Source organism: Chiloscyllium plagiosum, unplaced genomic scaffold, assembly GCF_037043375.1.
Source record: "Chiloscyllium plagiosum isolate Xiang-an unplaced genomic scaffold, Cpla_swu_hap1 HiC_scaffold_166, whole genome shotgun sequence".
Classification (NCBI taxonomy): Eukaryota; Metazoa; Chordata; class Chondrichthyes; order Orectolobiformes; family Hemiscylliidae; genus Chiloscyllium; species Chiloscyllium plagiosum.
In genome coordinates, this window is record NW_028270305.1 from 14,159 (window position 1) to 86,247 (window position 72,089).

The window sequence follows — 72,089 nt, forward strand, 5'->3', positions numbered from 1 at the left end:
AAAAGAGCGGTGCTAACTTGGAAGTTTGGAGTAGGATAAAGTGGGATTAGAGGAAACGGAGAAATCCACTATGAGCCCTTGTGTTTGGATGGTCCCAAGACAGAAGATGAGGCTTTCTTCCTCCAGGCTTCTGGTGGCTTGGGTTTGGCGATAGAGCCGGCCCAGTGCCCTTATGTCCTTGGCAGAGTGGGAAGGGGATTTAAAGTGCTCAGCCAAAAGGCGATGGAGCTGTTCAGTCTGGCTGTCCCAGAGATGTTCGCTGAAATGATCCACAAGTTGATCTCCTGCGTCGCCAATGTAGAGAAGACCACATTGAGTTTAATGGTTGCAGCAGATGAGGCGTTCTGTCTCCCTTAATCACCTATCACTTTCAACCTGACCTTCATCTACCTATCGTAATCCCAGCTACCTCCCCCGTCGCACCCCCTTTGGACAATGATCTTCCAACAATGCTCTGTATTCCCCCAGAGAGCTGAGACATCTCTGAGCTGGGTGGGAACCTTAAAGCAGGCTGGTAAAGTATTGCTGCTGCTGTACAAGTTCTTAGTGAGATCACATCTGGAGTGGTGTGTACAGATTTAATCTCTTCAATGAAGAAAGGTTGTTTTAAATTGGACGCAGCTCAGAGATGGTTCCCTCAACTGATTCCTGCAATGAAGGTGCTAGCTTTTAATGAAAGGATGATCAGGTTGACCCAGTAGCCATTGGAGTTAACAAAAAATGAAGATGATCTTATTTGAACATAGATGATAGAAGGATTCAACATGTGAAGTGAATTACACAGATAGTGGAGTAATCCATTCCGTTCTCCAGCCTGTTACACAAGAACAACAGAAGGATATTCAGGCCTTCAAACCTGTTACACCAAAACAGGACGAGGCTATTCAGCTCCTGGAGCCTGATATACACTTACCGAAGGAGGCCAATCAGCCACTCGAGCCTATGCTGCACCAGTATCCTGTTAAACAGCAACAGGATCAGTCCATTCAGCCTCCTCATGTCTGTAACATAGGAACTGGAAGAGGTCACACATGGACTGGAGATTGTTACACTGGGATAACAGGAGGCCATTCAGACCCACCGAGCCTATTGCAAGGGAATTGGATAAGGATAAAAACTATCTGAGACTTCTTTCATGAGAAAGGAAGCGGTAATTTAGACACGTGATTGTTGTATGGGAAGAAGAGAAGACCAATCAATCCCTCGGTCCCATCTTCAGGATACATGAGGAGACCGTTCAGTATATCCACCTGTGATGGCGAAATATGAGAAGACCCATCAGCCCTTTAAAATGTTACACAGCAACAGGAAGATTCCATAATCTCCCAATCCTCTAAAGCATCAATAGGAGGAGGTATTATGGCCTTGGGGATGGCAACATGGGAACACCAGAAAGACGTCAGCCCATCGATATTGTACACCAGTAGGATGATGACGCCATTCAGTCACACATGTATCTTACACAGCAATTGGGGCAGATCTCTTAAAGCCTTGTGCACATTAAACAGGAATTCAAAGAAAATGTAAAGGTTTTCGAAAGGGAAGAACTTGTAATAATGGCATACATTAGGGACTAAAGAGTAACAATTAACTGTTGCAATTTAAGGCAAATTATTGGAATCCATTGTTCAAAACATTTGCAAACTTAAACCACAATCCATCAGAGTCAACATGGTTTTATGAAGGCTAAATCGTGTTTCGATTATTTGGTTGAGTTATTTGAAGATGTCACAAACATCTCCAGGATTGTGTGAATCCTGGAGATGGAACATATCTCGGCTTGCTGAAGGCATCGGATATGTTGCTTCTCCAAAGAGTAAGTGGTAAGATGAGACAACATGGGTTTAGGAGTAATGTATTAGCTTGGATGGAGGATTGGTTATCCAACAAAATGGAGTCAGATGGGAATAAATGTGTCATATTCTTTTGCCAAATGCAATTTGTGGGGTGCCATTGATTTCAGTTCTCATGCCTCAACCATTTGCGATTGATGTTATTACTGTAGTCGGTTGATGGGATAGAAGATACAATGCCACATTTTCAGATGACACTAACATGGGAAATTACTTCAGAATGATGATGCAAGAGATTTTAAAACTATATGGATAGGTTGGGTGAACGGGCCAACATTTGGCAAGGAAAATTAAAGTGAATAAATATGGCGCTATTCAAGTTGGCCAGTATAATAGAAAGACAAATTATTATCTAAATGGAGAGAAAGGATACAGTAGAAAGGTAGGGAGTGTTGGTGTAGCTACGCAAGGCATTAGTGAGGCTGCAACGGAGTACAGTTTGGGTGTCCTGCAGAATGAGCTATTTCCATTGGAGGCAATTCGGAGGAGCTTCATTAGATTGATTCCATATTTGAAGTGTTTGTCTTATGAAGAGAAATTGAACAGAGATACAGGTGCTGAGTTTGGTGATGTCGCTGTGGTAAGCAAGAGATGAAATTACCAAGAGAGGGTGGAAAGTCTGCAAGTAGATTCAGAGGGGTAAAGATAATAGATAATAGTGTGGCAGGTGGAATTTAACATGATATAACCTGTCATTTCATTTACAGGAATAATGGAAAGCAATATGTTACTAAAATGGAGAGAGATTACAGGACTTAATGATACTGCGTCCTGGGGGGTCCACTCAGATCCGTTCAGACAAGGGAGGTTTTGCTCCATCCGTAATCGTCAGCTCCCAGACACTCCAAGTGACACCATTGCTCTCCGAACACATGGAATACTTTGATGTGGTTGATTGATGGTGGTGATGGTGTTTTGAAACGTGCATCAAGGGGACGGCCTTTATCCAAGATATATTCATTTCTTTCTACGTGAAGACCCAATGGCGATGGGAATGGCTGACTGCTTCTGAATGAAGAGGCCATGACTGCTGCCACGACAGTGGGTATTCACCAATATAATGCACTGTGATGGGCACACTGTAACATTAATAGAAAGAGAACTCCTTCAGTTCCTCTACCTCTCCCCATTGACATGGATACCCTGCAGATGCAATTTACTCCATCGGCAAACCCAATATACTGAATACACTTGGCAGCTCCCTGCTGAGGGAGAAACATTCTATATACCTCATCCACCATATATATGCTCCTTCACCGAATGGTGACATTGATGTTGAGATACTGGGAGATGATGGATATGCCACCTCGTCCTGCCTGGAAAGTTCTGGATTATAGAAGCTGAATGAAACAATGACCCTAATAGCCACTGGCAGCAACAGCCTCCCCCTGGTGTGAAGCTGCAGGTCGTGTTGAAGGAGGGGACACCATTCTGTGACCAGCTCCTTGTTCAGTCAGTGTTCCCTCACACTCTGCTCCTGAGTCAAGTGCAGTTTGGGAAGCTGTTCCTGGAAAACCCGGGGTGAATATAGCAGATCGCTTTCCCCGCACATACACTGACGCCGTGGTTTCAGAGCTTCCCCTCTCTGCAGCCTCTGCTCCATTTGTTGTTCATGTTGCAGACCCAGATGCTGTAACTACAGTCCCCATGCTCCATCCAGAGTTGGGTCGCCAAATCCTCAGGTCTCCCTGAATGTCAGAAACAGCTCACAGCACAACCTCCAGCAAACCATCCCCAGCTGCTGGACTAACTTTTCAATTTCAGGAGCTAGTCAGAAACCACTTGGTACAAGTGTTGTGGACCAGTCCATATCCCCGCAAAATATTGAAAGAAGGCCGCTTAGACCCAAACCTTTCTTTATTTTGAATATAGATGTGAAGTGTGCCTTACAGATATGTTGCAACTGGTCAAACCACTCGACATTAAGCAAAATATAATCTATTCAAATGCTTTAGTTAAAATACAATCAAAGAAAAGAAAATTTCTGGATAGCTTACATGTTAGAACACTTGCACAAACAATAGATACCATACCTACTTGGTTTACACCGCTTGGCAAAAAGATATATTCAAATACAGATCCTTACAGCAGTTTTCCAATCCAGGAGGAAACAGCATCAACAGAGATCTCAGAATGAAAAGCAGCGGGGATCACGTATTGAAACTTCCAACCCTTCTAGAATCCCCAACAGCTTCTGAATGCTGCAGCTAAAAACAAAATGAGGAAAGCTGGTCTGGGAGTGCTGGCCACTGCCCTTCCATTGTTACCACCGCTTTAATGAAACCCGAAGGCTTTCTCAGTTATTTGCTTTAACTGTTTTCAGACAGCAGTTCTGCACCTGTGCATTTAAAGCCTCTATTTTAAAAAATCCAAGAGAAAATAACCTTTTTACAGTGATAGTATCCTCACGACACCAACTTTAATAAAATAATCGATCAATATACAAGTATGGATTCATTTTAGACCTGCTAGACTACCTTATATATATATATATATATATATATATAATTGACTCTGACCATATAAATGTCCACAACTAGATTAGATTTCAATCTATTTACTCCTGCAACAGAATGCCTTTGTCTTTCTTCATCCAAGTCTCCACAACATGTCAAAAGTTAGGTTTCCTCGCCCTGTCACCTGTATAATTTCAAATTGAATGGCAGCAATAATAAGCTCAATCGAAACAGACTGGTCTTTCCTTCCCTAAACTTCTCCAAAAATTTAAGGGTTCACGATCAGTTTTAAAGATTTGGCTCATGTATGTTATTCGCAATTTAAATGCTGAAACGTTGTAACGCCAACAAAAAGCTCAAGACCTCCTTCCCCATTGTGGAATAAATCTATTGATGTTTCCAACGGACACTCCAACCACACGTTACATAATGGAGCACTTCTCATCTCTCCAACAGTCCTTCTGAATGACATAGCTCCTCATGTCTCAGCATAAAAGAGTTACATGCTTCTGTACCTCTTAATGCTGTAACCTCTTTCCCTGCTACTTCTGTCGTATGCCAGTAAAGCTAACTTTCACAGGTATATATTTTAAGATGTCGCACATTCTTCCCCATGCCTCACAGAAATCAAACTTTGATTTCTGAACTAAATCATCATCAGCAGCCATTTCAGCTTCTAAACTGCTCTTCCACACGAGTTCTCACGACTGCAGGAAGTGAATTGTTGAACTGCTCCAACATAACAGTGTCATAGCTTTGCTCTGTTTTTAATACCCTTATCCACTATTTAAAATTACTTTGTTTTATTCTTTCAAACTCAATGTGAGTTTAAACAGGGACCGTTTTTTAGGTTCCTGAAACGCTGACTGTCGGCTTCTAGCACAAGCTCATATGCACTTTAGTTGTTTGGATCAACTAAATCCACATTGTCACTGGCCACTGCATTAGTTTAGCCACTTTCTCAAATGAAATTCAAAAGGCTTCCCCATCCTTCTCATCAAATTTAGATAATGCCTGGGTGCATTTAAACAGAACCTCAGTAGGCCATTGGCTACTACAGGGTTGCTCAACCTCACAATCCTCGTCATCCAGCCTACCATCTACCTTGATCTCCACCTTCTTTGTCAACTTTCCTCTCTAATTGCTAACTGTTTAAGTTGAAACTCTGCTTTTCTTCTCTCCCTTTCTCTTTTCCTTCTTCGTTTCCTTTTCTTTTATTTCTACTTTTCATCATAATTCAAACTGGTTCAATTCCTTCTCATGTTCAAAGTGCCTCATTTGAAATTGAATGCTAGCCATTTCGAAAGCGTCTGATGGCGGTTCCGTCCAATGTAATTCCGGAACTATATCTATAATTATCTCTCATTTTCGCACAGACAAAAGCAAACCAAACTCAAGCTTGTCTGTCAATTCCTACAGCTTTGCCTTCATTACCTTTTGTAAAAACACCAAGTTTACTTCTTCCACACCCAGAGAACTCTTAGTGACTGAAAGAATCTTCATACACAAAACACTGTTTAAACCAGCCAAATCCAACATCCGAAACAAAAGACACTAACAACTACCATATGCGAACTTTGAACCGAATAATTTCCCGGTGCATAATCTCCAGTGTCTGCATGAGCTTATTCTGGATTCTCTGGTTTCCTCCCACAGTCCAAAGATGTGCATGTCAGGTGAATTGGCCATGCTAAATTGCCCGTAGTGTTAGGTAAGGGATAAATGTAGGGGTATGGGTTGATTGCGCTTCGGCGGTGCAGTGTGGACTTGTTGCGCCGAAGGGCCTGTTCCCACACTGTAAGTAATCTAATCTAATCTAATCTAATCTAATCTTCATACAATACTCCAGGTATCGCCTCACCATCACTCTGTACAGCTACAAAATATCTTACCTGCTTTTAAATCAAATTCCTTCAGCAATGAAGGACAACATACCATTTGCCTTCCTCAGTACTTGCTGTATCTGCAGACCAAACTTGTGTGTTTCATGAACATGGATTCGCATGTCCCTCTGCAGAGCAGCATACTGCAACGTTTTACCATTCAAGTAATAATCCTTTTTACTGGTACTCCTAACAAATAGATGAAATCACATTTATTTACATTGTATTCCATCTGCCAGACGTTTGCCTACTCACACAAAATATCTGTGTTCCTCTAAAAGGTTTCACAGATCTTTGCACACTTCACTCTGCCACTCATCATCGTGTCATCTGCAAACTTTGACAAACTCTGGAGCTCCCAACACCATATCATCTCTATTAATTGTGAATAATTGCAGCCCCAACATTGATCCCTGAAGCACGCCACTAGTCACTGATTTCCAGATATGAATAGCACTCATTTAGGTCCACCCTTTGCTTCCTGTTAGTCAACCAATCTTCTATCCATACTATTACTTTACTCATAACGCCTTTATCTTATGCAGCAGCCTATTGTGTGGCACCTGTCGAACACCTTTTCGAAATCTAGATGTATCACATCCACTGAAGCCTCACTGTCTACCTTGCTCACAATGTCTTCATAAATTTCCAAAAGACTTGTTAAGCATGACCTGCCCTTCAGGGACTCATGATGTGTCTGCGCAATGGGCCGATTTCTATCAACATGTCTTGCTATTTCTCCCTTGATAAAACACTCAAGCATCTTACCCACTGTACAAATTAAACTAACTGGTCTGTAGTCCCCCATCTTTTATCTACCAGCCTTTTTAAACAGTGGCGTCTCATTTGCTGTTTTCCAATCAGCTGGAACTGCCCCAAAATTCAGCAAATATTTAGAAAATTACCACAATTGAACTTGATATTGCCTCCGCTATCTTTTTAGTACCCTGGAATGCATTTCATCAGGGTTTTGTCTGCCTTTAGATTCATTAGCTTACCCAACATAACTCCACCGTAATAATGATTGTAAACATGTCCTTACCTACCCTCATCTCTTTGTCAATTAATGGCATGTTATTAGTGTCCTCCATTAGGATAATCGATACAAATTACCTGCTCAACGCCTCGGCCATTTCATCCTATTTTATAACTAAATTCTCTATCTCATCCTCCAAAGGACCAACATTTACGTTAGCCACTCATTTTCATTTTATGTATTTAGGGAATCATCTGCTACCTCTTTTCATATTCTGTGCTATTTTTGTCTTGTGTTATATCCTACATTTCTTTACAGCTCTTTTCGTGGCTTTCTGTTGAGTATTAATGATTTTCCAATCTTCTCGGTTCCTGCTTTTCTTGGTCACTTTGCATGCCTTCTCATTAAACGTGGTAGCCTCGCTTATTGCTTAGACACTCGATGCAGATTATCCCTTTTCTTAGAGTCTTTCCTTTCCACTGAATGTACTTTTTCTAAGGACTCTGAAAAATTCCATTGAAATCCTCCACTGCTCGTAAACTCTCACCATAAAGTATTTGTTACTAGTCAACTTTAGCCTAGTCCTTGCTCATTCTGTTGTAGTCTCCCTCGTTTAAGTACAGGACCCTGGTATTGAATTTTATCTTCACACTCTCCATCTGTATTTTAAATTCAACCTGTGATCATTCCTTTCAAGTTGATTTCTAACTATGAGGTCATTAATTATTCCTGTCTCATTACACAGGACCAGATCTAGCGTAGCTTGCTCCTTATTGTACGTGCTTTTATTTTAGAGCAGTCAAACCCAGACATTTCGGATTCACTGCTTTTAGGACACGTTTGAAAAAAAAAACAAGGACAGCATGGCCATGTTGAAGGTGTAACATTTTCACAACATTAGACTTGGGACATCATCAAAAAGTTTCTGACAATCCAAATTCACTGCATCTATTGCTTCGCCATAATTTATTTCCCAATCGATTTCTCAAATATGATTCACATTTAATTATTTGCCATTGCCTTTTTCCATGTCCATTACTTTCAAATTAATTTACTTTTCAAAGTTCCCTGGCAAAGCATTCATTCTAATACACTGTTGTATTGTCCTTATTGCTTCTTTGGTGCTAAGCAGACTGTAAATCCCTGCTTTATCCATGCCTCCTCTCGAAACATTGGGGTTATATTTGCTGCTCTCAAACTTGTCAGATTCATCAGGAATTTGGAAGACAGCACGCTAAATTTCCATTTTTCCCATGGCCACCTCCTTTAGGAATCAGAGATAAAGATTATCAGGCCATGAGGATTTATCAGATTTCAGTCCAAATATTTTCTCCAAAACTGTTTATTTATTGATTTGACTGTATTTCCTGTTTTTTTCTCAGTAGACCAAGAATTGCTTGGAAGATTTTAATTTTTTTCCTTCATGAAGGCCGAACTGAAGTAGTTACTTCATAGTCTGCCATTTTCCTGTTCTCCATTCACTGGATGTGGACTGTAAGGAAGCTACAATTATCTTCTCCAACATTTTATCTTGATATATTGCATTTTGAGAAGCTTTTACATTTCACGCTTGTTTAATGTGCTCTTCCGAAACCTATTACTTCCTGTCTTAAGCTGTTCAACGATTGACCTTCCACAGCCATACAATCACAGAAGCATAGTCTGTGTAGCATCAAAATAACAGCACGATCTATATTATTCCAACTTTACTATATCAGTCCCATAACCATGAATGGTTTGACACTTCAACTGCTCGCCCAGATACTTTTTAATGACTGTGAGATAACCCGTGATAGCTCCCCACACCCCCACCCCCGCAGGAGGTGCAATCCGGACCCCATCATCCTCTGGGTGAAAAACAATCCATGAATCCTCTCTAAACCTCAAATCCTTCCTTTGAAACGTGTGCTCCCCTCTTCTTAGCCCTTTGACTAAAAGGAACAGCTGCTATCTATCCAACCTGTCCATGCCCGTCGTAATCTTTTCCTTCTGAATCACGTCCCTCTCAGCCTTCTCTGATCGAAAATAAACAAATGGAGCTTATGAAACCTCTCCCCATAGCTGATATGCTCCATCCTTGGGGACATCCTGGTGAATCTTTGTACCCCTTCAGAATAATCACATACTTCCTTTAATGTAGCTCCCAGATCCCCCAAACTTTATTCCAACTTGGCCTAACCAAAGTGCTACATAGCTCTTGTAATCTCTGCCTCGATGAGTAATCTCTATGCCGACTGTTTCCAATGATTTCTGACGTAACCTTTTATTCTTCCCTGTTACATTCACGAATGTGTGGAGAAGCACCTCTGAGCTTTCTGGTGTGCTGCCATTCATTGTGTACTCTCCTGTCTGGTTCCTTCCTCCAATGTGCATCACCTCATATTTATCAGGATTATATCCTATCTGCCATTGATCCACCCATCTGATCATTCCATCTGTATCTTCTTGAAACATAAGAACTTCCTCCTCACTGCCAAACACGCAGTCAATATTTGTGTCAAACACAGACTTACTTATCACGCTGCCACTCCCCCTCCACATTCACACCTACATCATTTATAAATACCACAAATAATAAGGGAGACAGTGCTGATCATTGTGGTACATCAGGTGACACGGTTCTCCAGTCACACAAACAGCCTTCTACCACCACCAATGTTTTGCAAAATTTTCTCTAACACTGATCTGAAAAACCCTGGTCTATAGTTCCCTGCTCTTGCTCTACAACCCTTCCTATAAAGGATATTCTCCAGTCTTCCGGCACCTCACCTGTGACCAGATTTTATTTAAACATTATCATCAGCGCCTTTCATCCCTTGACTCCAACAACAGCCTCAGATGCAACTGATCTCGACCTGGGGATTGGTCCCGTTTTATACCAGCCAAAATCATCAATCCCTGCTCACATCTTACATCAATGTGTTCAAGAGCTTCCCAGTCCATCTTCTTGAATTCTTAACCTACCTCATCCTTTTCCCAAGTAAATAGACGTGAAGTTCTCATACAACAATCAATCAGCTTTCTCCAGTTTCAATCACAGATTCCCGCCTTGATCCCAGACCAAGTCTCCTCGGCAGACCATTGTACCATGTGAGAGATTAATCAGGAGAATGCCCATTCATTATATGTGATCATTATATTTTACTTAGATCAAGACATCAAAAATTGTACAGGTACAGTCCAGGTACAGTCTCCCCAACTCTCTGTGTTACTAGTGCAGAATGTCTTTACTTCTAGTAGGAGCAAATCACAGCCGAATCTGAATCAGTACTGAACCCAACACATGCTAGAGATCACAGTTAGTCAGACAGCACCGTAAAGAGAGAGCAACTGACTCTTTGAGTCTAACTGATTCTTCATCGTCTGTATTCGGATTCCCTTTAAAGGAAGGCGTTTAAAAGGACACAGCACTGAAACCTGTGGCACACCAGCGTACACCGGTCTGCAGTCACACAAACAACCTTCTACCACCACCTATGTTCTCCAATAGTTTCTCTAATGCTGACCTTCCCCTGTTTGTATATGTTCCTCCCAATACACTTTGCTTTAATGTTTTCTGATAATTTACTGTGTGCGCTGATAAAACCTCCTCCTGAATACCTGACTGTACCACATTCACTGATTCGCCATTGTTTATATCTACAAGAGATATCTTCAAGAAAAAAATAGTATTTTTTAACTTCCCTTTCATTAATGCAGAAAAACTCTCTTTAAATTTGCTATTACTTACTCAGTGTCCAATAAGATATTCCTTACAATAGGGTACAACAGATTCCCTACTGTGGATAACAACTAACTGGCCTGTAGTCCTCCACTCTCCCACTTCTTCCCTTCGTAAATCATTTTAATGCATTTATAGCTGAAACTTTATTGCTGGAACAGCACAGCAGGTCAGGCAGCATCCAGGGAACAGAAGATTCGACGTTTCGGGCACAGGCCATTCCTGAAGAAGGGCCTGTGCCCGAAACGTCGAATCTCCTGTTCCCTGGATGCTGACTGACCTGCTGTGCTTCTCCAGCAATAAAGTTTCAGCTTTGATCTCCAGCATCTGCAGACCTCACTTTCTTCTCCTTAATGCATTTATAACCTTCCGAAGTGAATACAAAGAAATACAGTGGCCCCTATTGCAATCAACATGTATATTGCTGTTTTCTCTGAAATTTCAGTTTGAATTACATCTGGTCTATCAGACGTATCAATCCTCATCCCAGTTCTGTTTCCAAATACTACCTCGTAACTGTATATGAATGCTTTTAGTCTTTAGTTACAAAGGTCCCGTGGTGACTTGGTATTTCTGGGAGATTTTCTGGATCTTCCTCTTTGAAGACAGATGCAATTTAACTGTTTCGTCTCCTTGTCATTTATTTGTTCTCGACAATAAATTCCCGTATCCACACATTCGCTGTGCCACATTTGATCTTGGGTTTCATTTTCCTTTCAAGTATCAACACACGCTTTTCGCTAGTCGTTACAGATAACAAAGAAAATCACAGCACAGGAACAGGCCCGTCAGACCTCCAAGCCTAGATCCTCTATCTTTACCTGTCGCGTATTGTCTAAGGTTCTGTCTCTCTCTGCTCCCTGCCCATTCACGTATCTATCTGGATACGTATTAAAATACGCTTTCGTCCCCATCTCTACCACCTCCACTGGCAACGCATCCCAGCACCAATAACCCTCTGTGCAAATAACTTTTCGAGCATATCCCCAATAAATTGTTCCCCTTTCATCATGAATTCTTTAGCCCTAGTAACTGACTTTCCCACTCTGGGAATAAGCTTCTTGCTATCCATCCTTTTTTCACCTCTCATGATTTTGTGAACCTCAATCAAGGCCACGCTCAACCTCCGTCTTTCTGATGAAAATAATCCTAATCTATCAAACCTCTCTTTATACATCGTTCCCTCCACGCTAGGCAACCTCCTGGTGAAATACCTCTGCCCTCCTTCCAAAGCATCCAGATCCTTTCAGCAATTGGGCAACCAGAACTGTCCGGAATATTCAGGATGAAGCCGAACCAAAGTCCTGTACAACTGTAATATGGCCTGCCTACTCTTGTACGCAATACATTCCAACAGATTCCCTCCTGTGGTTGACGAATTAACTGGTCTGTGGTTCTCCACTTCTTAAATTGTTGGAATGCAGGAAGGAAAGTATGCTTCATGCCTTCTTGATCATTCTAATACCTGCCACTTTCAGCGTACAATGGACCTGAACACCCAGATCTCTCTGTATATCAATTTTCCCCAGGGCTTTTTCTAGTTACTGTATAATTCCCTCTCGAATTGGATCTTCCAAACTCCATTACCTCACATCTGCTCGTTCTCCACCCAACTCTCCAATCTATCTACATTCAGCTGTGTTCTCTGATAGTCCCCTCAAATTTCTGCTACTCTACCAATCTTAGTGTCATCTGCAAACTTGCTAATCAGACCACCTATACCTTCCTTCAGATCATGTAAGTATATCATAACAAACAGTGGTCCTAGCAAGGATCCCTGTGAAACACCACACAGAACGGTTGTCCATTTTGTGAAACTCCCTTCCATTACTACTCTCTGCCTCCTGTTGCCCAACCAGTTCTCTAATCCATCTAGCTAGTACACCATGGACCCCTGCGACTTCACCTTCTCCATCCGTCTATCTCATCAAACACCTGACTGAAGTCCATGTATATGACATCTACAGACCTTTCTCCACTATCAACTTTGTCATTCACCAAATAATTCTACTATGTTTGCTAAGATGTGACCTTCTCTGCACAAATCATGGAAGGTCTTCTGTGGAGTCCGACTTGTTTTACCCTGGAGTCATACTGTTTTATTTCCAAAGCCATATTTTATAAAATGCCACAATGATTGGCTGCGTACAAATTTAATGTTGTTTTGAACAATATACAATCTATCCACAAACATAAATCTGCAAACGCAAATTATCCCCCCAGATTTATAGGTGTGTCTGAGCAAGAGATGCGGAGTGTGTGTGTGTGTGTGTGTTTGGGGTGGGGGGGGGGGTGGCGTGCGAGTGAGAGAGATAGGATGTATATGTTTGTTTCCATGTGTGTGCGCAAAAGAGGGTGTATGTATGTTTAAGGATGAGAGTGAGAGACTGTGCTCACGTTAATACACAGACAGATTTTGCAGATCCCTTTGCCCACACACACCCAGTCTGTGGTTTCAGAGTTTCCATGCTCTGCACCCTCTGCTCCATTTGTTGTTCATGTTACAGACACTGATGCTGTAACTACAGTCCCCATGCTCCATCCAGAGTTGGGCCACCAATTCCTCTGGACTCCCTGAATGTCTGAGGTTGCTCACGGCACAACCTCCAGCAAACCATCCCCAGCCCCTCCACTAACTTTTCAAAAACAGGAGACAATCAGACTTCCCTCCACTAAAAGTAAGATATCTACTCCATTATAATTATACTTCATAGTCCTCCTCGTGTTTCTGACCACGCGATAAGCTGTGAGGGACAAACACAGGCGTTCAGTGGACAGCCACAGACCAGGTTTTAAAGACAGGTGTCAAAGGTGCTGAAACTCCCTGTCCAACATGGAACATCACTTGGGGCACACCGGGAACTGAACAACAGCCCGAAACACAATCCCCTGTCCATGGAGCACAACATGGGATGCACCAGCAACAGTCCAGCACACACACCGCTGTCCAACATGGAGCACGACGTGGGACACACCGGGAAGTTAACAACTGCCCTGCACACACACACACCTCTTCATGAAGTCCTTCAAGGGACACACCAGGAAGTGAACAACAGCCCGTCACACACCATTACATTATTTTGAACTTGATAATTCCAGTATTCGATACACAACCAAAGCCAAAGGCCAGAGATTGATAGAAATGGACAGAGATATTCACATTAAAGTTGAAACAGACAATTTATACAGAAACAGAGCATGTTGTTGAAATTTGAGATAAAAGAAAACAAGGGAGTGGGTCTATATGGAGCGGTGAGACCTTGACGGTTCAGGTCACAGGAATGAGAACATTGAATAAAGGCATTGCCAGATAAGCTGACCAAATTTGTTCCACTAAATTCTGAATTTGCCTCACAGAACAAACGCAGAAATTATACATTCGGACAAGTAGACAACCCAGCATGGAGAGCAGCGCAGCGCATGCCAGTATTTTGTTCAGTAAACCGGACTATCTGCCCAGCATGGAGAGTTGTGCAGACTATGCCAATGTATTGCTCAGTACACTGGACTATCTGCCCAGCGTGGGGAGCTGTAAAGGGACATTGCAAAGTGATTCTACAACTACATTAAGGTCAAAAGAGTAACTAGAGAGAGATCAGGACCCCTTAGAGATCAGCAAAGTGACCTATGTGTGGAACTACACGAGATCGGTGAGATAATAAATATTTTGCATCAGTATTTACTGTGGAGTAGGCTATGGAAGGTGGAGAACTTGGGGAAATGAATAGTGATATCTTGAAACTTGTCCATATTACAGAAGATGAGGATCTGGATATTTTAAAATACATTAAGATGGATAATCCCCTCTGACCTTTTAAGTGACTCTTGGTTAGGCACATGGATTTTAGTGCAATGAAGGACATGAAGGTTACTCTGACCTTTGAGTAGGATAAACTGCCGGCATAACATCAACAGTTCAATGGCCTGTACGTGCTGCACTGTTCTTTGAATCATGAACTAATCAGATGTACCCAAGTCACAGGTAAGGTTGTGCCATTGTTTAAGAACAGTTGGTAAGGAAAAGCCAGGAAACTAGACAAGAGGAACTGATGTCATAGGTGGGTCAGTAGTTAGAGGGGATTCTGAAGGACAGCATTTACTTTTGTTTAGAAATGCAAATATCGATTAGCGATAGTCAACATGAATCTGTGTGTGGGAAATCGTGTCCCATTAATTTGATTTAGCGTTTTAAAAAAGTGTCGAATGAGATTGACGAAGGCACAGAAATAGACCTGTGGAATAGAATATAGACTTTAGTAAAGCATTCAAACAGGATCCGTATGGTAAACTGGTTAGCATGGTGAGATCACATGGAATACAGGGAGAGTTGGAGGTAATTGGCTCGAAGGAAATAGACGAAGTAAATGTTTGTGAACTGTTATTCTTTTTGGACTGGAGGCCTGTGACCAGCAGTGCACCAAAAGGATCGAAAGGATTTTGACATTTCATATAAATGATTTGGATGTGAATACAATAGAAATGGTTAGTGAGTTCGCAGATAACACCAAAATGTGTGAGGTAGTGGACAGTGAAGATGGTTTACTCAGAGTAAAACGGGACGCTGATCAGATATGCTAAAGGGCCGAGGAGTGGCTGATGGAATTCATCTTAGACAAACGGAAGGTGTAACATTTTGTTGATGCAATTTGTGTTAGCACTTGAAGGTAGGATCCTGGGAAGTGTTCTCAAACACAGGCAGCCACATAGAAATTATTGAAGCCCTGCAGTGTGGAACCAGGCCATTTGGGCAACCGAGTCCACACCGACCCTCCAGATAACATCCCGACCACCAAACTCAAACGTTACCCCTGTAACTCTACATTTCCCATAGACAATCCAATGAACCTGCACATACCTGGATACTGTGGAACAATTTAGCGAGGTCACTGAACCTATCCTGGACATTTTTGGCTGTGAGAGGAAAACCAAACTATCAGAGGAAACTCACGCAAATACAAGGAAAGTGTGCAAACACCGCACAGAATATCACCAAAGGGTGGAATCGAACCCAGGTTATTGGTGCTGTAAGGCAGTATGGCTAGCCACTGTGACACTCAATGAAAAGCTGCGCGAGAAACTGCATCCTCCCACTTTCTCTGGATCTGTCACATCTGTTCAAATGATGCCGAATTCCAATGTGGTGCTTCCAACAAGCCTTTCTTTACCTCCACAGGGCTTTAAGCTGTGAATGACACATTGCCTGCTCTTTTCCCTCACCCCTTTCCCTCTTCCCAGATCAAGTTGTCCATTAATACTGCAGCATGCAAGATAATTGCTGATCTAAAATAAAACAAAGAGCTGCATATACTGAAGATCGAAAACAAAAGCTGTTCTGATGAAGAAATCCCAAATTAAAAATGTTGACCCACTCTCTTCCTACAGAGGATTAGCAAAAAGTGAATTCTGAAGTGAATTCCTGATGAAGGGCTTATGACCGAAACATAGACTTTCCTGCTCCTTGGATGCATCTTAACCTGCTGTGCTATTCGAGGGCCAAACTTTCGACTTTCTTCCTTCAAATGGTACCAGACCCGTCGGGTTTTGCCTGCAAACGTTTGTATATCTAATTTCCTCTTTAGAACGTACACATTTTTCCCTGCAGTATTGACTTCCATACACCTCTCCCACCAGTGTTTGCTTGTACTTCTTGTTTATAACCTCCAGTCAAATTGTTTCTGTGTAATCTGATTGCTAGGATGAGATGGATGGTACATTCAGAGAGATCTTTCCTGAGGCCTTCCTTGTTGTCACAAAACCTCTCTGCACTTTGTTGGAACAATATATGAATTGGAAAGGCAGAGAATGATTTCGGCAAAGTGCAGGGAATTGGGGTTAATGTGGACGGACGGACGCCGTGCATGACTGTAAATGAAAGTGGTTTTGGGTCTAGACAGAGAGGGTGAGATTGAGCAACAATATCATGAAAGGATGTGCTCACAGGTTTCAGAATGCTGAGATATAGACATTTCGATAGCATCAGGCAAAATAAGCCAGTATTACCAGGAATGATGGTGAACAGAATATAGGTGTGAGTTCAGATGATGGAGAGTTGCGGATGAGGATTTGTTCTGCAGCTCTGTAACTGTGAATAGGGTTAGCGGAGTCTTCAACTCATCCGTCTGGTTCTAACAATAATTTATCTTTGAGTGATTTTCATTGAGTGTGACGGGGGATTCTCTGCACGAGGCCGAGCTAGTTTCCTGGTGCTATCATATCGAACTCACCTCATTAACTACCCACACTATCCCATGGTGTTACTCTCATTCAATATTAAACCAATTCTCCCACCCACTTTGGCAGGAGGTACCCACCATCGCCCAGATGCCGCTGGTCATTCCATTATCCATGGCACTGGTGCCATCTTTAGAAGGACAATGGACACTCGATTGAGCTTTCCTCAGTTTGGAGCTGCCATGTACGTTTTACCCAAGGCATAGCAGATAAGGTTCAATCACGTCATGGTTTGTCAACAGGGTCACAGATATCTTGGCGGATGGGTTAATACATCTCTTCCCAGAGTGGGCCACACCACCAGACCCACCGAGCATGATCTGAGCTCACCACCCAGCTCAGTGCAGTATCTGCGATCAGTAGCAATGTCCAGCAATAACATCGATAACATTCCCAACTCTGTGAGGATAAGGGTCATCCTATGTTGTCTGGTCCCTCACACTGAATGTAAGTCTGTTCCAGCATCGAGACCCGAACAAGGCTCATGCTCCACCACTCTCAATCCTGCATGCAGTACCCACCCCTCTCTCTCTCTCTGGGTCTCTTGCCTTTGTAATATCTCCATAAATTGTAGAATGCTCCGGAGAATGTTGATTATGGAATGTTCCAGATAATATTCCAAATAATTCCCAGTTTCAAGAAAATGACAGTGCCCCAGTGTGTAAAACATTAGGTGAAGGAACAGAGCGTTTTTTTTAAAAATCATATGCAATTAAAATCCATAATGAGTCAATTTAGCCCTTCAAATGTGCTGTATTGTTTAATAAGATCGGGGTGATCTGACTCTCTCCTGAGCTTCACGTTGCAGGAACTTTTAACCATTCAGCCCCCAGGTTTCATGTCACAAACCAGACGACACTCACGCACTTTCTACCCTGGGATTCTTCAAGCATTATGTTTAGTAGGCATTTCCATGGGGACCAACCCACCAAAAAATATGTTCCATCAGCTTTTTACTTTCATACAATGGTTAGCATGCTTCACACAGACCAATCAAAAATGTAGTCACATTGTATAGTTATCGACAGCTAATCACAATTAGTAATTCTGCTTATTTCGCTTGGGTCAATTTATTCAACCAAAGATAGCATCCAATCAACTCTCTCGTTATAACCTACAATTTCCAGCCGAGATTTTGTTCTCCTCAGCCATTATCTTGACCATTATCTGAATTGTACCTTTTTTCCTTCTTATCAAAGTTTATATTTTACTTTGACTTTGGCTATTTCTATTTATAGTAGTTACACAGTCTCGCAGTCTGTTGGCTGGATGCCTGGCTTGTGATGCAGAGGAAAGCCAACAGCGCATGTTCAATTCTCCACACAGACAGAGGTTGCCACGAAGGGCACACCCTCTCAACATCGTCCTGTCACCCGTGGTGTGATGACCCTCAATATAAAGCATAATTTGTGGTCTCGCTAATGAGAAAGTGGTCCTTTGGGATTCTATTCTATCCATGTTAATATTTTAATGTTTTCAAAAATATTTTTCCAGAGAAAATCTTTTTAATGCTTCAATGAATCAATAAGTACCCAACTCAAAAAACAATTCAAATTGAACACAATTACACCCATGTGCATGTACATAAATAAACAAGGTAAATCAACAGACCAAAGAAAAATAGAAAAAAATAAAAAACGAATACTAGAACTCAGTGTAACAAAACTTAGCTCTCAAACTTCAAGAGCATTAACTAATACACGTTCATTTGTTCATAATTCTTCCTCTCTGGGCTTTAGATTCATTAGTCAAGTTCGTCATACCTATATAAATGTCCTTTTTAAAGTGGCAGATCATCCTGTACCTTGGTAATTCAAAAAGGGCTGCCATGTCTAATAAAAATCCTCTATTTTATGGTGCAACATACCTTTAAAAAAGTCCAAAGATCTATGCTCCATGACGAGGTTACGAAAAAACCAATAGACCCAGGGGGTTCACAGACACCCAACACAACAGAACTTTTGTTTTTTTTTCTGAACTCAGAGAGAGAGGGTATTGAAGATTTTTTTCCCTATGCACATCTAAGTAAGGTAGACTGGGCAGGCCCAGGAAAAGGGAAACCTGACCCATCTCCAATTCTGTCTACAAGATCCTCTCTCTCCCAGCGAACACACCGCTCCAATAGGGCCTGTGGAAGGTCAACAAGCAATGAGTAAGAGTGTCTATAGTCATTTTGTATTTAAGACATACTCCCACCTTGAATATTGAGAGAGTATCTGGTTTTGATGGACTCTATGGAGAATCTTCAACTTCAGGGCAAGAGTCTTCTTACAGATCGAAATACTTCTTGCTTTTTCACAAATATCCTCCCCTTTGTCTGAAGAGATTTGGATCCCCAAAACTCTTTGCAGACCTCAGAAAGGCATAAAGTCTCGTCTAACGGTCAACTCTGCAACAAATGATAAAGGGTACTGACAAAGAGTGTGTTCTTAGCCATAAGCACACTCTTCTCTGTATCGGATGTGTTCGGGTCTTTTAAAAGCGTGGTTCTTTTCTGAATAACATCTCTGAACTGATAAAAAGAAAACAGAATGATCTATACTCGGTAGTCTATAGTTACGACTTATTTGATCAAAGGACATCCTTGTTTCTCCCTCAGATAAATCATCAAACCAAGATAAACCCACGAGTTGTCCATAGTTTAAATATGAAATCCAGTATTCCCCGACGGAAACATGGTACACCACGTTTTGGGGTAAGAAATGAGGTTTGGCTATGTTGCCCTCGATTGGACACATTGCCCTCCCTACTTTAAAATTATTGATATTTATTGGGAAATGGTAATACTTCGTAACTGTCCTCATTTTGTCTATGAATAGCAGACTAATAAGGGAGCACTTTCCCCGAGAAGATTCAATATCTAACCATATTGACGCCGAGGCCTCACTAACATCGGGTGAAGAAGAGCTTAATTGATAGCTTTTAATATCCAGGACATCTACTCCCCACAAACTGTGGGGTCGTTGTAATTTGGTTAACTTGATAAGGGGGCGCTTATGGTGACAAATCAGAACTACATCATCCATTTAGTCTTCTAAATGTCTGTCTAGGAAACATCAAAGAAAGCATTCACACGGGGTATAGCGAACAAGGGAGGGAATTCATGTTAATAAGAGCTATCTGACCCAGCCAGGATATTGGAAGTGTCTTCCATCTTCGAAGGTCATGTTTAATTTTGTCAAACAAATGGACAAATCCCATGTTAAATATAAGTTCAAAGATAGGATTAATGAATATACATAAATAGTGAACATCCCCATTTCCCCCTGGGACCATTGAAAAGGAAATCAGGATTTTCCCACTGCATCAGGTATTTCCCTGAGTTTGCCCAGAGGCATGGCCTCCGACTTTGTTAAATCAATGGTTCAGTCGGAAAAGGCACCAAACAAACTGATGCATTGCATGAGGTGAGGTACCAAAACTGTGGGATTTAACAAAAAATTAAGACCATCATCTGCAGACAATGTAATCTTACGTGACTTCTATCCCACTTCTGGGGCAGATATTTTGGGGTCCCTGCAGATGGCCTTAGCCAGTGGCTCAATCACCATCGTAAACAACACTGGCGTCAACAACCTTGTCTATTGCCTCTAGAAATATTAATTTTACAGGATCGTACACAGAGGGTCACTTGATGAAAACTTTGCCAATATCAAACCATTCTAACGTATAGAAGAGATACAGCTACTCAACCCAAGCAAATGCTTTCTCTGCATCTAAAGCGATTATTAATACATGTATAATTTGTTGCTGGCACGCTTGGATCATATTGAGTAATCTCCTAACACTGTTTGAATATCTGCAGCCCTTTATAAGCCGGTTTGGTAATATTTGACAATTGAAGGATAAATAGTTTCCATCCTTAATGTAAGGGACTCAGATAGAATTTTGAAATCAACATTTAGAAGTGAGATGGGCCGATAGGAAACCCAATATTTCGGTGTCTTCCTTTTCTTACGATAAGGAGAGATCTGAGCCTCTCTTAAGGACGGTGGGACGCAGTCGTGACTGTGTGAGTGACGAACATAGTAAGCATTGGCTCTAACAACAGGTTTATAAATTCCTCATAAAACTCACGTGAACATCCGTCAGAACAGGGCGCCTTTCCGCCTGGAAGCTGCTTTACACCCTCCAGCACTGACAATGGTGCATTAAAGCAAGACACTTATTTGGGGCTTACCCCTGGAAGGTACAAGTTCTTGAAGAAAGATTCCATCTTAATCCATCGATCCTCATAATGCTCAGTCTGACATAATTCAGAGTAAAATCTCAGAAATGCTGCTTTAATCTTAATGGGATCGCAGGAAAGGGTCCCAGTACCTTCCCTAATTGAGGTATTGGGTTTGGGACTCTTTCTTTCATCGCAAGATAGGTTAACTACTTGCCTGGTTTATCACCATGCTCAAACAGCCTTTGCTTTGCAAAAGTACAAAAGTAAGTTCCTCCTTGGCTGTCTGTGTAAGCATGGAATTCACTGCAGACCGAAGCGTTGTATCCTCTGCAGCCTACCACAGTATGCCCTCTCGGGTGCCTTCAACCATGTCTGGAACAAGAGTTCCTGCTCCAGCTTCTGCCACATCCTAAGGAATTATTCCTTTGGCATAAGCCTCAGCAATTTTCCATAGAATGGATGTGTTACTGGTTGAATCTGAATTAATGGCAAAGAAGATCTGAATTCATTACAGAAATACTCAATGTACTTACTATCCTTAAGAATAAAGGGATTCGCAAGTGTCTCGAATCTGCTATATTGCCCTTAATCTTAACCAGTAAGTGTGCTGCTGCATGGTCAGAATTGGCAATATTCCTAATTGTACAGAAACCACTGAATCGAAGATTGCTGCAAGGGGAGGAAGAGATCAACACTAGTCTTGTATTTCTGCGGGTTAAAGAAGAAAGTAAAATCCCTATTTATGAGGTAGATCTGCCTCCATACATCCACCAGCCCCAGTTCCACACAAAAATTTACGAATTGCTTATATTGGAAAGATGGTGCTGGGAGCCTTTGGGCATTCTGTCCACCGTGGGTGCAAAAGACAATTGAAATCTCCTCCAACAATAAAGTGCTACGAATAAAGATTACTTAATTTGAAAAATGCATCTAAATGGAATTTAAGGCAGTGAGCTGGGGGCAATGTACATTCAAACTACTGCTTTCTTCCCCATATATCTTTAAGAGTTATGATCCTCCCATGGGTGTGTAATACAATCTGCTAATTTAAATGAAAGATTCTTCCTCACCAGTATGGTTTCTCTCCTATTCCTAGTGTAAAAAGACGAGAAATAAACCCGATCAACCCACCTTGCTGTAATGTCAAATGTTCCTTGTCATCAAAGTGCATCTCTACAATACGACAATATCCACCCTCTCCTTTTTCTTAACTGGCGAATGGCTCCCCTTAATGTTCCAGATACACCATTTAAGCACGACATTAGCCATTACACACTGAAACAATATTTGAAATCCAGAGAGGAAGAACTCGAATTATAAATCGCTGAGCACCAATGAAAAAAGAATCATAGAGCTTAAAAAACATACAAACTAAAGCTACTACAACTAACAAGCTCTCGAAACGTTCCAAAAATAACTACATACAAATAAAAAAAGATACAAAGTGCCAATGGCACTCAGGAGGGGCATTCACCCCCGTCGTCTGTCGGCATTTGCACGTCACAAATCTCTATCTTGCCGCATTATCAATACTGCATCTAGGGCAATTAATCACAAACATCGGGATTGAACTGCCCTTCGGTAGGCATTCAGTCATCACGATCACCTTCATAACTCCCTCCAACGTGAGCCGAACCCGAACACAAACTAAGCAAGAGAAAAACGAGTAGTAATACTAATGAAGAAGTTAAAAGTATGTACTCTACCCATCCCCTACTGTAATTTAACACTGCTTAATACCAGAAACGTTCAACAAACTTTCTTTTAAAAAAGAGAAACAAGGTTATCGCTTTCCATTAACGCATCCAGCCTACTTTAAAGTGTCCACAAAGTTTTCGCATCCTCTGGAGAGTCACTGGATCTATTGAAAGATCCACTAGTGCATACGGAGCACCGCTGGTTCATTGAGGAATACTGAATCTCAAGTTCCCTTAATCTTCTCTTGATATCATCAAAAGATTTTCTTTTCTGAATCACTGCCGCTGATAAGACCTGGAAGAACATAATCATGGAACCCTCTTCGGGTCTCTTCCCTGTGTTCTGGAAGCTTCCCTAAGTCTTTGTTTGTCCCTGCAACAATGTAATCGCACAAGGACAGGGTGAGGGCGTTGCTCTGAGCCTGACCTGCGCACCGTAATCCGATGAACTGTCTCACTCTTCACTCTTCAGCTTCAAAGTGAAGGAATATCTGCAGCCAGTTCTCGCAAAACAACTCACTGACTGATCACCTTATGTCCGGTCCAGCAGACCGATGATATGAACATTCTTCATCCTGCCCCTGTTCTCGAGGTCGTCACGTTGTTCAGTTAAGATATGGACCTATTTTTCAAGGGTGAGGATCCGTTACTTACAGGAATCGATCACAGTCTCTGCCCCTGCAGTTTGACTCTCGACCTCATCCGTTCTGTTTCCAAGGCTTTCAAGTTGCTGTTCGTGTTTTTGGAGCACGGCTGAGAGTTGTTCTATCCTCCTGCTGATTTTTTCTTCAATCATGGGTTCAATCATTTCCGTAAGTTGGTGAACTCGGTGCCCAAGGCCTGGTCAGTAACTCGATCCATAGAACGAGCAGAGGGTGTTACAGGTGCAGCCACAGGCATACTGACAGCTTCTGACGGGTGCGCTGCGTGTTGGGACTTACTCGATCCTTTCCCTTGTTTTGTCATTTCCACTTGACAAAATGGCATTATGAAGGATTCTATATCTCTTTTAGTGTTCATTTGTAAGTAAATGACTGTGGTGGGGTCGGATAGAGCATTACTGTGATGCAGAGATCAGCAAAGCTGACCGTTCCGATCGCTGCCATCTTGGTTTCCTTTAAACCTTTATCGATGTTATCATTTCGTTTAATTCCTGGATATTCTGGAGCCGTGTCATTCAGTATCACTGTCTACAGTTTCCCCAACACTGTACATTGCTGGCCACTCCTCGATAATCATTTACTCATCTGTTATTCGTGAACCTTGCCTCAAAAATATTCAATATCTCTGCCTCGAATGGTCTGCATGGAAGTGTTCCAAAGAAAACACCCTGAGAAAACAAAACTAAACAGACTCATCGGTGTGTGAGATTAGTTTTAGTTTTGCATTCTTATCTGAGAAAGGATATAATAACACTGGAAGCAATTCAGAGGTGTTTCATTTAATTTATTCCATGCATGAAGGGTTGATATCATGGGGACTTTAACAGGTTATCCTTTGAGTGAGAGCTGATCGTATTGAAATATACAAAGCCTTGAGGTGAGTGAACCAGATATATACTGAATGGGTGTTTGTAGAGCCCAAACTTAATGCTGTTGTCATTGAACCCCTACAATGTGGAAGCAGGACATTCGACCCATCGAGTCCATACCAACCTACCGAACAGTAGACCTGTCCTGTCCCCCTACCCTATCCATGTAACTCTGCATTTCCACTTAACCTTCACATCCCTGGTCACTCTGGGTAATTTAGCATGGCCAATCAAACAAAGCTGCACATCTTTGAAATGTGGGAGGAAACTGGAGCACTGGGAATAAACTCACACAGACACTTGAAGAATGTTCAAACTCTACATAGAGTGTTGGACGAGGTTGGAATTGAGCTCAGCTCCTTGTTGACATGAGGTTGCAGTGTTAACCAAAAATCTACCATTCTGCTCCGTTAGCCCTATTAGTTACCTGCGGCCGACCAAAGAAATCTGCCTGACTTGTTCCTATCACTGAACCTGAACCCGTCTGAGACTTTTGTCATCGGTCATACCAACAACCCAGTTACAATTAAAATTTGTTGTGAGTAGTGAAGGAGTGGGACTAGAAAAGGAAACAGGGACACCCTCCAACCTCAGTCAGAACCGGAGTGAGGAAAAATTCACAAAGTCGGATTTCACTCAAGTGGGAATTCCCTTCCCCAGAAGTTTGGGATAGAACATAGAACATAGAACAATACAGCACAGAACAGGCCCTTCAACCCACGACGTTGTGCCGAACATTTGTCCTAGCTTAAGCACTCATCCATGAACCTATCCAATTGCCGCTTAAAGGGCACCAAAGATCCTGACTCTACCACTCCCACAGGCAGCGCATTCCATGCCCCCACCACTCTCTGGGTAAAGAACCCACCCCTGAAACCTCCCCTATACCTTCCACCCTTCACCTTAAATTTATGTCCCCTTGTAACACTTTGTTGTACCCGGGGAAGAAGTTTGGCTGAATCTTTTTATTGTATAGAGACTGGCTTTGATTGATTTTCCATAGACAGGTGAATCCGGGATAATGGTGCATGGAGAGAAAAGTGCAGCTGGGACCACAATGAGATGAGCCATGATCTTATTTACTGGTGGGGTAGTGTCAAAGGGCCGTTTAGCCCACTCGTGTCCCTCAGCCCTGTGTTCTCATGTTCTATTCAGCCCTTTGGACCTGCTACAAACAGGCACAACGAAGCCACGGCGATGGTCAGGTGTATTTTTGGAAATGTACTTGGAAATTCCAGGCTCGGTCAGGAAGTGACCCCCAGCCACTATCCCTTTTTCCATGCTTCCCCATTCTCTAACTTCTGCTTCTGGAATTGCTTTGAATGCAGCTCCCATATCCCATCCAGGGTTAACTCAGGCAAATTTTCTCCTCTCCCGAATGCAACATTGTACAACACGACTTCCAGGAAAATAACCAATTACTTTCCAAAAGCAAGACACAAAGAACTACGAAGTAGGAACACGAGACGGCTATTCGGCCCCTCAAGACTGAACTTTTATTCAATAAGAACATGGCTGATCTACTTCCAGGCTCAACTCCACTTTCCTACCCAATTTCCTGCATCTCTCCACAACTCTCTGGGTTAGGGAATTCCAGACATTCACGACCTTCTGAGAGAATGCATCATTTTTCACCTCAGATTGAAATCTATGTTTCTTATTCGGTATCTGCCACCTCGAGTTCGAGACTCAGGGGAAACACCTTCTCAGCATTTACCTTGTCAAACCCCCTCTGTATCTTGTACATTTCAGTAATATCACCCTCATTTATTTCAACCATCATAAATAATCTCCTCACCATTTTAAATGTATTCAGTAATTTTACCCTTCCATCCCAGGAAGCCGCCTCATGAGCCAACCTAGTTACTTGCTGCATCAGCATGCTGACGTTACGCTTCATACTCAGGAACAATCCAATCCCTTTGTACTACTCCTTTTTTGGGAGTCCTCTTCATTAAATAGCAGCCTCCATTTTGGTTCTCAAAGTGATCCACTAACTCCAATGTATATTGTACGCAGCTCCCGCCGTCAGGCTATCAGTATAGATTGTAAATAACTGATGCCATCGCCTGATATTTGTGGTAATCCAGTCGATCTGTCTTTATCATAAAGATCCATTAATCCTGACTCTCCGATTTCTATGTGTTAAGCAACGATTATCCCTTGCAAATATATTATTCGTCATACTACAAGCCTCTGTCTTGTGTCAGAACATTTATTTTGTGATACCTTGTGAAAACTTTCTGGAAAGCCTCATGTTGACCAGTTCCCTTTATCAAATCTGCTTGTCACTTTCTCAGGAATTCCTGATAAACGGCTCCTGCCCGAAACATTGATTTCCCTTCTCCTTGGATGCTGCCTGACATGCTGTGCTTTTCCAGCATGACTCTATTCTTAAAATTCTCAAGGATCTCCAAAAAATAATTTCTATGTTTTTCAGAGCAAAAATATATTCCCCTTCAAAAAACAATGTCAACTCTGCATTAAGCTTTTCTAAGTGCCGTGCAACTCCTTCCTTAATAAGAGGCTCTAGCAGATTCGTCAGCAATAATGGTTAGGCTAAATTGTTCCTGCGTTCTGTCTCATTCCTTTCTTGAAGACAGGCGCCACATTGGAGGTTTTCCAGTTTCACTGGAACACTCCTGTAATTCAGAGCTATGGAATATTTCACACAATGCCCCTAGTCACTCTGTGACCACTTCCTTTAAAATTAACTATAAATTACTGCTGACCTGCCTACACTTATTCTTATCTGTTAGGTAAAAACCTTGTTCCTTTTGTTCGAGACAGTTCAATAACTTCCTTCCTGTTACCACTTTGTTTATACCATTGACATGCTTACACTACTTTCCCCATGAGGAGTAATTTAAAATACTAGTGTAAATTATCTGCCTGTTCCCTGTGGCCAGTTCTCCAGTCACACCCTCCTAATGGCCTCAATGTACTTTCCTCACTTCACTTCTGCCTCAGCTCACACACACATCTTCAAGCTTTTTTTATGTTGAAAGAAAAGCTCATGATGCTTGTTTTTATATTTCTTACCAATTTATTACAACATATCTTTTCGTACATCTTCCTCAATTTCGACATTCATACAGTCATATCGTGCACAAACAGACCCTTTGGTTCAACTTGTCCATGGTGACCAGGTTTTTAAAATTAAACTAATCCTATCTGCTTGCACTTGGCCCATATGCCTCTAAACATTTCCTATTCAAATGTTGGTCCAAATGTCTTTGAAATATTGTAGCTGTACTTGCATCTCCCACTGTTCCTCTGGCAGCTCATTCCATACATACATCACGCTCTTGTGCAAAAAACGTTGCCCCTTCGTCCGTTTCAAGTTTCCCCACTTTCACCTTAAAACTATGCATCTGTGTTTGAAGTCCCCGATCCTGCAGAAAAGACCTTCGCTATTCACTCTATCCATGCCTCCTATGATGTTATAAACTTTTAGAATGCCACCCCTCAACCTCGCACACTCCATCTGATACTAACTTCAAGATCAAACTTTTAACGATAAACACTGCAAATTTGAAAGAATATTAAAAATGACAGGTGTAGAAAACAGCCCAAACTTCATGCTATTAGTTTTGTTCTATGTTACAAAACTAAGGCAGCATGAAACTCTTACTAGTGCCAATAAGAGGTCAAGCATCTGAATTCCATAATGTGAAGGCAGTGATGATGTATACTGTGAAAACGTATAGATCTAGATCGATATAATACCACATTGTCAACATTCTCTCTCCTGTTCTCCCTATGGCCCTGTGTGGTTGTGTCTTCTTTATCTTTTGACTCAGTTAGAGAGAACCCCTTTCCCCCATTCACACCTTAATTTAAACCCATTTTGCATCATCTTCTCGTTCACAAGTGCTAATAGCCCGTTTATCTTTTGCCACACCCTCTTTTCCAAGTCACCCATCCCCAATCTCCGGCAAGGGATTAAAAAGCCCAGTGTCCAACCAGTTTCAGTTCAGAACAAGTCACATTGGACTTGCTACGCTAACTCTGTTTCTCTGTCTCTGCAGATTATGCCAGACCTGCTGAGGCTCTTCAGAAACAAATATGCACAGCACAAATTTTCAATGAAACAAATAACTATGGATACTGGAAATAAATACAAAATAAATACAAAAACTACTGAAGAAACTGCGGGCTTTGTAGAGGGCCATTGGACTCGAAGGATTAACTCTACATTCACTGCAGAAGATGCCGCCAGAACTGCTTTGTTTCTTCAGCAATTTGTGTTTTTGAACAAGTTCCAATGACGTGTTTGAAAGCTGCTCAAACGCGCTGTCCAACACGGAGTGTGGAACTGAAGTGCACACATTCATTGGCTCAGAAACTGCATAAGGTTGGCATCACTTACCTCACAGAGCTCTTAATCATGGTCAGGGAGAAAACCAGAGGGAAACCCATTTAATTCAAACGCAGATAGCACGACGAACAAGGAGAAGATTCAGATTAATATGATAAAGGGTTTGAATAACGTAACAAATTGGAAGCATGACACCAAGGAGAACCCTCAGCAGAATGAGAATATTAAAATGGAAGTATCAAGGCATCAGAAACCAGGTGAGGTCACTGAATACGTGGCTGATCGGTGACTGGGTCTCGATGTGAACTGGGGAGAGTCAGTAGAATTGAATTGCAGATATTGGAGCTCAAACTGGGCTTTCACGTGATGTTGTAGACTACAGCAGCAACAGAAACAGGATTGTATTCAAACATAATCTGTAACATTTTCTCCAGGATATTCCATCAGTCTATCATTACCAACAAGCCGAGTGATGACTCAGTGACGAGAGTGGGTGAACATGCCAAGGTCAGAACCATGTGTACCTAAAGCTGATGACAAACCGTTACAGCTACGGCGCTTGAGTGGTTTCATTCCAAACAGCAGATCTAACATCTGATAGAGAGGACGAAATGATCCAAAGACCAACAGATCAGATCTAAGCGCTGCCGTCCTGCCACATCCAGACATAAATATCGGTGTACTATTAAAAATCTTACTGGAGGAGAGGCCCCCAGAAATATCCCCATCTTAAATAATGGAACAGCCCTGTACATCAGTGTAAAAGACAAGGATGTAGCATCTGTACCATCCTCAGCCAGAGGTGTTGAGTTGATGATCCACCTCATCCTCGTCATGATATCCACAGATTCACAGATGGCAGTGTTCAACCAATTCGCTGCATGTGACATGAAGAAACCGCTGAACACAGTTGTTACGACAAAGACAATGGACCCTGACACCATTCCTGCATTTGGACTGAAGCCTTATGCTGCACAACAAGCTGTGTCCCTGAGGAAGCTGTTTCATTCCAGCTCCAACTCTGACAACTCCCTGGCAATGTGGAAGATTACTCAACTCTGTCCAGTCCCCTAATAGGTGAATAATTACATTCTGCCCATATAACACCCCCTCAGTCCCTTCACGATAATCAAATTGGTGGGAGTTCTTTTTGACAGAGCTGTCAAGCAGACCAGAAATAACCAGCTCAGTGTGGTTTCCGGTCCGTTCCTATGTGGAGATGGCGCTGTTGTGGAAATGTCACTGGATTACTAATCCAGGATAATGCGCTGGCAGCTGTGGAAATTAAAACCAATTAATAAATTATCACGATCTAGAATCTGATGATGGTAACAGTGACCTTGCATCCAATGTTGATTTTAAAATTCAATCTCCTTCCCCAACGTACTTTCAGGAAGTGAATCTCCTGTGCTTTCCTTGTATGGCCTAAAAGTGACTCCAGACACACAGACATGTGATAAACTCTTCAATGGTCCCTGAACTGGCCAAGCAAGACACTCAATTGTATCACATTGCTCCAAGGTCTTCAAGGAAAAAAACAGACAGAATACCCGGCACCAGCCTTAATATCAGAAAAGAGAACGGCAATCACAGTCCTGTTGATCCTGCAGAGACATCCTTCCTAACATCTGACAGCTTGTGACAATATTTGCAGTGCTTTCCCACAGACTGCACAGAAACATCGGGAAAGGAGTAGGCCATTCAACACATTGAGACTTCCCCATTCTAATTCATGGAGAAAATCTCCTCAATGCAGTATTCCCGACACCGTGTTCATATCCATTAATACGTTTAAACATTGTGAAATATAAAATAAGAACTGTTGTAGTCCCTACAGTCCATCAATCTTGCTCCTCGATTCAATATACAGGCAGTTCTCTGATAACGCGTGTTTATTAAACGTGATTTGACTGCAATGCGATTCGTGAATTGCACACCTTTTTTCTATGAAGTGAACTCCCGTTCACTGTGACGCTGAACAACAAAACCCAGCTTCAGGATCCTCTGTCTGCAAAATGCACCCTCTGAGTGTTCAGCTAAAATAGGAATGCAATCCGCTCTGCAAGCATTGAACCTGGACCTGAAATGGGGAATTGTTCTCTCCAATTAGAAGGAACGTTATTTCAAACCGGGGCAGAATCTTCAGGAGAACTGGAATTCCATGTTGGCATCACGTGATTAGTCAGCCCTGCGCGCTTTCTGGTGAAGAGCTTGGTGAAAGGTACAGGGATGTAAACAGTGACTGAATTGTCATTATGAGCACTATTTCATTACAATATATGATTTAAATGTTTAATTAGACTGTGCTAGTGTGTGTTAGACTAACTTTATTTTTTGTTTTTTACTGATATTTTGCGGTTCGCCCATTATCCTCTTTTCCCGATAGAGCACATCATTAATATTGCATGATTTTCTGCAACACAGTGTTGCACAGGAACACAGCTATCACGTTATTGGAGAACATTCAGTAATGATATCTGATCCTCTATCTTTATACCATACCCTGCCTCTCCCTATCCCTTTAGTTTCCAGAAATCCTTACTTACATGCAGTGCCTTGTTTCCACAGCCTGATCTGGGAGAAAATACCCTAGGTTCACCATTCTCTGAGTGCAGACATTTATTCTCATCTCAATGCAGAGTGGCCTGTCTGTACCTAATAATGAGGCCCCTTGTTTTGATGTCCCAGCCAGGGGAATTGTCACCCCTGTTTCCAATCTGTCCTGCCCTAGCAGAGTTTTATATATTTCACTGAGATCTCCACTCATTTTCCTAAAGCCCATGGAATACAGGCACAGCCGCCCCAAACTCTGCTCCCACAACAAGCCTGTCATCCCAGAGATTAGTCTGGTTATCCTTTACTGCTATCCCTCAATGTCAGGTGTCTCCTTTATTAGGTAAGGAGACCAAAACTACACACAATACTGCGCAATATTCGAGATGAGGTCTCACCAAGGCCCTGCTCAGCTGCAGTAAAACACCCTTACTCCTGGATTCAAATCCCCCTGAAATGGAGGTGAATACACGATCTGTCTGCTTTTCTGTTTTCTGCTCCTGCAAAATTGCTTTTAGTGACCGGTGCACAGGGAGATCCAGATCCTTTTCAATGTTACAGCTCCCCACTTGTTGGATCTGTGTACAATGGTCAGCGTCCCAATGCCATTCCCAGTATTGTCTTTTGGTTTCAGATCTCACTGCCCTACACTGACCTCGGAGGGCTGCACAGAAGGAAACAAAAATGCAGCTTAAGTTCATTTATAGATCAACATTTTTCAAAAAATTCCGTTTTCAAATGATAGGCTCCCATTCTGTTTTTCCCATCAAAGGTCAGAACATCACATATCACACACTTCCCCTCCCCATTGCTCTCCATCTGCCATGTATTTTCCCAGACACTCCACTTGTCTCAATCACCTTGGAGCTTTTGATGTCCGGATAACCCACTCACAATCCGATATTGTTCAGTGCCATCAGCAAACTTGGAGATTTTGAATTTGATCCACTCAATCAAATATATGATGTGTATTGGGAATAACTGGGGCCCAAACCCCGATTCTTGCTATATCCTCCAAACCTTCCTTTCAAAAAACATTTTGTTTTATCCCTACTCACTGCTTCCAGCCAGCTCTCCCATTCTAAAACCATATTAGTCCCAGTCCCAGAGGATTTGAATTTGCATAATAGTCTTAGGGCTTTGTCAAAAATCTTTCTGAAAATGCATTCATTTTGCGTAATTGCTTCTCCATAATTATGCTAAACATCACTTTCTCAAATATGATTCCCATTTGATCAATCTCTGTTGAAATTGTCTGTGCCTATTACTTTCAGTTCAAATACTTCCTCTAAAACTGTTTGGTTGATAATTTCATTCTATTCCCTTTTTCTCAACAGACTAATGTTAACTAGTATTGTTGGGAAGTTTTCTTTTTTGTTTTGTTTTCATCTGTGAAGACATGACTAAAGTATTTGCTCTTTTACCCTGTCCTGAATTCTCTGGTATCAGACTGTAAGAAAGCTGCACCTTTTTTTCCCTTAATTTTGCCATTGACATATTTTCAGAAGATATTACAAGTGCAATCTTAAAACCCTTGTTAATATACTATTCCGAAACCTAACAATTCCTATCTTCAGCTACTCAATGATTGACCTTCCACAGCCATACAAACACAGAAATACAGACATTGTCCCATCAACAATACAGCACGGTCTACATTAGTCACGCTTTCCAACACAAGACCCATAGCCGTGAACCTTATGGCATTTCAAGTGCACAGATGTGTATTTTCTAATGGTTTTGAAGTTACCATGACAACTCCTCTTTCTGACCACAACACCCTCTGGGTGAAAAACAAACCTCAATTCCCTCCAAATGTCAAACTCTTCACTTTAAAATGTGTTGCACTGTTCTAAAGGCCCTTTGACTAATAAGACAGCTGTTGTCTATCTACCCTGTCCATGTCCCTCGGAATCCTATCCATCTGAATCACGGCCCCCTCAGCCTTCCCTGCTCCAAACTAAACAACCCGAGCTTATTCAGCCTTTCTCCATAGCTGATATGCTCCATCCCTGGGAACATCCTGGTGAATCTCCTCTGAGCCCCCTTCACTACAATCAGATCTTTCCTGTAATGTGGTTCCCAGAAGTACACACAGTATTCCACCTTGGCAAATCCAAAGTTCCGCATAGCTCTTATAATCTTTGCCTTGATGAATAAAGATTATGTTTACAGTCCCTTATGCTTTCTCAAAATTGTGCATTAACATATTTAGTCACATTCAGGGAAGTGTAGAGAAACACCCTATGAGCTTCCTCGTGTGCTGCCATTCATTGAGTAGTCCCTGTCCAGTTTCTTCATCCAAAGTGTATCACATCATATTTATCAAGGTAACAATACATCTGCCATTGCTCTGCCCATCTGACCATTCCATCCGGTTTATTCAGAGGCACTAACTTCGAAGCGCTGTTTCTTCATTAGGTGGTTGTGCGCGTTGAAAGCTCGTGCCCGAGTCCAACACCAGCACCTCTGAATCACAGCACTGATCCCTGTGATACACCATTGGACATCGGTCTCGAGTCAGAATAACAGCCTTCAACCACTACCCTCTGTCTCCTAATATTAAGTTGATTTGGATGCAACTTGGCAAGTCATTAATGACTCGTACTGTTCCCTTGCTATTCATTTCTGCTTGACACACTTGCAGAATATCTGAAGATTTTCCTTAATCTTACCCTGCCAGCAGGTTTCTATGACCCTGTTTTAGGCAGTTCTCACCGAGTGATGTATTTTCTCAAAATTACGGACTTAATTGGCTAATCCCTTACCTTGCCATGATTTGCCTTGAATTTGGATTGGGCAACCAGGGAAACATCCTGTTAATTTCCATTTGTCATATTTTTTGTAAATTTTGTAAATTTCAGTGTGACCCACCTCTCATTCTTTGAAACTCTAGAGAACCTAGGTGAGGTTCCGCATCAGACAATCTCGCCATCTGTGGGATTATTTTGGAGAACGTCCATTGCACTTTCATTGTGGTCAGTGTATTCTTTCTCAGATTGGGTCACCAACACTGTACACAATGGATGCAGGTTTGCTCGCTGAGGTGGCAGGTTCATTTCCCGACGTTTCCTAACCTTACTAGGTAATATCTTCAGTGGACCTCTGGCGAAGCGATGCTACACATTCCTGCTTTCTTTTTAAGGGTTTCTTTGGGTTGTTGATGTCATTTCCTGTGGCGAAGTCACTTTCTGTTCCTTTTCTCAGGGGGTGGTAGATGGGGTCTAACAACTAATAGCATATCGAGTTAGACATCTGCCACAAATACATGTGAATTCCCTCCATTGATCCTATTAATTTTGAAATATCCAATATCACATGCTGCATAATAGATTCCAACAGTTTCCCTGCAGATGTCAAGTTAATTGGTCGGCAGTTCTTCAAACTATGTCTTCTTCCTTTTATAGATGTTTGGATCCCTTCCATTAATCTATAGTGCTTGGACCACATTTTCTAACTTCCATTGATCCAGAATGGCTTCCGGCCTCTGCAGAATACACAGGAAAATAAAACACTGTCTTCGGCAGTGCAATTAATGCTTCTATTGCTGATTTATGTCTGACATTTTAGTATGAAGTACGTCAGGTTTGTCAGACTTAGCAATGCTCAATCCAGTTACACTTTCAAATATTACCTTGTTACTGATATAAATTGACTTTTTGTCTTCAGTTACACAAGTGCTACATGATCACTTGGTATTACTGGGTGATTTTATGGATCTTCCTTCATGAAGAGAGATGCAACGCAACTGATTATTTTCTTGGCCATTTCCCTGTTCTTCACAATAAAATCACCTCTCCCAATTAGCAATTTCCATATTTGACCTTGTTTTTTTTCTCTGCTTCCTTTGAAATACACAATGTAGATTTATGCAGTGTTTTTGTTCCTGTTTGTTAGCATCTATGTTCTGTTTTTGATTTCCTGATCAGTTTCATGGCCCTTGTTTCTGGATCGCGAATTTCTGAGAATTCTCAGGTTTCCACAATGACTGAAATTCTTCTGAAGCCATTTTCTAGGATTAATACATTTTCGAATTTGTTATGTTAAACACCATTGTGTCACTTTGCTTTTCTTTGGTGTTTGTACCTGAAATAAAAAAAAACTTTGCAATATTTCTATAAATTTCCTGGTCCTGACCAGATATTTTCAGGAGCACTGCAGGAGGACATAGAAGGAATTGCCGCAGCCCGAGCTGATATTTTTGCATCATCGCTGGCTAACGGGCGAAATCACGAAGGTCTGGAGGACAGCGAATGGTGTGTCCCTAATCAAGAAGGGCTACAAAGAAAAACCTGGGAACTATAGCCCAGTAAAAGTAAAATCTGTTGTAGGTAACTTACTTGAACAGATTCTGAGAGATAAGATATATATGCATTTGGAAAGACAGGGTGTGATTAGGAACAAGATTAGAGTGGTGCTAGAAAAGCACAGCAGGTCAAGCAGCATCCGAGGAACAGGAAAATCAACGTTTTGGGAAAAAGCCCATCATCAAACTCAGCACAGCTTTGTGCATGGGAGATCATGGCTCACAAATTTGTTCGAATTCTTTGATTAAGTGACGAGCAATGTTAACGAGGGCAGGATGGTGTATGTAGTCTTTATGGATTCCAGTAAGGCCTTCAATAAGGTTCCATATAGTACTCTGCTCTGGAAGGTTAGATCGCATGAAGTTGAGGAGGAGCTGCCAAATTAAATACAAATTGTCTTGATGGTGGGAAGCAGAGGGTAATAGTGGAAGGATGCTTGTCAGACTGGAGGCCTGTGATTAATGGAAAGCCTCACAGGTTAGTGCTGGGTCCACTACATATTACATATATCTATAATTTAGATGAGAATGAATAAGCATGATTTGTAAGTTTGAAGACAACACTCAAATAGGCAGCATCATGGAGAATGGGGAAGGTTATCAGAAATTTCAGAAAATACAGCAGCACCTTGATCACCTGGAGAGTGGCTGAGAAATGGCAAATGGATTTTAATATAGATCAGTGTAAGTTCTTGCATTTTAGAAAGTCGAGTCAAAGTTGGGTTTTCACGGTCAATGGTTGGGTCCTAAGGAGTGTAGTGGAGCAGAGGGACCTTGGAATTCAGGTGCATGCTTCTCTGACATTTGATTCCGAGGTAAACAGGGCAGTGAAGAAAGCTTTTGGCACACTGGCTTTCATCAGTGTATATCACTGAGTATGTAAATTAGGGAGTTACGTTACAATTATACAGGATGCTGGTGAGGCCATACTGGGAGCGTTATGTTCAGTTGTGTTCATATTGCTATGGGAAGGATGGTATTAAACTGGAAAGAGTGCAGAAGAAATTTACAAGAATGTTGCAAAGGACTCAATGGTCTGAGTTATTGGGAGAGGTTGGACAAGTTAGGACTTTTTACTTTAGATGTATGAGGCTGAGGGGGAATCTGAGAGAAGTGTATAAGATCATGGGAAGGACGGACAAAGTGAATGCACTCAGTTTTTTTTCCAGGTTTAAGTAATCACGGACAAGAGGGCATCAGTTTAAGGTCAGAGGGGAAACAATAAAAGGGATCCTGAGGACCTACTGCTTTTCACACAGGGGGGATACGCATATGGAATGATGTGCCAGCGGAAGAGGTTGAGGCGGGAACATTCGCAACATTTAAAAGGCATTTGTACAAATACATGGACAGGAAAGGATTATAAAGATACAGTGCAATGCCAGGGAAATGGGGTCAGCGTGCATGGACATTTTGGTCGGAATGGACGTGTTTGGGCTGAAAGGCCTGTCTCCGTGTTGTCTGACTCTATGACTCCAACAAACATTGCTTGCCTCCCACTGAATGTTATATTGTACTTTCCCAATTCACTGGAGGGAACTTGACCCTCTAGCCTCCAGGCTACCATGATGTTTAACCAGAACGTTCAAGCATTCTATATTCATGCAGACACCGACACCGTGTAAAGTGCACCGTATTAATGTCTCTATTCCTTAAAAGCTGATTCAGATCAAGGTTATTAATTCTTCCTTCCGATCACACAACACCAAACCCAAAATACATTGCTCTCTAGTTTGCTTCACAACATACTCTTCAACCCACCTCACATACACGTACACAATTTATTTTGCACAGCATAAGCAGATACTTAGTTAATGCAGTTTAGATGCAACTTGAGAACATCCAATAAAACTGCAGTATCCATGATACTTGCATATCTAATTTCCAGAGCATATGATGCTCAGATTTTCTGCAACCGATATATAACACACCAATATTTGCTGCGACTTGCTATTTCTAAGTTCTACATAAACTGATTCTGTAGAATCTGAGGGACAGGTCTGTGTCATTATTAGTGATAGCCATGGACAGGACATTCGGGGAGGCTCACCTCGACGCTGAGATAATCTGAAGATATCTCCATCAATACAGGAAAGGATCAATATCCTCCCCGCTCTGTCAGGATAATGGTCACCGAATTCTCTCTGCTACTTCACCCTCTCTGCATATCTGTTATAGCACCTACCCCCAGAAAATCCTCATGCTCTAACTCCAAATAAGGCTCAGGCACTACCACTCTCACTATTGAATTCAGCAACTTCCTTCCCAGACTTTCTCTGTCACCTACGCAATACGGCCACACACTAATAAACTACATGGATTCAGAATTATCGACTGCCTCATTCTGGATACCTCACAATTCCTCCCAGATCCACCTCCCCCAGCACTAAGAGCAAGGCCATCCACTCCTGCCCTCACTCCTTCCATCTCTTTCTCCTATTCCAAGAGAAAAATCCTGGAATAGGACAGAAATGGCCAAGCCGGGTGGAGGAGTGCCCAATACCCATTCCTTCACCTTCCTCCCTACACCAGCCATGTGGGGAGGAACCTAGTACAAGATGAAGAGGACTGGGAAGCCTCGCGTGAAATTTCTGAAACATCCATGCCCCACTGACCGATTAAGGAGCAGTGCTGAGTGAAAGACAATTCTCACTGTAAACACACTAGCATTTCGAACGACACTCCTTTAACTCCCCACCCCCACCCCCCAAACACAGTTACCTCACTGCACAGAGATGCAGACACAGAATTACACAGAATTATTGGTAACTACCCCAAAATACGAACAAACACAATACATACAAGGAAATAGACATACACACGCAGACATAGAGTCACACACAAATAGACACAAGCATAGATAGAAACACATAGGCTGATACACAGAAAGACAAACGTAGATGCACAAATACACAGATGACAAGCAGATGGACAAACATTCGCACACGTAGACATAGATACAAATTGATAGTTTTTTTTTTGTTTTATAACGGGATCAAGGATTCTTGGGGGAAGGCAGGATAATGAGGTTGAGGAACATATAAGAAATTATTGAATGGCATATCAGACTCGATGGGCCGAATGGCCTCATTCTACTCCTTTTTTCATGTAGTGCTATGCTAACAGGTATTCCCTTCCTGAGACAGCAGCAGAGGCTGAGTTTGTTACATATTCGATTGGAAAGGTTCAGTGGGAATGTTGGACAGGTTCGGAGTCCGGAATGGTTTATGTTTATTCCGAATTATTCGGTCCTTATATCTACAAAGAGGTGGTGATTTGATGTTCAGTTAACAAAGTTTTAAAATAACAGGTGCTACAAAGAAATAAGGACGTACCTTTCACTTTAGTGTTGAACTACCTGTGGTGTCTTCATCCGCAGGGAGCAGTGAAGACTCGTTTATAGAGTCATAGAGATGTACAGCATGGAAACAGACCTTTCAGTCCAACCCGTCCATGCCGACCAGATATCTCAACCCAATCTAGTCCCGCCCGCTGGCCACTAGCCCATATACCTCCAAACCCTTCCAATTCATATACCCATCCCGAATGCCTCTCAAATGTTGCAATTGTACCAGCCTCCACCACTTCGTCTGGCAGCTCATTCCATACAAGTACAACATCTGGGTAAAAAACATTGTCCCTTACATCTCTTTTGTATCTTTGCCCTCTCACCCTAAACCTACACCCTCTAGTTCTGGACCCCCGGCACCAGGGAAATGATTTTGCCTATTTACACTATCCATGCCCCTCATAATTTTGTAAACCTCTATAAGGTCACCCCTCAGCCTCCAATGCTCCAGGTAAAACAGTCCTAGCCTGTTCAGCCTCTCCCTGTTGCTCAAATCCTCTAACCCTGGTAAAATCTTTGTAAATCTATTCTGAACTCGTTCAAGCCTCACAACATCTTTCCGATAGGAGCGAGACCAGAATTGTACGCAATATTCCAACAGTGGCCTAACCAATGTCCTGTACAGCAGCAACATGACCTCCCAACTCCTGTACTCAATACTCTGACCAATAAAAAAAAGCATACCAAACGTCTTCTTCACTATCCTATCTACCAGCGACTCAACTTTCAAAGAGCTGTGAACCTACACTCCAAGGTCTCTTTGTTCAGTTACACTCCCTAGGACCTTGCCATTAAGTGTATAAATCTGCACTTGACTGACCTTTGTTGGACTGGAGAGTCAAGGTTTATTGGGAACAGACAGGAGACGGATGAACAGACACACTTGGATCAGACATGAGCATTCTGAATGGTGCAGCCAAATGACCAACTGTTGCCCCTACCCCGTGTATTGTTTCCTCAATCCACCCTCGAGGCGATTACATGGTAGGGAACCACCCCATTCAATCCGACAGGATCGATACAATGAGACAGGAGGATACCATTCTGTCCCTCTAAGGATTGGCACAGCGATATAGATTGAAGTAATTCAGCTCGTTGAGTATATTACACAGCCCAGTAGCAGGCCATTCAACCCGCCTGAACGGCTACCCAGGAGCAGGGAACATTGACTCACTGTCCAGCAAAGATCAGTCGCTAATAGGAAATCGAGAGTGGAGACAAATGTTTATTTTCAGGCTGCAAAGCTGTAACTGATGAAGTGCCTCAGAGATCACTGTGGGGTCATCAATGATCAACAATTTGTATCCAAGATCTAAAAGAAGGGGAGGGAATTGCTTGGTGCTCAATTAGCGCGCACACCAAGATGGTCATTTAATGTGTCATCAAATGAAGTTGGTGAGTCTGCAATATGATACAAGCAAGGAAGGTTAGTGAGCAAACCTTCAGCAGAAATAACATAAGGTAGGTTGTCTATTTTGGCATGAAGAATAAAACAATGATAAACAATGTAAATGCAGAGAGATTGCAGAACTCTGTGATACAGGCGGTTTCCATGTTCCTGGGACATGAATCATATGAAGTCAGTCTGCAGATGCAGCAAGTGATTTAGAAGGTAAGTGGAATGATGCTGTTTTTGGCAAAAGGTATCAGGTTTAATTGCAGGAATGTTTAACTGCATCTGTACAGGGCATTAATGAGACCACACCTGATGCACTATGTGCAGTTTTGATCCTCGAAATTAAAATGAAAAGATTTTCAAAGAGGTTTCCCTTTACTCATCCCTGGAATTCCGGCCTTTTGTTATAGGGGATTATCAGTTTCGATCTTAGCTGAGAAATAGTATTGAACTATCCATGACTTTCTGAAGAGTCTACCAACTGGATGCAAATTATTTCTTGTCAGGAAGACTAAAGCTAGAGAATAAATTTTAAGAAAAAGATGTATTGATATTAGCACACTTACTATGAAGACACCTACCAATATTTACAACCTACACAGACACATGTAAGCATGTCATCAAATTATAAAGTGGAAACATTTTTTTGGGATTGAAACGAATGCACTTGCGTATAATCTATAATCAGGTTTTCCAGAGAATGTTCCAGAAGAGCACACATGGTCCAGTTTGGTGTTCAGTTGACATTATCGTATGTTTCAACACAGAGAGGGAGGAAAATGTCCGCTGCCTGAGAAGGAGCAGCCTATTGATCTCTCTCTCTTATGTTGTTCCATCGATAGCAAAGTGTGAAACCAGAAAATCCCTGTGTTATCTTTACCACTTGTGTAGGATTTCTGGTGAGAATTCACTGGAATCTCTCCACTGCCTGAAACAAAGGGACTTCAACCAAATTCAACTGTTCCAGAGTGAAATCCCACCACCAGTAGCTTGTGTGAGCAGAATAACTTCAAAGGCAGAATAACGTTTGGGGCACTCTATCATTTTACCATTTGTTATGAGTTCAACTTTCTGTTTCTCACACCTTTCTAGAAAATGGCATACTCCGAGACCTAGATCATTGGTCACATCAAAAACTGGTTGCATTAAAGATTGGTGTAACCAGTGGAGGAGTGGGACTGGAAAAGGACGTAGTAACCTTCCAACATTGGTTGAAACACAAATGAGAAATTTTCAAAGGGCTGTTCAAGAGGAAATTCCCTTTCCCAGAAGGTTGTGGTGCCTGGATGCTTGCATTTATTCAAAATTATATTTGGTGACATTTGACAGACAAGTAAATTTAGGAAAATCGTATACAGACAGAAAAGTGCTGCTGAGACCACAATCACATCACCCATGGAATTTGTGAGTGGTGGAGCGGTGACAAAGTGTCTAATAGCCCACTCCTGCTGCTCAGTCCTATGTCCCCATGTTCTATTCAGCTCCTCACAGCTCCTGATATGAGCAGATGGAGGCCACCTGCTCCAAATACCTGGCCCACTGTAACACAGGATATCATTCAATCCCTCAAGACGGTCACACACGGTTTGGTGTGGGTTGGAAAATGTTATTTGGAAAACCAGGTTGGTTTCGAAATACACATCTGGTCTCTTTACAGAGTGTCTCCTCTCTGCAACTTGTGTTTCATTTGTTGGTCATGTTGGAGACTCAGATTCACTATGAATACAGCCCCCATACCTCACCCTGAGATGACTCATAAAATACTTTATTCTGTGTGACTGCAACATTCAATAACAGAACGTTCAGGAAAATTACAATTATTAACTTTGTAATTACAGAATATGAGAACATAAGAAGCAAGATTAGGTGGTCGGACGATCAACCCATTGTATACCATCATGAATGACCTACTGTTAGGAATAAGTGGTCTTTAATGTCCAATTCATCCCTTTAGCTCTGACAGGCCAAAAATTCATGTGCCACCTCTTTGAATACTTTCAGTGATGTACCTCCCCTCACTATCTAGCCCAGATACTTCCTGGCATTGATTACCCTCTATGAGAGGAAAACACTCCCTACACATACACCATCATCTATTGAAATGAACAAGAGGTGAACACAGTGGCTCAGGAAAGAGTGAATGGCCTTGATAACAAGGTAGCATTTGACTGTGGATGGCATCAGGACCACCTACTTATTTGAGCTTAATGGCAATCAAGTGTACCCACCCCACTGATTGGGGTCTTTTACAGCACAAAGGAATATGTTTGTGGTCGGTTACCGACAATCCTCTCAGTCCTGGGACATCTCTGCAGGAGAACCTCAGGGTAGCTCCCTCAAAACAAACATCTTCAGCTGGTTCATCATTGTCTTTCCTCATCATAGGATCAGAAACGGGGATGGTCACTGAAGATCACGCAATGTTCAGAACAATGTGTCGTACCTCAGCTCCTTGACTAGTCTGTGTCCATGTGCAGTACGTCCTGGGCAGCATTCAGGCTTGTCCTGTTGAAGTGTCGGTAACATTCATGTAACAGCAAGGCCAGACACTCTACATTTCCACAGTTAAATGAAGAGCTCATTCAGCATCTCAGGCACATTTGAAACGGATATGTGGAAGCCATTCAGCCCATCGAAAGTACTGAACAAAGAGAGGAGTAGCCGATTCAATACTCCTGCCTGTTCCACAGGAAGAGAAGGGGTCTGATTATCACATCAAGCTGTTAAACAGAAACAGGCAGGGCCAAGTCAGGCCCATGAGCCTGTTCCATGGGACCTGGGGGTGGCCATTCAGCACGTCGAGACACTTATACGGGAACAGGAGGGTGTCATTGATGCTCCAACCTGACAAATCAATGGAGCAGAGAATGCACTCAGAGACACATCCACGATATTCTTCATGGCTCCATTACCTGTGGGACACATGACAGTTTAACGTGGTTTGCTGGCAGTGAGGAAGGTAGCCAGATGCTTTGTCTTAAGCCTCCGAGAGGCATCATCCATCTCTGAGAAGACAGACCCATGTCCTCAATGGACGTCAGAAGCTGGTGGGGATAGTTAACTGTTTTATAATGAAGGTATTGTGGCTGATATCGGGATTGTGAACAGCATGACGTTTAATGCAGGATAACACACTAAATGGACTGTATTAATGTTGGAGAATTTATTCAACGACTGATCCCCTGTCTCTCTCAATCAACATATGGAGTGGGGGTGGGCTGAGGGGAACGTCCTCGGAGGCTGTTAACCTATTGAGAATCATTTAACCCGAGTTAATCAAAACCATGGAATTTATCATCGTATCAGTGGCTGTTTTGAACATCACGAGTGACTGTCCATCCCCCTTAAGGTTCAATACAATCATCTCTTATTCTCTAACAGACATTCACTCACTGCTCATGGTGCCATCATCCCAGGGATTAGTCTGGTGAAACTTGAGAGAAAGTCTATCCACAGTACCCCAAATACTGCCTCAATAACACTCTCAGGGATGATTGCAATAATCCTTTTCTCTCACTTAGACATCGCCTTTTTTTCCTGTGTCTCAAAAAGCCATTCCTTCTCTATGCATTACGACTGACATGGAATTTATAAGTTCCTTACATCTGTACGTCAGCATTAATAAAGCCAACACCAGAGATGCTTATGGAGATGTGCATCACTCTTGGGGAGAATTTCAATGAGATTGAAAATAGGGGATGATCACCTACCTGAATAGAAATGAGCTATAGGAATACGGGAAACAGGCAGAGGAAGGGAGATATCATTACTTCTGTTCTTCTCTCACAGGATGTATGCAGCCCTGGTCAGGGCAGCATGTTATGCCGATCTTGAACTGAGTATTTGGTTCAGCTGTTCCACAGGACAGTAAAGAGAAAAGCACATTCCTGTGGGATTGTAGTGTTACAACACAAGATACATTCTCCTGCTTAATGTAAAAACAGCAACAGGGAAAAGATTTATCCACTGCAGTAATCCATGATAATTCTAGAGTCCAAAAGTATTTGAAGTAAAAATTAACAACTTTATTTCTTAAAGTATAACAGGGAATAATAGACGAACGAATATTTACAGCTTCTTCCTCTAAGCTATATTTTATCTCCCCCCCGCCCCCCCCCCCCAACTATACTAGTCCGATTAGACTCCTAATTGAGATTTACAAAACAAAACTCCTTATCTCAAAACCAAGAAGCGTTCGGTTCTTCTCCATATTCCTGTCTTCTTTTCTTCTTGGGGATTCTGCTTTACCAGTTACTAATCAATAAAAGTACTGAGAGGAGAGCTATTTTTCAGGCAGTCTTTGCATGCTGGTAACCTGGCAGTTCTCCTCTCAACTGTCAATTTCCCGCGGTCTTGTACCCCCCCCCCCCCCCCCCCACTCCCCAACCATTGGATTGTATCATTCCCTTTTAAAGATTATCAATGCAATAAATTCAAACTTGATTGGAGGTGGGCATTTTGGGTTATAATTTAAAGTGTTTGGCTGAATTTGTTTTTGTCTTGAGAAAATAAGCTAATCGAGACGTTCAACCAAATGTTACATGAAATCTATTTTTCAGAAGACTTGGTGCTGTCAGGCAGTTATTGCTGGCTTTTAATTCTGTTAAAGGTGCAGAACACCCACATGTTCATTACAGAAGTCACACTGAAACCTGACTAGGGAAGAATGACAGATTGACGTCGCTTTAGAACTTGGGGCAAGCAGATGGGTTTTATGGCAAATGAAAATAGTTGCTTTTAATTTCCCTCAAGAGCAATCAACAGACTATTATTCTGTGGCTCTAGAGTATGAGTATTGACCAACATAAACTGTCATCCCGTTTGTACAGAGAACAAGTTAAACATCCTCAAGAGCAATTTTTTAGTGACGGACATGTGGTTAGAAGGAACTTGAAACTGTTGCATCCGGATTAAACAAAGGCACAAATTATGGTTTATTCAGAAGTTGCAATGAGACTGAGACGAGACTGGGATATCACGACGTTGGTTTTGGACAGGACTGGTGAGTGGGGACGAGATGGAGATGTAAATCTGTGAAGAACAAAATGGATTATGGAATTTGAGAACAGTCTGGTTCCTTCTTGCACATGACTGAGTAATTTAGAAATAGAAGTTTGATACTGATTAATATAAGGAAAGGAGATTTTGTTTGTAACTGAAGACATTGTCTTGCCTTTCCAAATTTTATATATCATGAGCAGAAATTCAGTTCAACCCAGTTCAGTAGTCAAATAAAATAACTTACTAGGAGCACGAAATATAGCGAGGATAGGATAGTAACCACCTTGAATAATCCAAAGGATATCCTGGATCCGTGATGCTAATGCTATCCAAGGCTGAGAATGATAGTAAAGACCCCAGGATAATCTCCTGACTGTTATTGTAATATTCCAGTCTAATACTCTCAGATTCTGATCGATTGTTGAACCATTCCAGTCTCATGATCTCAGATTCTGATCCATTGTTGTACCATTCCAGTTTCCTGATCTTAGATTCTGAGTCACTGTTAGAACATTCCATCCAAGGTCCTCACATTCTGAACCATTATTGTAACGTTCCAGTCTAATGTTCTCAGATTCTGATCTCCACTCCCCCTCTCTCTCGAGCTGATGATCCCTGTTAGTACTGTCAGCGATGCTCGTACTCATACTATGGGCTAACACACTGAAAAAGCCCACTTATCATTCAATCATGGAAAATCTCCACTGGGATAACTAGGGTCCACGGAGATTGACATTAATCACAGTCACTGAACAAATAGCTCCAGTTAACCCCTTTCAATTTAGTATTGATTTTATTAAAATTCAAAAGAACGTTTAAAATTTATACATTTGGCATGGGATATGTGCGAGTGACTGAGGGACGGAATATTGGAGATGGTAGGTTGAATGCGTGTAATCATTCAATCTGCCTTGGATATGGAAGGAATGACAAAGGATTGTCAGAACATAAACAAGTTTTTCCGTTTATAAATGGAAACAAACAGTCTGTAACTACTGATCAGTCATTATGATTTCAGTGAGAGAACGTTTCTCGTCCAGAATCTGACAGGAAAATGTGCCTACGACAACATTAGTGATAACGGACAAATGACATGGATATGTTAACAGAGAATATGACGTGACGCACAATTCAGATAGTTATTCGAGAATCAGAGAGGGCAGGTGAATGCCATGCTGTTAATGTTATCGATGTCAATCAACTGTGATTAAGTACCATTGTGTTTCAATTGCAGTGTGATTATGATGTTGGCGACATGGCTGCTGAGACTGGAGTGAGGGAACATTATATTTCCCAGTCATCAGAAGTGAAACGTTACTCTTTGTAAATCATTTGAAGATCAAATTCAAGGATACAACTCCAATGAGGAATGAGGAGAGCCAATATTAACCATACAACAAGAAGACATTGGGGCAGAAATTTGGCCTTCAGCCCATTGAGCCTGCTCCACCATTCAATGATGGCTGTTAAGCTTCTCGACCCCATTCTCCCGCTTTCTACCTGTAACCCTTGATTCCCTTTACAGTCAAGAACCTATCTGTCTCACACTTAAATATAATCAATGATCTGGACTCGATAGTCCTCTGTGGCAGTGAATTCCATAGATACACCGCTCTCTGGCTGAAGAGGTTTCTCTTTGGCTCTGTTTGAAAAGGTCTTCTCTTTACTCTGTCCCTTCGGTACTAGTTTCTCCGACCATTGGATAGATCTTCCCAAAGTCCACTCTGTCCCAGGACATATAGTATTCTGTAAGTTTCAATTAGACCTCCTAACATCTTTCTGAACTCTATCAAATACAGACCCAGAGCCCTCAAATATTCTTCATATGTTAAGCCTTTCATTCGTGGCACCATTCTCGTGAATCTCGTCTGAAAACGCTCTAAGACCAGTACATTTTCCTGAGATGTGGGACCCAACACTGCGCACAATAATCAAAATGTAGCATGACCAAAGCCTTGTAGAGCCTCAGAAGTACATCCCTGCTTTTATATTTAAGCCCTCTTGAAATAAATGCCACCATTGTATTTGCCTGCCTAACTACTGACAACCTTCAACTTTCAAGACTCCTGGAATAGAACGCCCTAGTTTTTTTGCACCTCAGATTTCTGAATTTGCTTGCTATTTATAAAATGGTCTATGCCTCTATTCATCCTGGCAAAATGCTTTTCCACACTTTTCCACATTGTACTACATCTGCCACTTCTTTGCTCACTCTCCTAACCTGTACAAATCCTTCAGCAGGTGAAAGTGAGGACCGCAGATGTTGGCGATCAGAGTCAAAACGTGTAGTCATAGAAAAGTACAGCCTGTCAGGCAGCATCCGAGGAGCAGGTGATTTGACGTTTCAGGCAGAAACGCTTCATCAGGAATGTGGGGTAGGCGGAAGGGGCCAGAGAGATAAATGAGAGGGCCTGGTGCTGGGAGGAAGGTAACTTGGAAGGCGACAGCTAGATGAAGGTGGGTGGTGGTAGTGATAGGTCTGAGTGGAAGGTGAAGTGGATAGATGGTAAGGAATATGGACTGGTAGGACAGTTCAAGACGGCGGTTCTGAGTTGGAGGGTTTGATCTGGGATACGGTGGAGGGAGGGGAGATGAGGAAACAGGTAAAATCGTTCTTGATACCGTGTGTTTGGAAGGTCCAAAGGCAGAAGATGATGCGTTCTTCCTTCAGACGTCAGGTGGCTAGAATTTGGCAGTGGATGAGGCCACAAACCTGCAATGCCTTGACGGAGTCTGAGGGGGAGTTGAATTATTCAGCCACAGGGCAGTGGGGTTGTTGGGTGTGTGTGTGTCTGAGAGTGTTCCCTGAACCGTTCTGCAATTTGACGTCCTGTCTCGCCAATGTAGTGGAGACTAGGGGCAATGGACAGACGAGAAGAGGTGTTTGGATGCACAGGAAGAATCCTTTGGGGCCTTGGGTGGAGGTGAGGAGGGAGGTATTGTCACAGGTTTCATACCTGTTGTAGTGGCAAAGGGAAATTGTCGGGAGTGGAAGGTAGCTTGTTGGGGTTGCGTGGACCTGACGAAGGAGCTGTGAGGGAATGGTCTCAGCAGTATGATGATAGGGAGGGAAGTATATCTCCGTTGTGGAGTCTGACTGTTGGTGGCAGAAATGGCAGAGGATTATGCGTTGCATCCTTAAGATGGAAAACAATCATCAGAGAGGTTCTAACTTGTTGTAGTTGGAAGGATGAAGTCCAACGGCGGAGTTTTGGGAAGTTGGGGAGATGTGCTAGAGCACACTCCTGCAGCCGAACCACCTTTTCAATGCTAAATGTCCCTCTATCTATCTTTGCACTGTTTGAAAGTTTAGCCAGAATGCCCTCAGTTCCTTCATATCGATAATGAATGCACAAAGTGAAAAGTTGTGGTCCCAAAAACTGAGGCTTGTGGAACACCACTTGTCACTGGCTGCCACCCTGAGAAGGACACTTTAATCCACCCTCTCTGCTTTCTGTCAGACAGCCAAACTTCAACTTCCACCTTGCCTCTAAGACCATGGGCCCATATCGTTCTCAATAGCGTTATGCATGGCACCTTGTCAAAGGACAGGCAAAATCGATGTTTCGGGCAAAAGCCCTTCGAAGGGCTTTTGCCCGAAACGTCGATATTGCCTGTCCTCGGATGCTGCCTGAATTGCTGCGCTCTTCCAGAATCTGGTTTCCAGCATCTGCAGTCATTGTTTTTACCTTGTCAAAGGATTCTTGAGGTGCAGATGGATGACATCTATCGGTTCTCCTTGATCAAATCTGCTCATTACTCCCTCAATGTATTCTAGCCAGTTTGTCAGGCATGACCTCCCCTTGATGGGACCATGCTGACTCTGCCCTATTTCACCAAAGACCTCCAAGTATTCAGAAATCCCATTCTTCATGATGGATTCCATAATGTTACCCACAACCAAAGTTAGGCTAATCAGTCTGCAGTTTTCCATCTTCTGCCTAACTCCCATATTAAACAGGGTATCATGTTAGCTATTATACAGCTACTTGGCCCTTTCCTGATTTTAGTCATTCCTGAAAGATTACCACTTACACTTGCACTAACTCTTCAGCGATCTCCCTTAAAAGGTTGGGGTGTAGTCCATCTGGTCCGCTTCTACCTTTACTGCCGTACCAACCAGTACCTTTCCACTGACACCATCTTTCGACTGACTGAACTGATCCTCATCCTGAACAATTTCTCTTTCCAATCCTCCCACTTCCTCCAAAGCAAATGAGTAGCCATGGACACCCGCTTTGGCCCCAGCTATGCCTGCCTCTTCGTAGGACATGTGGAACAGTCCATCTTCCGCAGCTACACTGGCACCATCCCCCACCTTTCCCTTTGCTACATCGATGACTGCATCGGCGCTGCGTCGTGCTCCCACGAGGAGGTGGAACAGTTCATCCACTTTACCAACACCTTTCACCCGACCTCAAATTCACCTGAACCGTCTCAGACTCCTCCTTTCCCTTCCTAGACCTTCCCATTTCCATGATGGAAATGTGCTGCTGGAAAAGCGCAGCAGGTCAGGCAGCATCTAGGGAACAGGAGAATCGACGTTTCGGGCATTAGCCCTTCTTCAGGAAAGGGCTAATGCCCGAAACGTCGATTCTCCTGTTCCCTAGATGCTGTCTGACCTGCTGCGCTTTTCCAGCAACACATTTCCATCTCTGATCTCCAGCATCTGCAGATCTCACTTTCTCCTTCCCATTTCTATCTCGGGCGACCGAATCAACACGGACATTTACTATAAACCGACCGACTCCCACAGCTATCTAGACTACATCTCCTCCCATCCTGCCCCCTGTAAAAACACCTTCCCATATTCCCAATTCCTTCGTCTCCGCCGCATCTGCCCCCAGGAGGACCAGTTCCAATACGGAACAACCCAGATGGCCTCCTTCTTCAAAGATCACAATTTCCCCCCAGACGTGATCAACAATGCCCTCCACCGCATCTCCTCCACTTCCCGCTCCTCCGACCTTGAGCCCCGCCCCGCAATCGCCACCAGGACAGAACCCACTGGTCCTCACCTACCACCCCACCAACCTCCATATACACCGTATCATCCGTCCTCATTTCCGCCAAAAACAAACGGACCCCACCACCAGGGAAATATTTCGCTCCCCTCCCCTATCAGCGTTCCGAAAGTCCACTCCATCCATGACTTCCTCGTCAGGTCCACACACCCCCCCAACCCAACCTCCACTCCCAGCACCTTCCCCTGCAACTGCAAGAAATGCAAAACCTGTACCACTCCTCCCCCCCTTACTTCCCTCCAAGAGCCCAAGGGATCCTGCCATATCGGCCACAAATTTACCTGCACCTCCACACACATCATTTATTGCAACAGCTGCACCCGATGCGGCCTCCTCTATATTGGGGAGACAGGCTGCCGACTTGCAGAACGTTTCAGAGAACACCTCTGGGATATCCGGACCACCCAACCCAACCACCCCGTGGCTCAACACTTCAACTCCCCCTCCCACTCCACCAATGACATGAACATAGCAACACGACAGTTGGAGGAAGAGCGCCTCATCTTCCGTCTCGGAACCTTCCAACCACAAGGGATGAACTCAGATTTCGCCAGTTTCCTCATTTCCCCTCCTCCCACCTTTTCTCAGTCAAATCCCTCGAACTCAGCACTGCCTTCCTAACCTGCAATCTTCTTCCTGCCCCCACTCCGGCTCATCACCCTCACTTTGTCCTCCTTCCACCTATCGCATTTCCAACGCTCCTCTCCCAAGTCCCTCCTCCCTACCTTTTATCTTACACTGCTGGACACACTTTCCTCATTCCTGAAGAAGGGCTAATGCCCAAAACGTCGATTCGCCTGCTCCTTGGATGCTGCCTGACATGCTGCGCTTTTCCAGCAATACATTTTCAACTCTGATCTCCAGCATCTACAGTCCTCGCGTTCTCTCCGGTCAATTCTACCCGGCTTCTCCCTTATGCCTCTCCAGTTGCCTTTATTCAGCTGAAATACTGTTAACTCTGATTCTATGTTCTCTCTCAAATTGCAGAATAGATTCAACCATGTTCTGATCACTGCTTCTGAAGTTTTCCTTCACCTTACGCTCCCTTGTCGAGCCTGCGTCATTAAATCCACTGTCACCTATTCCCGAGTGGGCTCCACCACATGATGCTCCAAAAAGCCATCCCGTAGACATTCTTCAAATTCCATTTCTTGCAATTCACTACCAACCTGGTTTCCCATTGCACTTGCATATTGAAATCCCCCATGATCACTGCAACGTTGCATTTTCTACAGATATTTTCTATCTCCTGGTGTATCTTGTGCCCCAGCTCCTGACTACTCTTTGGAGGCCTGTGGAAGTCTCCAACTGTGGTTGTCTTACCTTTGTGGTTCCTCCGTTCCACCCTTGCAGATTCTACATATTCTGACCTTACTTCCTTTCTTATTGTTGATTTAATTCCATTTCTTATTATTAATGTAAACCCATGCCCTCTATATTTTCCATAGGATATATGTCCTTGAATATCCTGATCCTCTTGCAGCCACTTCTCTGTGATGCCCATCACATCATACCTACCAATTTCAATCTATGCCACAAGCTCATTTACCCTATTCCTTCTACTTCACACATTCAGATATAACCCTACAATTTTGTATTAACGGTCCCTCTTCTATTCCCATTTGTTTGTCCAGTATGCTTGAAGTTTGATTGTTTAGCCTTTCCATACACTCTGTCCTATTTGCGTATATGCTGGAGATTTTAATAGCCTCACCTGAGCTCTGTACTCTTACCTCCTCTTTTCTAATTAAACCCTATAACAGAACCCCCACCCCGCATACTCATCAGTTTAAAGCTCTGTCTACATCCTTGGTTAGGATTCACGCGGACTCTGGTCCAAGCACGGTTCAGACAAAGACTTTTCCTTCGGAACATGTCCTTTCTTCCTCAGTAATAAAAACGTGTTTAAAGTTTTTGAGAAGATTTGTAGCTCGGGTGCTCGTTGTTGTGGTTCTGTTCGCCGACCTGGGAATTTGTGTTGCAGATGTTTCGTCCCCTGTCTAGGTGCCATCCTCAGGGCTTGGGAGCCTCCTGTGAAGCGCTTCTGTGATCTTTCCTCCGGCAACTATAGTGATTTGCATCTGCCGCTTCCAGTTGTCAGTTCCAGCTGTCCATTGCAGTGGTTGGTATATTGTCCAGATCGATGAGCTCATTGATTGAATCTGTGGATGAGTGCCATGCCTCCAGTAATTCTCTGTCAGTTCTCTGTTTGGCTTGTACTATAATAGTAGTGTTGTCCCAGTCGAACACATGTTGCTGTCATCTGCCTGTGTGGCTACTAATGTTAGCTGGTTGTGTCGTTTTGTCGCTAGTTGGTGTTCATGGATGTGGATCTTTAGCTGTCTTCCTGTTTGTCCTAGGTAGTGTTTTTGCAGTCCTTACATGGTATTTTGTACACTACATTGGTTTTGCCCATGCTGGGTATCGGGTCTTTCGTTCTGGTGATTTGTTGTCTGAGAGTGGCTGTTGGTTTGTGTGTTGCTATGAGTCCTAGTGGTCGCAGTAGTCTGGCTGTCAGTTCGGAAATGCTCTTGATGTTTGGTAGTGTGGCTAGTCGTTTGGGTTGTGGCATGTCCTCATTCCGTTTTCTTTTCTATAGGCATCTGTTGATGCGCGTGTATCCCTTTTTGGCAAATACATTGCATAGGTGTTCTTCTTCCTCTTTTTGCAGTTCAGGTGTACTGCAGTGTGTTGTGGCCCTTTTGAACAGTGTCTTGATGCAACTTCTTTTGTGTGTATTGGGGTGGTTGCTTTCGTAGTTTAGGACTTGGTCTGTGTGTATGGCTTTCCTGTATACCTTTATGGTGAATTCTCCGTTCGGTGTTCTCTGTAATATCACGTCTAGGAATGGAAGTTGGTTGTCCTTTTCTTCCTCTCTCGTGAATCGGATTCCTGTGAGTGTGGCGTTGATGATCCGGGGACGAAACGTCTGCAACACAAATTCCCAGCTCAGCAAACAGAACCACAACAATAAATGTGTTTACTCAACACAAAATACTGGGACAGGAAACAAGCATTTCTTCATATGCCAAAACATGGAAACTACAAAGAGACAAGTCTGTTAAAATACACTTACGATGGGGAGCTATATGAATAGAAATGTGAATTACAAAACCATGGGCGAGTTGTTTAAGCTTTATCAGTCATTATTTGACCCACAGCTGAGATGCTGATTTCCCCCCAGTCAGTGAGATTCTCTCGCCCTGTCTCTCACACATTGTCGAGAGGGACTACAAGTCCCCTGTTGACCAAGAATATTTAAATTAATTCACCTTCTTCCTGGAACCAATCTATAGTAATTTTGGACATTGTTCAGCAGTCAGCGACCCGGCTCTGTGAAATTATTGGCGATAAATGATCTGGGATGACGGCATAGTGCTCACAGGGTACGGCACCAGAGAAAAGGCTTGGAGTCTGTGGGAGATTCTAAATAACATTTCAGTGTATTTCTCCTCGTGCTGTCTTCTGATCTAACTTCACACTCATTTGACACCCCTTGCTCTCACTCATTCTGTCGCTCCGTTTTCTCTCCATTCCTTTTATCTCTCTTCACTTCCCTTTTCACTGTTAATTCTCTCTCTCTCTCTCTCTCTCTCTCTCTCTCTCTCTCTCTCTCTCTCTCTCTCTCACACACACACAAACACACTGCTCTCTCTGTTTTCAAGTTGTGATGTTGGAGAGCTCATCGTTGTACAATGGTCTAAACAGCCTCGTTCAGTTCTCTATTAATTCTGAAGCTCTCTGAACCACAATAAAGACTTTAGCACAATAAAGACATCAGCACAATAAAGACACTGCCAGTTTGTTGTTGGTCTTAGCTGGGATTAGTTCCAACTACTCTTCAGTCACTGTGCTTGTGGACGTACTGATTTGGGTCTTCCTCCCTTCCCCCCACCGCCACATGAGCTTAAACCCTCCTGAGTGACAATAGCAAATCTGCCTGCCAGGAGATTGCTGCCGGTTCACATCCATCCCATCATTTTTGTGCACTTCATACTGACTCAGGAATCCCAATGACCCACATATCGGAGATTGCTGCCAGTTCCGATGCATCCCGTCCTTCTTGTGTATATCCTACCCACCCAGGAATCCCAATGATCCACATATTGCAAGTGCTGCCTACCCTACCAGTTCTTTGGCCATTTTTTAAAACTATACTGCCTTCCTATTCCTAACCTCACTGGCACGCGGCATAATCTAGTCTCTCCAACATTCAAATATTCTTTCAGCACAACTCTGGCAAGATCTTTACTTTGAAATGGATAGACTTGACAATAAAACTTTAGTGTGATTTCATTAACCAGGGAAGTGGAGCCCAATGAATCAATCACAATGATATGATATCTATCACTTCCACCAAACCTGTGTGACAAGGTATACATATGGAGCATCTATTTGTAGATGGACGAGGATAAACAGAATTAGTCCAAAAGACCAGAAAATGTCAGAACAGATAGCTGCCATTCAGCCTGTTTACGCTGCTTTCTTGTTCAATTGGATTTTAGCTATTCTGTTCCTTTTAATGGCAGAGTCTTTGCCCCGCATCCCAAGCGGGTCAGAAAGTGCCCAGTGTCATTGTGCGTTCCTTGCGTCGGGAGCATTCAGTGTCAGGCGATGGGGTGTGGGGGATCCTGGGGTGGCTCGATGAAAGGCTGCATGCAGTGACGGTTGGACTCAGGGATTGAGAGAGACGGAGCAGGTAATCAGAGACATGCACTCACATAAGTAGCTCGGCAAGATTCCCAAGTGCTAGGGGAGCCCGAGCACCAGTGCTACTTTTACAATAAATCCGTCATATTTGCACAATTCTCCATCAATTACAAGTAAATATACTGCAGATGGCAGAAACCTGAAACAAACATAGAAACATACTGTGGCGAGAGAAAAGAGTTAATTCTCCCAATGCAGATACGAGGAGATTGCAAAAAACTCCACAAAGACAGGGTCCAGAGATTGGAATTATTCTTATTTGAATGAAACTAGTCTTATCAGTGATCGGCAACATGGTTTTGTTCAGAGAAGGTCATGTCTTACCAAATCAATGGAGATCTTTGCGGAAGTGACAAAGTTGATTGATGAGGGAGGCACTGTAGATGTCATGTACGTGGACTTCAGGAAGGCGTTTGGTATGTTTCCCCATGGTCGGGGCATGGCGAAAGTGAAGTTACATGGTGCGCGAGCTAGGTGGATATAGAACTGGCTGGGCAACAGGAGGCAGAGAATAGTAGGGGGAGGGAGTTTGTCAAAATCGAAAACTGTGACCAGTGGTTTATTTTAAGATGTTTCTGGAAAGATACATGAATGATCAGGGAACAAACAGATACAGATCCTTAGAAAATTGGCGACAGGCTTAGATAGAGGATTTGGATCAGCACATGCTTGTACCACCGAATGGCCTGTTTCTGTGTTGGAATGTTATTTGTCATAATATTATCAATGACCCATCAGACCCCAGTAATGTTTTCCTATAACCTCTTCCATCAGGCTAAAAGATACAGAAGCTTGAAAACACCGAGCAGCTGGTTCAGGAACAGCTCCTTCCTGACTGTTATTAGACTGATGAGTGTATTCTCTAATCTCAGATAATGCTGATCTTGTTCCTGTTGATCTCGCCTCGCCCATGCCCTGTGCAGCGTAACCTGCATGGCTCACCAACATATTTTATAGCCATTGTTCTGTACATCAATGTTTACTATGCTTTGCCTGTATATCTTCGTACCGGACAAAGTAAATCCTCACCTCCCTTCCCCCAGTTCCCCCAGTGCTCACTCCCAGCTGTCTCTGGTCCTCACCCCCAGAACCTCCCATTCCCCACCCCCAGCACACTGTGACCCCATCCCCAGCTCCCTTTCTATCTCACTATTTCTCTCACACTGTCTGTTTCCGTGTTTTCCTTTTCTCTGTCTTCTGTTTCTTTCCCAAAACTTACTATCTCCCCTTCTCCCTGTCCATGTGACTGTTTGTTTCTTATTTTGTTTCTGTTCTCTGTATTACTGACTGTCCTTCTGTTTGCCTCGCTGTGTTCTCTCTCTCCTTCTACGTGTCAGTCTCTTTCTCTCTCGTTATGATGGTGGTGGCTTCTCTATTCTTTTGAAGCATGTAATGGCTCTTTGGTTGGATATTGGCAATACAATAAACTCAATTATGTTTTGGTATCTTAAACACAATTTAAATTTATTGGTTAAATTTCAATTGTTGTTAAAACAGCAACCAGAATGTAGATATCCATTTAACAACCAATTGTTACATATCAATATTTTGGAACTGCCTTCTCTCAGTGCTCTGCATACTGGCAACTGAAAGAATTCCATTCACGTGCATAATAGTGTGACGGTAACTGTTCTTCCCAGGACCATAAGAAATTACAGACGATTTGTACACAGCCCATACTATCATGGAAGACAACCTTCCATCCATTTATGCTTCTCATTGTCAGTGAAAGGCTGGCAACATCAAATATCTCTCCCAAACTGGTAGTGATCTTCTACGACCTCTTCCATAAAGGAGGAGATACAGAGACTTGAAAACATGGAGCAGCATGCTCAGGAACACCTTCTTCCCTACCGTAATTACACTGATGAATTGACATCTCTAAATTTTCAAATAATATTAATCTTGCTTATGTCGATCTTGAATGGCACTGCTCCTGTGCAGCTGTCACCTTGTATGCCTCCCTCTGTCTAAGTGCCCTGTGAGGTTCAACGTCTTCTCAACGGCAATCTAAAAAGTGAACTAATGCTGGCCCAGCTAGCGATACCAATATCCCATTAATAAATATAAGAACATGACGACACTCAGGGAACACAAATCGCTTTAAATATGATCTTAGATAGATAGAGATTTCCCGCGGTATCTGAAAGTAGAGTGTTTCTACAAAGCCTTTCTTAAGCTGATACGGCAGAAAGTGAAGTAGCGTTAATTTATGTGGGAAAAATTTCCTTTTCTTGTTAAAAGTGAAAATCCTCTTCGGATTTCTTTTGGTTAGTGAAAACAGGACGCAATGGAGGTTTTTCAGAAAGGGAAGTGGCAAAAAGCGATTTTTTGAAAAGCGGGGTATACATGTACCGGAATGGGCATGATATCCAGGAAAATGGGAAAAGTTAAAAATAAATGAGGAGGATCTCACATTTTATTTCCATCCCAACTGATCATCATTCCCTTTGTTTGCTCTTTTTCTTCTATCTCTCTCTTTCTCTATCGATTCAACTCACTCCTCCGGCCTTTGAAAGCTGACTTCCCTGTCACCAGCATTGTTCAAACTATTTTCCAGCTGCTTTCAGTTCAGAAAAGCTTCCCAGCACTTTCTGATCTTTTCTTCCATTATTTATGCAATTTCAGATCTTCAGCATCTTTCTTTATTTGGATTAATCTTCAAATTTGTTATTCCATGGGAAGTCGGCATCTCTGCCAAGGGCAGCATTTGTTAATCATCACTAATTGCCCTGACTGCGAGGCCATTCCACAAACCAAAATAAAGTCTGATATGGGTCTGAAGTCACACATAATCCAGATCGGGTAATAACGTTAGATTTCTGTACCGAAGGTCATCAGTTAAACAGGATTTTTTTCAGACAAACGTGGGTTTTATAGTTGTTTTTCATGAAATTCATTTTTATTCCAATTCTTATCATTTTTATTTAAGTTCTGCCATCAGCTGTGGTAAAACATGAAACAAATCGCTTGAAACAATGTCTTTCGTTTAATAAGCTTTGCTCCTGAATTACATCGAAAAACATCCCTACTCTGATACATTGTCCTAATCATGAAGTAACGTCAGAGACAAGAACAATTTTGTGATTGAAATACATGTAACTGGAAAAGTGGCCAGAAGAGAGCTTTAAACATAAAGTGTGAATTTTACCAAAGTGCAGACAATGGTTTGTTCAGCCACAGCACTGACGCAGAGATGGAGACTGGGGATATTATGAACTGGTAGTGGACAGTGTTCGTGACAGAGAGTACAAGAGACAGAAATCAGTTCAGGGCAAAAATGGATCTCGAGGTTGTGCACAGTTTTGTTCTGAGATGTTTGTAAAGGAGTGGTCTGCAATTCAGATAAATGGAAATTGCAATTGAAATTGAAGATAAAAGTTTCTTTCATTGGCAAATACAGATAACACAAATTGCAATGAAGTTCAAAATTGTTTATGCGATTAATGAATGGACAGAAGTAGAGAACACCAACAATAGCGAGAATAGGTTATTATTTGGAGATGCCGGTGTTGGACCGGGGTTTTACAAAGTTAAAAATCACCCAACGCCAGGTTATAGTTCAACAGGTTTAATTGGAAGCACACCAGCTTTCGGACAGTCGCTCCTCTACCGTAGGTTAGTGACACACTCTCCACCCCGCCCAATCAGTACCACTAATATCCGATAAGGTAGAAATTTGCAACAGATCAAAATGTTGAAAAGACACAAGGAAATTTCTTCTCCATTTGTGTAATTATCCAGTCCATTATTCGCAGATTCAGACCTGTCCTCTCCACGTCTGTGCAGCTGCTGATCTCTGTTACTGTTGGAGCTGATGCATCGGCTCCTAGGCTGGGATAGCGCACTGAGTGAAGCCCCTCACCAATAGGACACAGTTACAATGTATGGAGACTGACATCAATCTCAGTCAATGAGCAAACAGCTCTAGCTTTCAATACAGCACATTCAGTTCACAATATATCTGGACCGGACTGCACTTGATGCTGATATTACTGGCTATTGGTCACATCTCCCATCACCAATTCCTCTGTTGAAGTCAGTTGTGAGGGATAATGATGGACGTTTTCTTATCGCAGGCTCTATGACTCTGCGCTGTTGTACGCTTGCAATGCTGTCACCAACTTACCCCGAATCCCCGTCCCTCCCCAAAAAGAAGAAACACAATCAGGATGTTGTCACTGTGCTCTTCTCTCCTTCACGGGAACAAACCCCAGCCAACAGACTGTCACTGGGCACAATTGCCCTGAACACAGAAAGGAAGTGTGGACTTCTCTGAATCGTCCTCTCACTGCTCTATTAAAGAAGCATTGGACCTTCTATATAGAATATGCTTCAGTAATTAATTTATACAAATTGACAAATATCTTAATGCAGTTTTATTTGCTGTAAAGCAATAATTTTTCACTTCTTTTCCCTTCTGTTCAAAACCAAAAGTGAACTTATTCATTAGCACTTATGAATTAATAAGTCAGGTTTAGCTAGTAGATAGGGCGGAATAGGGGTAATTGTTGTGGAGACTGCATGGGGAGTACAATGATATTCCCCAGTCATCATCACTCTTCACGTCAGATGGAATTAAATATAGTTCACAACAAGAAACGAGCCAACGTTTGGGAGATGCAATGCTGAATGACAATGTGAACTGAACAGGATAATTTTAAATGTGATAAATTGAACCATATTGTGTATACACACCATTTAATCATTGGGAATACAGATTGCGTAGTGTCACCGCATCTAAAGCATTAATTTTGATGTCTCTTCACAGATACAGCCAGACCTGCTGAGCTTTCCCTCCAGCATCTGTTTTTGCTTGAGATTGATCATGTTGTTCAGATCTGGCAGGATGCTTACAATTAGAAGCAGTTGCTAATAACAAAATGTACAGGGGTATGAGGACAATACAGGAGAATGATAGTAGAAATATCGCTCATTCCAAACTGGAAGAGACAATGGGCTACATTTTCACCACTTTTGCTGTAATAATTCTATGCTATGCATTGAAAACTTTTAGAGATTGGGGAGACAAGCTAGTTTAATGAAGCACACGCAGTGTTCCATCACCAAAAAGCTATCCCTATTGTTTCATGAAGTTCAGCTGCCTCTAAAATGTATTTTCAAACAAAGTAGATTTCCAGAGATTTACAAGATGTTCAGATTTTCTTTTTACTTTCTATCTTAAAGAAGAAACAGATTTCGGCTGGAATTCAGGTGTCACAGACACACCAACTGTAAGAGAAACATGAAAGTACCACATTGTCCAAATATTACCAAGATCAATATATAGACCTGTCAAGAAACATGAAATATAGAGATAATGGAAACATGAAATGCAAACAGAAAATGCTGGAAAAACGAAAAAGGTGAGGAAGTGTCTGCGGAGAGCAATATAATTAACATATGTCATATGATGTGACACTGATCTGAAAAGTCCTATTAGAACCAAAGGTTAATTTTTTGCACCTCTGCTCAGATGTTGCCAGATCGACTGAGGTTCGCTCCAGCTCTTTTTATTCCTTTCTTCTTTCTGATCTGTGACAAACTGTCTGATCTGAATGATAGCAGCAAAGCTGATATCTCAGTTGAATCTCGAGTGATTTGTTATGGACATTACATGAGAAATTACAAAGTTCCTCTGTTTGACAGGGCTCTAAATATCGATGACGTATTGCATTGTGAGAACTTGCGATGAAAACGTTGAAACAAAACAGAAGTTGCTGTAATCACTCAGCAGGTCTGGCAGCATCTGTGCAAAGAAATCAGAGTTAACGTTTCAGGTCCAGTGCCCCTTCCTCAGAACTGATAGTAACACGGAAAATGTTGGTTTATATGCAGAAGAGACTGGATAGCTCTTAATGGAGACTATTAGTAGCTAAGAATAGGGTGTGAGTATTTGGAAGGCTATGAGACAACTCGGCCTGGTGTATGGATAGCGGGCTAGGACATTGGGGAGTTCAGGCCCCAAAATTATTGAACTTGACTTTGAGTTTAAAAGGCTGCAGAGTCCACACATGAAAAATGAGGTGGAGTTCTTTCAGCTTGCACTGAATTTCCCTGGAACACTGCAGCAAGCCTGACACAGAGATATTGGTCAAGGATTAGAATGGGCTGTTAAACTGCCAGGCAACTGAAAGCTCAGAGTCATTTGCAGCGGTACAATTTGGATGTTCTGTGAAGCGGTCACCCAGTCTACCCTCCATTTCCCCAATGTAGAGGAAACCACATTGTGAGCAGCGCATGTAGTAGACTAGATTGTGGGAATTGTTGGTAAGGTGCTGCTTCAGCTCGAAGATATAGTTGGGCCCTTCGATACTGATGAGGAGGGGGGTAAATGGGAATGTGTCACTCCTCCGGCAGGGGAAGTTGAAGTGGACCTGTGGTGGGAGTGAATAAAGAGTAGACCATTGTGTCCTGGGGAATCATTCCTCTAGAAGGTGGACAAGGGAAGAGAGGTGAATATGTGCAGGTGGGGACATCTCGCTGGATGTGGGTTGCTGATCCTGTGCATGTTAATGCTGCTGGGATAGTAGGCAAGGACAAGGGAAACTCCGTTGCTAGAGGGAAGGGGAGAGGTAGGCTAGAAGTGCAGGAGATGGTTTAGACTCGGTTGAGGACCCTGTTGAGGAAAGTAAGGAAGGAGCCAGAGATCGACCAGGTAAAAGTGATGGAGGGGTTCAAATTCCAAGCGAAATTGGTGAACTTTTCCAATTCCGGACAAGAGAGAGATGCAGCATCTATGTATCGGACAAAGAGTTGTGGATGGGTGCTGAAATAGAACTGGAACAGGGAATAGTCGACGTACCCCAAGAAGAAACAGGCATAACTGGAGCCCAAGTGTGTATCCATGCACTTCCTCTGTGTGGCAGGAGCAGGCTGAAATCAATGGGTCTGCACAGGCAGTTCTGTTTGTGATTTTTTTTGGGGGGGAGATAGAAGCGAGTTCCGTTATCAGATGACCATCAACTGGGGGCAGTTGGGGGGAGGGATGAGTGGGTCAGGAATCTCCAGATGAAATATGGTCAGTTATGATAATTGATACAATGGCCTGATGTGCCATAGTAGGATCATGGTGTTGGGGGAGATTAGAGGAGGTATCTGAGAGTGGGCGTTCAACCTCTGCAATTTCGAAATCAGTCCACCGGACTCATCGGGTCAGGTTGAGTAACACAGTCAGGGTTATATTTAAGCCCATGCAGTGTAGGCTGTTCGGACAGTGACAGGTTGGATTTGGTGAGGGGCGTGCAGAGAAATTAAGACAACCAATGTCATGTGCAGATTTCTCAATGAACCGATTTAGTTCAGGTAAAGGCCAGAGGGAGGGGTCCACGTGGAGGAAGAGTGTTGCAGCTGGGTAACTGGTATATGGGACAGGGAAAGAAATCTTGCCGAACGAAATGGGCACTGAGGCGAAGACAGCAGAAGAGCTCAACTTCATGTCATGCCTAAAAATCATTAAAGTGGGGGCAAAGAGAGGTAAAGTGGAGATATTTGCGAAGTACAGAACATTCAGCATCAGAGAGTGGAATTTAAGGAGGGGTGGTGAATAAACGACAGAAGGTGGTGTTTGGGGAGGGCATGGAATCAGAGGGCAGGTATGGGGGAGGAGGAAGTTTTCAGAGGGTCAAGGGCATCTCCACGTTGTTGCAAATTGTGTGTCCAGTACATCTGGTTAGCACGACGAATAAACCCGTGAATAAATTAGAATTGTGGAGTGGTGCAGCTTTGAGACAATATGATGCGATGCTTCTGGACGCAGAAAACGTTGATTTCAGTGGTACTGATATCGCACGATCAGTCCTCAGAAAGTAACTGACTGAAAATAATTGGGAAGGTAATCTTATTGCAACTTCCTGATTTCACTGGATTGACACTCAAGCAGCAAGGTCTTACTTTTTGGAGACTTTAGATCAATCTGAAAACATAACATACCTTGATGTTATTAACAGGACAAATGTATCCATGGTTTTTGAAGGCACTAGCAAGGGCAGAGTTTATTTGTCATTCCCAAAAGCTCTGGGGAAAGTGTCATTGTTTAGTGAGGAAATTACCAGAGCAGAATTTCCTGCGATTCTCATTGACTACAGTTTACTCAGGATCCCTGATGTCACATGAGTCAAATACTACTTTGATGCAACGGAAGTTACTCTGACCTCACCTCCCCTGACATTGGATAATCAGTTAAATGAATAAAGAACAAAAGGATAGTACACGGCCTGTTTCAACAATGTGCTCACTCTCCTCACAATGTTTAAGGGAAAAATGATGCAGGAATTTCTGATTCTGAGGAGAGGTTTGTCCTATTTGTTAGGAGGCTGTTTGGTTAAATGCTGTGACAGAGAGACAGAAAGACACTCCACTTTGTACCATGAGGAATAAAACCAGCCTGTTCACGGTGCATCAGACAATGACAGAATAACACTATTGTCTGTTCCTATTGGACATTGATCATCTCGAACTCATCATTCACCGATGACCAATAGCAGCCCAGAAGCCAGCGGCTCCCATCATCCCACTTGGAAAGCAATGAGGGGAAGGGATGGCCAGAGAAATTGGGAGTAGTTGGGAATGGGTGTAACTTACAGTGGGAGTGGCAGAAGAAGAGTGTGAAGGGAGATCATCAGTTGAAGAGAATGTAGCAGCAGAAGGCGTAGTGCAAGGGGAGTAGGAGTGTAAGAAAAGAGTAGGACGGAGGAGGAAAACCGGCAGATGAAGTTTTAGTGATAGGGAAAAACCTGTTTTTGAGGAAGTGAGATTCGATGAGAAAACATCACTGTACAAGAAAATCGGGATCTGGATTCCATTCAAAATGTAGAAAGGATTCCTTGTACTTTCTCTTCTATCACTTGATTCTTGTTCAGGTTGGACATGTACAATATATTTCTATATTTCCATCAAGTGCAGACGACATGTTTCTTTCTCCCCTACTGTGGTGATTCAATATTTTTGATTATTTCACAGTATATATTTGCTTCCCATTCAAGGTGGATATGAGAATATGATTTGATCTTCTGCAGTTTGTCCCTAACATAGAACTTCATTGAATATTTATCCTCATCAGTCTCGCTGATTTAAATGTTTGTCCATGTCCATCCTGCAGATGAAAACATTCTTCAGCTATGGCTATTGCAGGGAATGTTACAAAGAACAGTGCCACACAAAATGCTAATGTTCCATTGCAAGGTGCCAAACCCTAGATTATCCTAAATTATTTACAATGCCTATAAATAAAACATGTGGAGAAGCACAGTGTAAAAGGGGAATACAACTCTGTGTCGAAAATACTATTTGGGGTTCCCTCATAAAATGTGTTAACTACATCACGCAAATTCACCAAACTAGGAAAATCAAGAGACTGGAATTGTCAAGTCATCCTCTGACTAACATCTGGAGAACAGGAAGGAAATCACGGTTTGTTTGTGATATTCAGAAATGCCGATTGTGAGAATGTGGAAGTTGGGGAGCAGTGGAATGATGACCAATGTTGTGGATGACACAAAAATGAGCTGGTTGGGTCTCAGTCAGGAGGAAAGTGTTAGGCTACAGAAGGATTGAAACAAATTATTCAGAAATCCAGATCAATGGCCTGATGAAATTTAACACCGATAAATTGGGAAGATGCAAGTCAGAAGTAGCAAGATAAGTGAGTCCTCAAAAGTGAGTATGAAAGAGGAGGGCTAAATTTGCTCGTTTTTACTTTGCAGCGGGGAAGGTGGACGAGGGAACCTGGTACAGGTGTACAAGAGCAAAAGGGGTATGGAGAGGATTGACAGACAGCAGCTGTTTTCCTTAGTCAAAGGATCAAAAACAAAGGGACACACTTTTAAAGTGAAAGTCAAGGGATTAAGAGAGGATTTGTGGAATGTGTTTAGAACTGAAAAGATGGTATGAATCTAGAATGCGTTGTCTAGGTGTGTCGTTGAGGCAGGTAAACTCACAAACGTTCAAAATGTCTTCGGATATGCACTTGCTGGCACAGACGTGATACTGTGAAATCATTGCATGATTCTCTGCAGTGGCAACCATGAACATTCTGGTGTATTCTGAAACAATAAACAATGGCAGTTGCTGCTTTGTTCCTTTGACTGTACTCAGTAAGTGGATATATTACAAACCAGCATCATCTCATGCAACTCCAGCACTCACTCAACCAAAGGCAGTCCAGCCATCTCTGTGAACATCCAGTGTAATTAATATGCTCGGTGAAAGCATTGTCCAACAACAGCACTGACACTATTCTAGCTGTTTGCCACCATTATTAAAGCTACAGCAATCATATGAACACAGACTTTCCTCCATTATAACACAGAACTCTAGCAATAAGTGTGAATTTATCTGAAGGATAAACAATTCTTTCCCAGGTATTCACTTTGACAAACAGCAAGTTTTCCCATGTTTTGCTGCCAGTTGTTTATCACAGAATTCCCAAGCCCAACTTCTTTCCCCTTTAACATTTTCTTGTGCACTGTCTCCCTGATCTCACACACCTCACTCGCTCACATCCCCCACACTCTCCACCCTTACTTGATAATCTCTGAAAAACCTGCGCCTCATCTCGATAATTTATTCCAATTCCCAACTCACTGATTCCTTCTCTCGGCATAGTCATTAGACTGGCCGTGCCTGATGTCTTAGTCACCTCTACCTTCTCCTCACTTCCTGATCTTCTGCTTTGGGTCTCACTCTCCTGGTTTATTCAAATCCATCTGACTTAGACTAGTACACCTCCCCACAAGGATGTCGGTGCTTGTCCAGTTAAGGTATAACCTCTATTCTTTGTACAGGTCCCCGTCTGTCCTGGAAGAGATCCCAATGATTCAAAAATCTGGAACCCTCACCTCTGAACTAGATTTTTAACAAAATGTTAAGCTTTACTGTCTTCCTCATCCTTCCCTCTTTTCCACATGGCACGGGGAGTAATCCAGAGATTACAGGGGATGATTTTCTCTCTCTCTCTCTCTATCTCTCTCTCTCTCTCACACACACTCTCTTTCAAACATGCAGACACATTCAAACACACACAGAAAGACATTATATTACTTTACAGAAGAATACAAATAACGTTAAAGTAATCGGAATGACAAGTGGAATGGAGTATTTAGTTAAAGAGAGGATGAGAGAAATTGCACTTCTTCTGGATGTCAGTTTGCTCGCTGAGCTGCAGGGTTCATTTTCAGATGGTACATCACTGTACGAGGGAACATTATCAGTGAGTCTCTGGTGAAGTGCTGGTGTTATGTCATGGTTGTTATTTATGTGTTTAGGTTTCTTTGAGTCAGTGATGTAATTTCCAGTATTGATGATTTTATGTCCGGTACTTTTTGTCAGAAAGTATTAGAAGGAATCAAAATCGATGTGTTTGTTGATAGAGTTCAGGTTGGAATGCTATTCTTCTAGGAATTCTCGCGCGTGTCCCTATATGGCTTCTTCTAGATGGATGTGCAGACCCAGTCTAAATTCCCATTCCTAGACGTGATGGTACAGAAAATACCGAACGGAGAATTCAGCACAAAGGTTTACAGGAAAGCCACACACACAGATCAAGTCCTGAACTACGAAAGCAACCGCCCCAACAGACACAAAAGAAGTTGCATCAAGACACTATTGAAAAGGCTACAACACACTGCAGTACACCAGAACTGAAAAAACAGGAAGAAGAACACCTATACAATGTATTCGCCAAAAACGTATACCCCGCAATTTCATCAACAGATGCCGAAGAGAAAGACAATGGAACGAGTACATGCCACAACCCAAAGGACTAGCCACACTACCATGCATCAAGAGCATTTCCGAACTGACAGCCAGACTACTGCGACCACTAGGACTCATAACAGCACACAAACCAACAGCCACTCTCAGACAACAACTCACCAGAAAGAAGGACTTGATACCCAACATGAGCAAAACCAATGTAGTGTACAAAATCTCATGCAAGGACCGCAGAAAACACTACATAGGACAAACAGGAAGACAGCTAACGATCCACATCCATGAACACCAACTAGCAACGAAAGAACACGACTAGCTATCCTTAGTAGCCTCTCACGCAGATGACAAGCAACATGATTTAGACTGGGAGAACACTGCTATTATAGGACTAGCCAAACAGAGAACAGCCAGGGAATTCCAAGAAGCATGGCACTCATCCACAGATTCAATCAATAAGCACATCGACCTGGACCCAATATACCGATCAGTGCAACGGGCAGCTGGAACTGACAACCGGAAGCGGCAGATTCAAACCACTATAAATGCCGGAGGAAACATCACAGAAGAGATTCACAGGAGGCTCCTAAGCCCTGAGGATGTCACCTAGACAGGGGGCGAAACGTCTGCAACACAAATTCCCAGCTCGGCGAACAGAACCACAACAACGAGCACCCGAGCTACAAATCGTCTCACAAACATTGACCAGTCTAAACCTTATACTTCCTCATCTGTATGTAAGATACTACTGATAGTGGGTCATGTCTTTTTTTCTGGTTAACTGTTGTTCATGTATCCAGGTGGCTAGTTTTCTGCCTGTTTTTCTGATGTAGTGCCTGCTACAGTTCTTGCAAGGCTTATTCTTCCTTGTGCAGAACAGACAAAGATGTGAACTAATTGCGGTGCTCAAACGTCTAAAAAAATGTTATAGAGTAAAACAGGAATACTCTGTTTCCGTTAGTTGGCATTACACATCAAGGAGTTCTAATTTCAAGTTTTCCAGCAAAATAGCTAGGAATGAGATAAGGAGAAACTTCTTTATTGAGACAGTTATTAGGATTTGGAATGGACTGCCTGGGAAGGTTGCGGTTGAACATTAAACAAAAGAACTGGACATGTATTTGGAAATATGAAATTAACAGGCTGCCGAGATAGGGCTGACAAATGGGAGGGGCTTGGGAGACATTCCTGGAGCTGATGCACACACAGTGGCCAATGGCCTCCACCTGTACTTTAAGTTTTGCACTCTATCATGTGTCTGATGTGAATAAAAGTCAGTATCCGATTATTTCCCATTGTAAATGCTCACGAATATCTGACTGTTTAGTGCAGCATAAGCATTTAAAATGCAAGTATTGCAAGGCCAGCTTCACTATATTGTCAGAATATGAATATTTTAAATGTTGTATTCCAATTACTCAAACAAGTCTGTCATTGCTTTGGCACAAATCTCTTTGAAAAGGTTTGATTTTTCACTCATACATTAATATGTTCATCGTTTTCTTCACTGTCTACATTTCAAATTAAATAAACTTCTTTCTAAAAGTTAAACGTTTCAAATTACTGTTCACTAAAATTTGATAGCACAAATCATTTCTTTAGTTTAATATTCACAGAGCATGTCGAACTGTAGCCATTTCTAATTCACTGACAAATAGCTGAAGCTTGTACATTTCAGTGAGAAATTAAACAGATTGGTTATTTATAAATGTATAAGAACGCTAATTCAATTTGATTGTTCAATTGTTTGCTCATTCTGAATATGTAGTTATTCAGAAGTCAACCATTTTCAAAATGTTGGAGTGACAATGCATCGTTTTGAATCCTGACATTGTGTGTGTAATTCTGATCGCCAAAAGAGTTACATCCATGTTCTTTGTTCGATAGAAAATAAAATGTGCATTCTTTATTTCTGTGTTGTAAAATCTTGACAAGAGTTTATATTATAGTTCCATAAATATAGAATCGACCTAATTGTTTTCAGAGATTATAGTTCAGTTGAATAATCATAGTTGATGTCTTATCTTTTACCCAATTCATGCAACTTAGCAAACATCTAATCAAGATGTGGGTCACTCAACAGAGTGTACCTGAAGAAAACAGCAGCAAATGACAAGTCAAGAATCACGTTAATAACTGAACTTGGCGGAGACTGCCTGGTATAGGACATCACACATACTGTAATGGCATTCAGGTGAATGTAACAATGAACAACATAACTTGAAGATCTGGGCTAACGGCCCTCCCTAGCTTCCTGATCTCACATACATCACTCCCTCACATTCAACAACTGATAAGAATGCACAGGCTGGGTTAAACAAGAAAACACAGAACAGTACAGCACATTGCAGAGCCTGCGACCCTTGACTTCCTGTCTAACTTTTATCCTACTCGAAGATCAGTAGCATGTCCTTCATTGTACTAACATTCATGCACTTATCCAATGGTCACTTCAATATACCTAATGCAGCTAACTCTACTACAGCTGGCAGTGCATTCCAAGCACTCTGAGTAAAAAAAACTACTTTTGATATCTCCCCAAACCTTCCAATCACCTTAAAATTAAGCCCCTCGAGATAGCCATTTCGACTCTGCGAGAAAGTCTCTGATTACCATTCCTATGCATGCCTCTCATCATCTTGTACACCTCTATCAAGTCACATCCCATTCTTCATTGTTCCAACGAGCAAAGCCCTAGCTCTCTCAACTTTACTTTGTAAGTCATCCCCTCCAGTTTAGGCAGCATCTTGGTAAATCTCCTCAGCACCCTTTTCGAAGCGTCACCTTCTTTCCAGTAATGAGGCGACTAGAACAGAACACAATATTCTAAGTGTAGTCCCATCAGAGCCTTTTGGCGCTGCAGCATAACCTTGCGACTCTTAAACTCAATATCAGGCTATTGGAAACACCATACATCTTAATAACCTTATCAACTTGGGTGACAACTGTGAGCGTCCTATGTCATAGACCACACGACCCCTATGGTCCTCCACACTGCCAATAATCCTCAATTTAACCATGTATTCTGCATTCAAATTCGACCATCCAAAATGAATCACTTCACACATATCCAGGTTGAAATCCATCTGTCATGTACCAGCCCAGTTCTGCATCCTGTCAATGTCCAATTGCAACTTACAACAGCCCTCCACACCACGTATAACTCGAACAATCTTTGTTACATTGTGTAATTTACTAAGGCACCCTTTCACTTTATCATCCAAGTCATTTAAAATATCACAAAGCACAGCAGGCCCAGACGCGATTCCTACAGAACGCCACTGGTCACCGAGCTCCAGGCTGAATACTTTCCATGTTCTACCACCATCAGTCTTCTTTGGGTCAGACAATTCTGTATCCACACAGACAGATTTCCCTGTTTCCCTACATCCCACGTCGCCTTATTTTCTGAATGAGCCGATCTTAGGGTATCTCATCAACCACCTTGCTAAAATCCATATACATCACATCCACTGCTGTAACTTCATCAATGTGTTTGATCCCATCCTGAATGAATTCAATAAGATGTGTGTGGCATGACATGCCCTTCAAAAGCCATGTTGACTATCTCTCATCAAACTATGATTTTTCAAGTAATCATAAATTCTGTCTCTCAGAATCCTTTCCAATACTTTGCCCAAGACAGAAGTAAGACTGATTGGCCTGTATTTCGCAGGATTATCCCTATTGCCTTTCCTGAACAAGGAAATAACTTTTGCAACCCTGTAATCATCAGGCAATACTTCAGTGGCCAGTAGGGACGCAAAGATCATCTAGAAAGGCGCAGCAATCTCTTCCACCACTTCCTCTGGTAACCTCGGGTGCTTCCAGTCTAGTCCAGGGGACTTATCTATCCTTATGTTTGTACTTCAATCAGTCTGTACTTCACTTAACTTTGTCTCCTCCCTGTCTAAACAACTGATTGACTGCTTTCCATTTCAGGGTTATATACACTGCTGCCTTCTCGAAGAAACACAGTTACAAATACCCTGTGAATCATGGAATGGAAAAAAAGTGTGACCACACCAATATTTTCCTGATGAAGGGCTTATGTTCAAAGCTTTCACTCTCCCACTCCTCGGATGCTGCCTGACCCGTTGTGACCTACCAGTACCACACTTACGACTCTGATCTCCAGCATCTGCAGTCCTCACTTTCTCCATTACTGTGGGCTGACTCCTCTGCGCACCGAGCAGGGAATTAATCAGCAGAAGTTCATTGTATGTGGAGCTAACTGGAACATTGAATGTGATTAATTAAAAAGAAATTACAACTCAACAATTATTCATTCCGTCCCAGAGTTGCAGTTCTCGTTCATGGAAATTCAGCTTAATAACAAAAAGTAAATGACAGAACAACTCTGGGGTACAGAGTATTCCAGTGCTATATTCCAGACTGGATGTCCTTTACCGTAGTGCAGGGAATAATATCGGACCGACTGATGTGAAAATGGTGACATAGAGAAATGGACAGTTTTGCCATCACATAGATGTGTTTGAGGGATGTCAAGGATGACAACTCTATATTCTGTGGTACAAGTACAATAGGCAGCACAGGGGAGGGGTAAAAGAGACGGTGGTGTTGCATTGTTCGTTATGGAGTCAATGAGTGCAGTAAGGACGGATGATATCTTGGAAGGGTACTTAAATGACGCCTTCTAGTTTGAGGTTAGGATCAAAACAATTGCAGACACACTGCTGCGGAGATATTATAGACCCCCAGATAAAAGGAAATACAGGAACAGATATATAACCAATTATATTCAGGATCATTGTAGTCAGGCATTTCAATTCCAAACATTCATTCGGGCAGTGATAATTTTTAAAGAGGGGCAGATGTCTTGATATTTATTCCAGAGAGCCTCTAATATCAACATGTAGCCGATACAACAATGGGCGGGGCTGTGCCGGGCCTCACTGTGGGGAACGAAGACAGTCATTTGTTGCAAGCATAATTGGGAGAACATTGACGGATCAGTGACCGTGACTCATCTACTTTAGCTTGTTAAAGAAAAGATCAAAAAGAAAATGTTTGAAAAATAAGAATAAATTGGATGAAGGAGGCAGATTTTATCAAAACAAATACAAGATCTGGCTAAAGGACAGTTACTTCTGGGTGAAACTGTAGCAGAACAGCGTGGGGGCTGGGGTGGAGGGGTGTCACATGCTCAAAATGGAATTGATGAGAATATCACCGCAACA